A 60948-nucleotide genomic window follows, 5' to 3' on the forward strand; every position below is an offset into this window, starting at 1 on the left:
CTTCCCCACCCAGGGATTGAACCCTGCATCTCCTGCATTGGCAGGCGATTTCTTTACCACTGAACTACCTGGGAAGCCCACAAGACAGACTAGTATCCTTATTAGTGGATAAAATATCCTTACTAGTGGAAAAAATAGTGGCCCTCCATCCAAGCAATGATTTAAATGCATGCTTCCTACTTTGAATATAGACACTCAGCAGCACTGAGAAGAGGAGGCAAGGAGAAGATTAAGAAACCAAAAAGGTGCATAGCCCCAGGTTTTTGTGGAATGGCAATTGCCTCAACCCACTTCAACTCATTCTTGTGTGACAGCCTTCCTCTAACTGCTTCCAGACCTGTCATCCTAACTGCCTAGGGCTCGTAAAGCAATCCCCAGAGGATGAATCTGACATTTTGAAGAATGGTGGGAGTTGAGGGGAAAGTCTGGCCCTGATTACAATAGACTACAAAGAACCAGTTGAACTCACTCCCCGAGAAAATAGTAGAACTTTTTTTTTTTTTTTAATAGGAAGGGAGGAAGTGATGAAGGAATAGAAGAAGAGGGAAAGACATGGAAGAGAGGAGGAAGGGAAGGAGATAGAGAAGGAAGATAATTTTTTTTAATTTATGAAGCAAATAATTGAAATGGCTGTTTTGAAGGAGGAGTGAGCAGAAAGGAGGAGGAAGCAAAAGATAGTAAGAAGGTTAAGGAAAAGTTGTCCAATGGTAAGAGCCTTGGACAAGAGGTTAGGAGATTCAGATTCTAGTCACTGTTCTGCCACTGACTTACTAATTTGCAAGTGCCATCCCATCTCAAGATCTCAGTTTCTTCATCTGTGCAGTGGGGATGTGTGGGGACTTAGAGCTGCCACTGAAGATACTGCCTGCTTGGTTTTCACAGAAGAAAGGCATATCTCACAGAATTAGGCTGTCGATAGGGATTTATGTGTTGTTTAATTAAATTAATAATGGATTCAGTAAATACAGATGTCAGTTGTTTGTGAAAAGTTTCTAATACTCCCAAACATTCAACTTAATAAATCACATCACATTGCTCATAAGCTGTAACTTCCTTTTCCAAAAAAAAATCTTTATTGAGATATAATTCACATACCATGAAATTCACCCACTTAAAGTGTACAAAGTTGCAAAAACAGTACAGAAATGTTCTGTGTTGGCTTCATCCAGTTGCACCCAGGAGTTACTATAATACCATATCAACTGATGTTGATACAATGTTTTAGTATAGTTCTGTCAGTCTTTTATGAGTGTAGACAAGATATACAAATATTCCGTCATCACCTCTACAATCACCTCTACACTCACAATTCCAGCCCATGGAAACCAACTCTCTTCTCCAACAGTATAACATTGCTATTTCAAGAAAACTACATATGTGCAATCATACTGTATAATACTTTTGGATATTGGATGTTTTCACTATGAATAATGCCCTTTAAATCATACAAATTAATGCATGTATGAAGACTTTGTTCATTTTTATTGCTGAGTACTAATCCATGTAAAATGAGTGCAATTGTACAGTAGTTTGAACATTATTTGGCATTGCCTTTCTTTGGGATTGGAATGAAAACTGACCTTTTCCAGTCCTGTGGCCACTGCTGAGTTTTCCAAATTTGCTCGCATACTGAGGGCAGCACCTTCACAGCATCATCTTTTAGGATTTGAACTAGCTCAGCTGGAATTCTATCACCTCCACTAGTTTTGTTCATAGTGATGCTTCCTAAAGCCCACTTGACTTTGCACTCCAGGATGTCTGGCTCTAGGTAATTAATCACACCATCATGGTTATCTGGGCCATGAAGATCTTTTATGTATAGTTCTGTGTATTCTTGCCACCTCTTCTTAATCTCTTCTGCTTCTGTTAGGTCCATACTATTTCTGTCCTTTATTGTGCCCATCTTTACATGCAATATTCCCTTGGTGGCTCTAATTTCCTTGAAGAGAACTCTATTCTTTCCTATTCTGTTGTTTTCCATATTTTTTTGCACTGATCACTTAGGAAGGCTTTCTTATCTCTTCTTGCTATTCTTTGGTATATCTTTCCTTTTCTCCTTTGCCTTTCACTTCTCTTCTTTTCTCAACTATCTGTAAGGCCTCCTCAGGCAAACTTTTTGCATTTCTTTTTCTTGGGGATGGTTTTGATCACCACCTCCTGTACAATGTTACAAACCTCTGCCCATAGATCTTCAGGGACTCTGTCTATCAGATCTAGTCCTTTGAATCTATTTGTCACTTTCACTGTGTAATCATAAGGGATTTAATTTAGATCCTACCTGAATGGCTTCAACAGTACGTAAACCAAGAACTTCCAGATGTTCAAGTTGAATTTAGAAAAGACAGAGGAAACAGAAATCAAATTGCCAACATCCATTGGATTACCAAAAACTCAAGAGAATTCCAGAAAAACATTTACTTCTTCTTCATTGACTATGCTAACGGCTTTGACTGTGTGGATCACAGCAAACTGTGGAAAATTCTTAAGGAGATGGGAGTAAAAGACCACCTTAGTTGTCTCCTGAGAAACCTGTTTGCAGGTCAAGAAGCAACAGTTAGAACTGGACATGAAACCACAGACTGGTTCAAAATCAGGAAAGCAGTATGTCAAGACTGTATATTACCACCCTGCTTACTTAACTTCTATGCAGAGTACATCATGCAAAATGTCAGGCTGGATGATGCACAAGCTGAAATCAAGATTGCCAGGAGAAACATCAATAACCTCAGAAATGCAGATGACACCACCCTACAGAAAAAAGCAAAGAGGAGCTTAAGAGCCTAGTGATGAAATTGAAAGAGGAGAGTGAAAAAGTTGACTTAAAACTCAATATTCAAAAAACGAATATCATGGTGTATCCAGGCCCACCACTTCATGGCAGATAGATACAGAAACAGTGGACAGAGTGACAGACTTTATTTTCTTGCTCCAAAATCGCTGCAGATGGTGACTGCAGCCATGAAATTAAAAGATGCTTGCTCCTTGGAATAAAAGCAATGACAAACCTAGACATCATAATAAAAAGCAGAGACATCACTTTGCCAACAAAGGTCCATCTAGTCAAAGCTATGGTTTATCCAGTAGCCGTGTATGGATGTGAGTTGGACCTTTACATTTAACTTTTCCTCTTTTTCTGAAGAGAGAAGAGAAAGCTGAAAGTTGAAGAATTGATGCCTTTGAACTGTGGTGCTGGAGAAGACCCTTGAGAGTCCCTTGGACTGGAAGGAGATCAAACCAGTAAGTTCAGTTCAGTCACTCAGTCGTGTCCGACTCTTTGAGACCCCATGAACCACAGCACGCCAGGCCACCCTGTCCATCACCAACTCCGGGAGTCCACCCAAGCCATGTCCATTGAGTCGGTGATGCCATCCAACCATTTCATCCTCTGTCATCCCCTTCTCCTTCTGCCCTCAATTTTTCCTAGCATCAGGGTCTTTTCCAATGACTCAGCTCTTTACATCAGGTGGCCAAAGTATTGGACTTTCAGCTTCAACATCAGTCCTTCCAATGAGAACCCAGGAATGATCTCCTTTAGGATGGACTGGCTGGGTCTCTTTGCAGTCCAAGGGACTCTCAAGAGTCTTCTCCAATACCACAGTTCAAAACCATGAATTCTTCAGTGCTCGGCTTTCTTTATAGTCCAACTCTCACATCCATACATGACCTATGGAAAAACCATAGTTTTGACTAGACAGACCTTTGTTGACAAAAAATGTCTCTGCTTTTTAACATTTTGTCTAGGTTGGTCATAACGTTCCTTCCAAGGAGTAAGCGTCTTTCAATTTCATGGCTGCAGTCACCATCTGCAGTGATTGTGGAGCCCAGAAAAATAGTTTGTCACTGTTTCCATTATTTCCCCCATCTATTTGCCATGAGATGATGGGACCAGATGCCATGATCTACGTTTTTTGAATGTTGAGTTTTAAGCCAACATTTCACTCTCCTCTTTTACTTTCATCAAGAGGCTCTTTAGTTCTTCTTCACTTTCTGCCATAAGGGTGGTGTCATCTGCATATCTGAGGTTATTGATACTTCTCCCAGCAATCTTAATTCCAGTTTGTGCTTCATGCAGCCCAGCATTTCTCATGCTGTACTCTGCATAGAAGTTAAATAAGCAGGGTGACAATATACAGCCTTGACGTACTCCTTTTCCTATTTGGAACCAGTCTGTTGTTCCATGTCCAGTTCTAACTGTTGCTCCCTGACGTGCATATAGGTTTCTCAAGAGGCAGATCAGGTGGTCTGGTATTCCCATCTCTTTCAGAATTTTCCAGAGTTTCCTGTGATCCACACAGTCAAAGGCTTTGGCATAGTCAATAACGCAGAAATAGATGTTTTTCTGAACTCTCTTGCTTTTTCGATGATCCAGCAGATATTGGCACTTTGTTCGCTGGTTCCTCTGCCTTTTCTGTAATGAACTAGAACATCTGGAAGTTCATGGTTCAAGTATTGCTGAAGCCTGGCTTGGAGAATTTTAAGCATCACTTTACTAACGTGTGAAAGTGAAAGTGAAGTCACTCAGTCGTGTCCGACTCTTCACAACCCCATGGACCCTACCAGGCTCCTCTGCCCATGGAATTTTCCAGGCAAGAGTACTGGAGTGGGTTGCCATTTCGTGTGAGATGAGTGCAATTGTGTGGTAGTTTGAGCATTCTTTCGCATTGCCTTCCTTTGTGATTGGAATGAAAACTGACCTTTTCCAGTCCTGTGGCCACTGCTGAGTTTTCCAAATTTGCTGGCATATTGAGTGTCACAGCATCATCTTTCAGGATTTGAAATAGCTCAACTGGAATTCCATCACCTCCACTAGCTTTGTCCGTAGTGATGCTTTCTAAGGCCCACTTGACTTCACATTCCAGAATGTCTGGTTCTAGATGAGTGATCACACCATCATGATTATCTGGGTTGTGAAGATCTTTTTTGTACAGTTCTTCTGTGTGTTCTTGCCACCTCTTCTTAATATCTTCTGCTTCTGTTAGGTACATATCACTTCTGTCCTTTATTGAGCCCATCTTTGCGTGAAATGTTACCGTGGTATCTCTAATTTTCTTGAAGAGATCTCTAGTCTTTCCCATGCTGTTGTTTTCCTCTATTTTTTTTTGCATTGATCTCTGAGGAAGGCTTTCTTATCTGCCCTTCCTATTCTTTGGAACTCTGCATTCAAATGGGTATATCTTTCCTTTTCTCCTTTGCTTTTCACTTCACTTCTTTTCATAGCTATTTGTAAGGCCTCCTCAGACAGCCATTTTGCTTTTTTGCATTTTTTTTCCTTGGGGATGATCTTGATCTCTGTCTCCTGTACAATGTCATGAACCTCTGTCCATAGTTCATCAGGCACTCTGTCTGTCAGATCTAGTCCCTTAAATCTATTTCTCACTTCCACTGTATAATCATAAGGGATATGATTTAGGTCATAACTGAATGGTCTAGTGGTTTTCTCCACTTTCTTCAATTTCAGTCTGAATTCAGCAATAAAGAGTTCATGATCTGAGCCACAGTCAGCTGCTGGTCTTGTTTTTGCTGACTGTATAGAGCTTCTCCATCTTTGGCTGCAAAGAATATAATCAGGCTGATTTCGGTGTTGACCATCTGGTGCTGTCCATGTGTAGAGTCTTCTCTTGTGTTGCTGGAAGAGGGTGTTTGCTATGACCAGTGCATTCTCTTGGCAGAACTCTATTAGCCTTTGCCCTGCTTCATTCAGTTATTCCAAGGCCAAATTTGTCTGTTATTCCAGGTATTTCTTGACTTCCTACTTTTGCATTCCAGTCCCTATAATGAAAAGGGCATCTTTTTGGGGTGTTAGTTCTAGAAGGTCTTGTAGGTCTTCATAGAACTGTTCAGCTTCGGCTTCTTCAGCATTACTGGTCGGGGCATAGACTTGGATTACCATGATATTGAATGGTTTCCCTTGGAAACAAACAGAGATCATTCTGTCATTTTTGAGATTATATCTAAGTACCACATTTTGGACTCTTTTGTTGACTATGATGGCTACTCCATTTCTTCTAAGGGATTCCTGCCCCCACAGTAGTAGATATAATGGTCATCTGAGTTAAATTCACCCTTTCCAGTCCATCTTAGTCCGCTGATTCTTAGAATGTCGATGTTCACTCTTGTCATCTCCTGTTTGACCACTTCCAATTTGCCTTGATTCATGGACCTGACATTCCAGGTTCCTATGCAATATTGCTCTTTACAGCATCAAACCTTGCTTCCATCACCAGTCCCATCCACAACTGGGTGTTGTTTCTGCTTTGGCTCCGTCCCTTCATTCTTTCTGGAGTTATTTCTCCACTGATCTCCAATAGCATATTGGGTACCTACCAACCTGGGGAGTTCATCTTTCAGTGTCCTATGTTTTTGCCTTTCCATACTGTTCATGGGGTTCTCAAGGCAAGAACGCTGAGGTGGCTTGCCATTCCCTTCTCCAGTGGACTACATTCTGTCAGACCTCTCCACCATGACCCGTCTATCTTGGGTGGCCCCACACAGCATGGCTTAGTTTCATTGAATTAGACAAGGCTGTGGTTCATGTGATCAGATTGGCCTGTTGTCTGTGATTGTGGTTTCAGTCTGTCTGCCCTCTGATGCCCTCTCTCAGTGCCTACCATCTTAAATCCTAAAGGAAATCAGTCCTGAATATTCATTGGAAGTAATAATACTGAAGCTGAAGCTCCAATATTTTGGCCACCTTATGGGAATGATGCTGGTAAAGATTGAAAGCAGGAGGAGATGTGGATGACAGAGGACGAGATGGTTGGATGGCATCACTAAGTCAATGGACATGAGTTTGAGCAAGCTTTGGGAGTTGATGATGGACAGGGAAGCCTGGCTTGCTTCAGTCCATGGGGTCGCAAAGAGTCAGACAAGACTGAGCGACTGAGCAACAAGTAATCCATGGTATGCAAGAAGCAGTTTCTTTAATCATTCCTTTAGTAAAGGACAATTTGACTGTTCACAACTTTTTTACTATTACAAATAAAACTTCAATGATATTCCTGTTTGCTTTCAATATACTTAAATCATTATATTTGAAATGTATCTCAAGCATATGATACAATTTAGTCTTTTTTAATTCACTCTTCCACTTTCTGTCATCTATTTGATGTATTCAGACCATGTGGTTTAATGAGATTATGTAAATGTTGGGACTTGAGTCTGACAATTTTTTTAAACATAATTTGCTTTTCAGAGCAGTTTCAGATTCACAGCAAAACGTAGAGGGAGGTACATATTTTTTTATGTATGAGTAAAATCATACAGTATTTCTCTTTCTGACTTATTTCACTTAGCAGAATATCCTCAAGGTCCATCCATGTTGTCTCCACATCTTTTTTATCCAGTCATCCACTGATGAACATTTAGGTTGTTTTCATGTCTTGGCTCTTATAAATAATGCTGTGATGAACATATGAGTCCACATATATTTTCAAATTAGTGTTTTCATGTTCTTAGGATGGGCTTCCCAGGTGGCATTAGTGGTGAAGAACCCACCTACCAATGCAGGAGTCACAATAGACAAAGGTTCGATCCCTGGGTCAGGAAGATCCCTGGGAGGAGGGCATGCAACCCACTCCAGTATTCTTGCTTGGAGAATCCCATGGACAGTTCAAAGGGTTTCAAAGAGTTGGACATGACTGAAGTGACTTCCTATGAAACCCATTGTCTGGATAAGCCATAGTTTACTTATTGAAGTATACCTTGGTTGCATTCAAGTTTTGACAATTAAGAGTAAACATCTATGTGCAGATTTTTTGTGGACAGAAGTTTTTGATTACTTTGAGTAAACACCAATGAGTATGATTGCTGGATTGTGTGGAGTATAGTTTTGTAAGAAACCTCCAAAATGTCTTCCAAAGTGGTTGTACCATCTTGCATTCCCACTGGCAATGAATAAGAGTTTCTGTTGCTCCATATTCTCACCAGCAGTTGATGTTATTGGTGTTTCAGAATTTATCAATTCTAATGATATGCAGTGATATCTAATTATTTCTTTAATTTATATTTCTCTGGTGATTTATGAGGTAGAGCATCTTTTCATATGCTTATTTCCATCTGTAATTCTTTATTGCTGAGGTATCTGTTCAGATCTTTAAACCATTTCTTAATCAGGTTGTGAATTTTCTTGCTGCTGAGTTTTAAGAGTTCTTTGTATATTTTAGATAACAATTCTTCATCAGTTATGAACTATTGGAAAAACCATAGATTTGACTATCCAGCCCTTTGTCAGCAAAGTAATGTCTCTGCTTTTTAATACTCTGTCTACGTTTGTCATAGCTTTTCTTCCAAGGAACAAGCATCTTTTAATTTCATGGCTGCAGTCACTGTTCACAGTGATTTTGGAGCCCAAGAAAATAAAGTCTGTCATATTTCCATTATTTCCCCATCTATTTGCCACGAAGTGATGGGATCAGATACCATCATCATAGTTTTCTGAATGTTGAGTTTTAAGCCAACTTTTTCACTCTCCTCCTTCACCTTCATCGATAAGCTCTTTAGGTCCTCTTCACTTTCTGCCATTAGAGTGGTGTCATCCACATGTCTGACGTTGTTGATATTTCTCTTGGCAATCTTGATTCTAGCTTGTGAGTCTTCTAGCCTGTCATTTTGCATAATGTACTCTGCATATAAGGGTGACAATACATAGCTTTAACGTTCTCATTTCCCAATTTGGAACCAGTCTGTGGTTCCATGTCCAGTTCTAACTGTTGTTTCTTTACCCGCAAACAGGTTTCTCAGGAGGCAGCTAAGGTGGTCTTGTATTCCCATCTCCTTAAGAATTTTCCACAGTTTGTTGTGACCCACACAGTCAAAGGAGTACGTCAAGTCTGTATATTGTCACCCTGCTTATTTAACTTATATGCAGAGTACATCATGAGAAACGCTGGACTGGAAGAAGCGCAAGCAGGAATCAAGATTGCCAGGAGAAATATCAATAACCTCAGATATGCAGATGACACCACCCTTATGGCAGAAAGTGAAGAGGAACTAAAAAGCCTCTTGATGAAAGTGAAAGCGGAGAGTGAAAAAGTTGGCTTAAAGCTCAACATTCAGAAAACGAAGATCATGGCATCTGATCCCATCACTTCATGGGAAATAGATGGGGAAACAGTAGAAACAGTGTCAGATTTTCTTTTGGGGGGCTCCAAAATCACTGCAGATGGTGACTGCAGCCATGAAATTAAAAGATGCTTACTCCTTGGAAGAAAAGTTATGACCAACCTAGATAGCATGTTCAAAAGCAGAGACATTACTTTGCCGACTAAGGTCCGCTAGTCAAGGCTATGGTTTTTCCTGTGGTCATGTATGGATGTGAGAGTTGGACTGTGAAGAAGGCTGAGTGCTGAAGAATTGATGCTTTTGAACTGTGGTGTTAGAGAAGACTTGAGAGTCCCTTGGACCGCAAGGAGATCCAACCAGTCCATTCTGAAGGAGATCAGCCCTGGGATTTCTTTGGAAGTAATGATGCTAAAGCTGAAACTCCAGTACTTTGGCCACCTCATGTGAAGAGTTGACTTACTGGAAAAGACTCCTATGCTGGGAGGGATTGGGGGCAGGAGAAGGGGACGACAGAGGATGAGATGGCTGGATGGCATCACTGACTCGATGGACATGAGTCTGAGTGAACTCCGGGAGTTGGTGATGGACAGGGAGGCCTGGCGTGCTGCGATTCATGGGGTCGCAAAGAGTCGGACACGACTGAGCGACTGAACTGAACTGAACTGAATGACTAGTGATGTTCAATATCTTTTCATGCATTTATTTGCCCTTTGTATACCTTGTTTGGAGAAATTTCTTTTCAAGTCCTTTGCCTGTTTTCAAGTTGGGTTGTTTGTTTTGTTAATATTCAGTTGTAAAAGTTCTTTATATATTCTGGAGAGTAACCCTGTACTACATATATGATTTGCAAGTATTTTCTCCCATTCCATGGGTTGCCTTTTCACTCTGTTGGTTGCTTCCTTTGTCGCACAGAAGTTTTAATCTTTTATATACTCCAATTTATATATTTGTCCTTTTGTTGTCTGTGCTTTTAGTGTCATATCCAGAAAACCACTACCATATCTGATTTCATGAACTTTCTCCTTTATGTTTTCTAAGAGTTTTAGTTTTAGCACTTATGTTAGGGTTTTTGATCAATCTTGAGTTAATTTTTTATGTGGTTAAGATGAGGGTCCAACATTCTTTTGCATGTAGTTACCCCATTGTTTTATTCCAAGCCATTTGTTGAAATTCCTTAGCTCTTAAAGGAAGCAGGGTATCTGAAGGTAAGTGGGTCACTGTGCTACTCACTTGCTCAAGGAACCTGGAAAATTTACTCAGCTATTTTTTTATCACCTGTTCATTCATTCATTCATTCATTCATACAGCATGTAGTATCAAAAATTAAAGCCCACAGCCTAGTAAAATTTAGGAAGTTCTGTGGTATTAGATGGGGGAAAGAATATTCTGTATTTTCACTAGTGCAGGCAACCAACTACAGGAAGATTAGCAACTTTGTCACCAAGAGAAATACCTGGTATTTTCATATCATGTCTCCATGGCAGCAGCTCTCTCCAAACATTCTTTACACTTGTCACTACTTCCTAATTACAATAATTACTAGACCTATCATTCAATCATATTATTTAATGCATCAATGAAAATGCACTTATATTTTACAATGTCACAATTGTGTTTTTTAATATTTTGATAACTGTATTTCAATAAAATTGCTTTCCTTTGTAACCCTTCTTATTTTGTTTAATACATTCAGAAACATTATTCTGAGACAGGCGCTACAGGCTTCCCTAGATGAGCAAAGAGGTTAAGATGCCCTGCCCTATGTACGGCCCTGGGGACACAGTCTCAGTAAGATCAAGCCACTAGGCGTGGGAGGGCACACAGATGTGTAGATGCAACATACTATGGTGGGATCCCAGCAGACTACTTAACACCAAGTTGAGCATCATTTTTTGGAGGTCTGTGTAAAAAGAGAGATCAGCCATTTGTCAGTCTTGAGGAGTGATCCTGTCCCTGCTGATGATGTTTTTGCTCCTCTTTGTGCAGGTAATGAGATTCAGAAGAACCAGCCCAGCCCCCCTTGGCAGCAGAACATCAGCTCTCCTTTCTCCTCTTCTGCTGACACCAAATATATTCAGCTATGGAAATGGAGATGCTCACAGAGCTCTCGGTAACTATGGAAATCCCAGGGTTTCCCTAGCAACAGCTCTGGTTCAGCCTTGTTGCTAGGGAACACTGGGATTTCCCAGGCTGCCACAGGAACAAGACTGCTCTAGCCCAAGGGCAGAGGGGTGAGCACAGCTGTGAATCTGATCCCCAGGAACGGATGATATGTACCCCTTCACTCTGATCCTTTCAGATTGAAGGACCTGGCCAATAGCCAAGTGAAAGGGGGCTGCATACTGGGCAAGAGGTCTTGAGAGGATGATGAGGAAGGAGTGCAGTAGAGTACACAAACTAATGAGAAAAGTCCAAAATGAGCCCCAAAGATATCAAGAACTAGATCATGCTGGGCTTCAGGAAGCTCTTCAATCTTCAAGCCCAGAACTTGGCAGTTTGTAAAGCAGTTTCCCCAAGATGATCACATAGTACACACCTGCTTGGGTTAAGGAGCAGGCCCAAGGTTAGAACTAAGCTAGTCTCATGGGTGAGAGTGTACAATGTAGGGAGTCCCAAAGGGCCCTACGCTTAGAAGTGCTCTGCATGCTTGGTATAATGCTCTGTTCTCACCATTTTGAAATTTAATTTTTAAACAAGCAGCCCTGAATTTTTATTTTGCAATCTGTGTGTGCATGCTAAGTCACTTTAGTCATGTCCGACTCTGTGTGATCCCATGGACAGCAGCCTGCCAGGCTCCTCTGTCCATGGGATTCTCTGCACAAGAATACTCGAGTGGGTTGCCATTCCCTCCTCCAGGGAATCTTCCTGACCCAGGGATCAAACCCACATTTCTTGCATCTCCTGCATCAGCAGGCAGGTTCTTTACCACTAGCACCACCTGAGAAGCCCCTCACATACACACATATACATAAACATATTTTCAGAGTCTTTTAATCTATAGGTGTTCCCTCTCTCTTTCATTCCCTTCCATAATTTGTTTGTCAAAGGAACCAAATTCTTTGCCCTGAGGAGTTTCCCTTAGCAGCATTCCATCAATTGCATACTCATGTCATAGTTTAACAGGCCCAAGTATCCTCAACATGTGTTGCACCTTGGCAGTTGGATTTAGAGGTATAATCAGACTCAAGTTTGATATTTTGTGGGGAAGACTACATTGTAGGTGGGACAGCATTCTTCATCAAGAGGCACATTGTATCTTTTTGTCTGTTTTTGTATTGTCAGTACCCACTGATTCTTAATGCTTAGATTTTTAATTTATTAGAGGTTGCAAATGGTAATAATCCAAGGCTATCTTACTCCTTCATTTCTTTGTTGGAATACTTCTATAAAGACACTCTTTCCCTCATCTACAGTTTGTATAAGAAAGGACTGACAAATGCTTGAATCTTTCCCTTTATTTCCCAATTTCCAAAAGAAAGTATTAATCTTCTAGCATCCTCCAAAAATTGTCATTTTAAAATATCATTTTGAGCTTGTATATTTAGACAAATTTTATCTATCTTAATCAATTAAAGTTTCATTCTTACTGATCATGAAGTGGTCTCCTCTATGGCCAGTATGAGTCTCTTTCAGGTAATTGGGATCCTAAGACTTTTGAACACCACCCTACTAATCTTCATTTTGCAGTATGACAAGATGTTCCACGCTTATCTGTTATGTTCCTTGCCCCACACTTGGAACAAGCTATATTCTCAAAGACCTCCATTTTTTTTTTTGCTGTTGTTTTATTTTAAGTGGGAAATGGAATTTCAAGAAGGCTCATTGCTGCTGGGCTGATTTCTAGATCGTGTCAATGTTTGGTGCTAGGAATTATATACACACAAAGGTTAAAAATAAAATATCTCATAGTTCATAGTGATAATTTCCATTCATATTCAAGATTACAGAGTAAGTTTATTTAACACTTTTTTATGCACACACACATACACATATTGAATTAGATTATAACATACTTGCTCATTTCTTTTGTTCTACACTATACATTTGAGCCAGAGAAGGCAATGGCAACCCACTCCAGTACTCTTGCCTGGAAAATCCCATGGGCAGAGGAGCCTGGTAGGCTCCAGTCCATGGGGTTGCTAAGAGTCAGACACGACTGAAGCGACTTAGCAGCAGCAGCATACATTTGAGAAAACTCAGGGAAATAGTGAAGGACAGGGAAGCCTGGAATGCTGCAGTCCATGGGGTTGTAAAGAGTTGGACATGAGTGAGCAACTGAATAACAACAACAACGTGTTTGTGAGACCCTGGGATGATATATGCTCAAGGCTGAATTTCAGTCCCCCAAAATTCCTATGTTGAAGTCCCAACACTAGTACCTCAGGATGTGACTGGATTTTCAGATAAGATCTTTAAAGGGGTTGTTAAAGTTAAATGAGGTCATTAGGATGGGCCCTAACTCAATATGACTGGTGTCCTTATGAGAAGAAGAGATTAGGACACAGACAGGCAGAGGGAAGACCACATGAGGACACAGGGAAAAGGTTGCCATCTACGTGCCAAGGAGAGAAGCCTCAGAAGGAACAGCTGTACTCACCCTTGTCAGACTTCCAGCCTTCAGAAGTGGAAGACAATAGGTTTAAGCCCCTCAATCAGTGGTATTTCATTATGGCAGCCCCAGCAGATAATAGGAGGTTTCCCTGGTAGCTCAGATGGTAAAGAATCTGCCAGCAATGCAGGAGACCCAGATTTGATCCCTGGGTCAGGAAGATCTCCCGGAGAAGGAAATGGCAACCCACTCCAGTATTCTTGCCTGGAGAATTCCATGGACAGAGGAGCCTGGCGGGCTCCAGTCCATGGGGTCGCAATGAGTCAGACACGACTGAGTGACTAACACACACACAACAGACTAATGTGTCCTTCAGTGCTCCCACTTGTGTGAGGTACAGACCACAAGTATCTCACAGAGCAGGTACCTGCAACTCGGAGGGATTAAGTACCTTGCTTGGGGTCATGCAAGCTACCAAGCAGCCCAAGCTAGGACTCGGATTCAGCTTAGTCTGACACTCAAAGCTGTGTTGATATCTCAGGCAGCCTGAGTGGGTTGCGCTGAAGCTTATCCAATTCAGAACATCTGGATCTGTTTCTCTCTGCTGTCCCATAGGCTAAGGGACGTCTGACATGACTCTCCTGTCCCAGGGCCCATGACCAGCACATTTCTGCCCAAGATTCCAGTTTCTCAAAGCTTCCTGGTTGTTGGCACCTGTGCTCCAGGTTGAGATGATCACCCTGGATAGATCCTTTCACAGAAGGACAATGAGGCCATATTGACATTTTCTGTCCAGAATACCAAACAAAAGAGTGGACATGAAAGGCCTTTGAAAAGTGTCAGTAGCAAAGTAGCAGTCACATGGGGTCCCTAAGCCCTTCAACACTAGAAGATACTTTTCTTTAGTGTTAAAGTGACTGTACCAGGAAAATGCAAATTCTGTTGCCTTCAGGCGGGGGTGGGGGTGGAGTGAAATTCTCATCTCTGTGACTCTCCCCTTTCATCCCCAAGACAGCCAAGTATCTCCCTAAGCAAAGAACTACCTACCCAGAGAAAACTATGGCTCTCCCCTGGAAAGCAAAAACAACTGCAGTTGGTTAAAAGGATGGATTTTTTTTGTTAACAGGGCTTTGTCAAGGTACAATATACATACAAAACCACAGGAAAAAAATTTGCACAGATATGGCAGCCTGGATGGGAGGAGAGTTTGGGGGAGAACAGATACATGTATATGCATGGCTGAGTCCATACCTGTTTACCTGAAACTATCAGAACATTGTTAATCGCCTATACCCCAATATAAAATAAAAAGTTTTTGAAAATAAAGAGAACCAAAAAATTGCACAAATAAGAAATGTAACACTTGAGAAATCTGTGATCATCATGCAGGTCAAAATGATAGTTGTGGCTGTTAAGTGGAAATTCCTATCTCTACAACAAAATTTCCGTGCATAGCGTGACAACTGTGATTGTGCCAGGTATTGGGCCCTGAGGATGCAGAGTTGAAGGTCAGTGGAGTAGATGACCTTGCTAACCTAGTAGAACCAGAGTGACGACAGAGATCAGGGGCTAGGGAAACACAGAAAGGAGCATAGATCCAAGTCAAGCCATCATGAAAGATTCCCTTTGAGTATGTGACAGATAAGCTGGATCATGTAGGATGAGAATGAGTCTGCTGGGGAAGAGAAGAAATAAGTGGACATTGTAGACATAAGAGTATGTGGAGGCTTAAGGGTATCAAGCAGTTTAGGAGAAAGACTTCAGGGTAAATACAGCATAGGATGGCTCACTTGGGGTCAGAAACAAGATATAATTATAGAGAAATGAAAGCAAGGTTCTTGTGTGACTTAGAAGCTGTTTCTGAAGTCAGAACAGTTAGTGCCTGATGTTCATGTCAGATTTTATTGCTGTGGTCAAAGGCTGTTACACAATACACAGGGCAAAGAGCAGGGACTGCAGGATTCTCACAGCAACATTCAGAATAAATGTGAGTCTCTGCCTGACAAGTGATATTGCAGAGCAAGTTATATAAATGGAATTACTCATCTAATCGATCAGAGCACAAATTGATCAAGGTATCTAAAATCAGCTCAGCACTGATGTTTAAAATGGTCAAAGATGTTTAAACTCAACAAACCCAAATGCATGTTTCACCTCATTGTCCCAGCATATCATTTTCTCCTTCTTTAATCATTTGTTTTATGTTGTCACCAGAACATATCTTTTCAAGTGTCCTTAAATCCTTTCTGAAAAAAAGAAATATAAAGACCTAGATAGCTACATACATATGTACATCAAAAACGGTCCATCCTTTCCCAGCATCCCTGATATAAACCAAACTATTATATACACTCCAGTCTGTTTCAAGACCATTTCTTCTGTTCCAATAATCAATTTTTTTCCTGGTTTTATATCACACTGGTTTTATTTACTATGGTTATTTCCCTTTAAATGTTCAAACATTCTCAACTCTCTCCCATTAAAAACAAAATAATGTTTGGGAACGCATGTACACCCATGGTGGATTCATGTCAATGTATGGCAAAACCAATACAGAATTGTAAAGTAAAATAAAAAAAAAAAAGGTAAAAAAATTTTAAAAAATTAAAAAAAAAATCAATGGGGAAAAAAAAAAGTTCATTCCGTGACACTTCCACATGACCACTAGGTACTATCCTTCTCTTCTTATCCTTTTATAGTCAACTTTCTCAAAAATGTTCTACATACATTCCTCTACTTACCACATTTCATCCTAGGCCCCCACATTTTGGTTTCCACAGAAATCTTGCTAAGGTCTGTCTCCTGACACACCCTCCCCTTGCTTTTATGACATTTCATTCCCTTAAATTTTCTGCAGTCACTTTCCTTATTCTCAGTCTCTTTACTTTGCCTCTCCTCCTCTTTCCATTCCTTAAACACCGAAGCTCTCAGGACTTTGGTCCTGGGCAGCCTTCTCTTAGCATGCACACTACACAGTCACCCTAGGAGGGCTCCCTACATCTATATTATCTATTTTACTGCTGTGGTCAAAGGCTGTTACACAATACGCAGGGCAAAGAGCAGGGACTGCAGGATTCTCACAGCAACATTCAGAATAAATATGAGGCGATTCTACATGTTCATCAAAAACCATTTCTCTTTCCTACTTTACTTGTGGCTAGGATACATTTCCCAGAATCCCTTCTGATTCAGTGTAGACATGTGACTGATTTCTCACCAAATGAATGTAGCGGGAAGAGACTATGAAACTTGCAGGTCTGGCCACTCAAATCTCACATGTGGTCCTCCAAGATCTGTCTCTTTACTCATCTTCCAGCCATGTACAAAGAAGTCAATGGAGATTTTGAAGTGCCTAGGGGCCTTTGGAACTACTGGACAGAAGGAAGCTTGGTCCCTGATATCCTGTATGGAGTCAAGCCTAGGCAGCACCCAAGCCATTTCCAGTGATTTGAACTATGACATGAGTGAAAAATAATCCTTTCTTGAGTTAGCTCACTGAGACACAGATTGCTTGATACAACAGTTAACTCTCATTAACTGATATACCATCTTTATGCTGCTGCTGCTAAGTCGCTTCAGTCGTGTCTGACTCTGTGCGACCCCATAGACGGCAGCCCACCAGGCTCCCCCGTCCCTGGGATTCTCCAGGCAAGAACACGGGAGTGGGTTGCCATTTCCTTCTCCAATGCATGAAAGTGAAAAGTGAAAGTGAAGTCGCTCAGTCGTGTCCGACTCTTCGCGACCCCATGGACTGCAGCCTACCAGGCTCCTCCGCCCATGGGATTTTCCAGGCAGGAGTACTGGAGTGGGGTGCCATTAACAACAACCAAATATATGAATTTCAGGCTTGTATTGATACTTCTTATTGTGTATCAAATAATTGACAATTGACAGTGGTTGCCCAAATGAGAAGACAATTTTTTAAGTTTATTAGTCATTTATTTTTCATGCAACAAGTATCTATTGAGTACCTACTGTGCACAAGGCACTGTACTAGGCTCTACATTTGCAATGATGAACAAACACAGGTCCAGGCCTCACTCTTAAGAACTGTTCAAGTTGCTTTACTGCAGTGAAATATACATAATATTTGTCATTTAAACTGTTTATAAGTGTACAATTTCATGACATAAATAGTTACCATTGCAACTACCTATACTCAAAAACTTCATCATCACAAGTGAAAACTTTGTCCCCATTAAATAATCTCTCTCGCTCCTCTCCCCTCAGCCCCTGGTAACTTGTATTCTATTTTTTCATGCTTGTGCTCAGTCATGTCAGTCATGTCTGACTCTTTGCAACCGTATGGACTGTAGCGTGGCAGCCTCCTCTGTCCGTGAGATTCTCCAGGCAAGAATACTAGAGTGGGTTGCCACGCCCTCCTCCAGGGAATCTTTCTGACACAGGGATCAAAGCTGCATCTCCTGTATTGCAGGTGGATTTTTTACCACTGAGCCACCAAGGAAGCCCATTCTACTTTCTATATCTATGTATTTGTCTATTCTAGGTACATGATACAAGTGGGCAAACACAGTATTTGTCTTTCTGTATCTGATTTTTCTCCCTAAACAAAATGTTTTCAGAGTCCATCCATATTATAGCATATATCAAATTTTCATTCTTTTTTGCAGCTGAATAATATTCCATTGTATTATATAAACCATGTTTTGTTTATCCATTCATCTGTTGATGGACACTTGAGTTTCCACCTTTTGGTTATTGTAAATAATGTTGCTATGAACATGAATGTGCAAACTCTTTTTAGGTCTGTACTTTCAGGTTTTTTTGTGAAACATCTAAGAGTGGAATTATTGGGTCATATGGTAGTTTAATGTCTAATCTTCTGATAAATCACCAAACTATTTTCCAAAATATCTGTACCATTTTATACTCCTACCAGCAATGAACCAGGGTTCCAATGTTTTCACATCCTCCCCAACATTTATTTTCCATTTTTTCTGGCCATCCTAGTATGTGTGAAGTGTTATTTACTAATATTTTTAAATAGAAAAGTCATATAAGATTTATATAATCTTGTTTTAAGAAATTCAAGCACAAAGCACGTTAAAAGGAAGAAGTCCATTTCACTATAGCCCCCTCCTTCTTCTCCCCAGAGAAAACCACTGTTAAAAGTTTGGTGTGCAACCTTTCAAAACTGTTCTCTGTATTTATATTCTTATATAGGCATGAATATAAAATTATATATAATGTATATACACATTATGTAATTAATATCAATTTCCATCCTTCTTTCCACCCCTTCCACTGTTCTTTCTGTTAGAGAAATTCCACCTCTGAAATCTTACCCTATAGCTTACCCCACTGGTTATAATGTGGTCATTGATGTCCCAGAAGAATAAGCTGTAGTGACTAGTTTTATCACTAGCAGCAGAATTTTAGTATCTTTCTCATGGAGAAGGAAATGGCAATCCATTCCAGTATTCTTGCCTGGAAAATCCCATGGATGGAGAAGCCTGGTAGGCTACAGTCCTTGGGGTCGCAAAGAGTTGGACATGACTGAGTGACTTCATTTTCACTTTCATGCAGAACATATCACCTAGGAAGTCTTGGGTCTATTTTGGAATGACCTTTCCCTATCACATATACTAACAATTCTTTATGCTCTTTTCCCTCTTTGAAATTGCTTCCTTTGTCTGGGAAAAAAAAAAAAGAATTATAATTTCTCCCTCTTAAAGAAAACAAATGTCCAACAGTTTCAAATGGGTAACAGGTAGTGTTTGAGAAGACATTGCCCTCTGCTGGCTGTATTAGTTGAGGTTCACCAGAATAGAAGGTTTTATATATATAAATCATCTCTTATTGGTTTTGTTTTACATGAATATACATATACATGTATAAGAAAGATAAAAAGACAGACAGGGACAGATTAGCTGGCAGGATTACAGAGGCTGACTTGTCTCAAGATCTGCAGGGTGAGTTAGCAAGCTGGAGACTCAGGAGAGCTGATGGCATAAGTTTCAGTCTGAGTGTGAAGATCTAGAAATGAGGACAGCCAGTGGTGTGGTTCCAGTATGAAAGCTGGCAGACTCAAGACCCAGAAAGAGCCAGAGTTCCAGTTCAAAGAAGAGATTCTTTCTCTGTGACTCAGTGGAATTGTCAGCCTTTTTTGCTCTACTCATGCCTTCCACTGATTGAATGAGACCCAATCACATTAAGGAGAGCAATCTGCTTTTCTTAGTCCATAGATGTAAATGTTAATCTCATCCAAAAACATTATCATAGAAACACCCAAAATAACGTTTGATACCCTATGATTCAGTCAAGTTGACACAAAAAATTAATAGTTGGACTGGTCATATGAACTGCTTTGGAGACCAAACCCATAGCAGAAAGCTGTGGTGTATTTAAGCAATTTCCTTGATAGGTGTTATAAAAAATCAAAATTTTAAGTAAGAAATTAAGAATAGAATAACAGGTTAATCAACCCAGAGAGAAAAAGAATAGGCTCAACCATCTAGTTTTCACTTAAAAGTATCTAAGCTAATTGAAACAAGGGGCATGTTGTCTTAGACAGCAGAGTGATAGAGTAGAAAGATCATGAACTCTAGAGCCAGAAACTCTGAGCTTGAGTCTTGGCTGCTGTGCTTAACCTTTCTGAGCCTCAGGTATTTTATCTGTAATATGGGGTAATAATAGTTCCTGCCCAATGCTGATGATTCAAGCATCAAGATTGCCCCAATTCTTTATGGATTAGAAAGGACTAAGAGTTTGGGAAATCGTGGGTCTGGGAGTTATAGACCACTGTCTGTAGAATGATTGATTAAACCTGACTATGGATGAGGAAATGACCAGAATTTAGGAGAAAAATAATAATGACATTTTGAGGTTTATAACAATGACAGTCAAGCGTGGGTGGACATCAAACATGAACTTAGATTAGAGGAACTGAGAAAGCAGACTCCAGAAAGAAAAAGGCAGAAAGCAAAATAGCACACAACACAATTTGCAGCACTACTGCTAAAGACTCTAGAAGGGAAGATGACTCTGAAAAAGGAGGATTGTAAAAAGGGGAAATCTGCCTTCATTACTTCAAATTCCACAGCAAATACTATCCCAGAAATTTCCCAATCTCAGATAATCCAAATGAGACTTTTAAAAGTCAGCCATGTGGCTATGCAGGGAAATAAGCTCATATTACAGAAAGATATATGCTTCCACCCTTGCTCCTATACGCAATTCTCAACACAGCTACCAGTGTGAAACTTTTCAGTACAATGCAGGTTATCTTCCTGCTCAGTTCTCAGTGATGACAGCCCACCGTCTGCAAAATATAACCCTTACTTATGGGGTTTATGAGGCCTTACCTTACCCAACCCCTGCCTTCTGCAACCTGACATTTTTCACTTTGTTTATTTTGCTGCAGCTACATGGACCTCCTCACTGTTCCACGGGTCTTTGTACTTGTCATTCTCTCTGCTGCCATACTCTTTCCCCAGATCTTCTCATGGCTTCAGATTTTTGCTTGAATGTCATCCCCACAGTCAATCCTACAGGAAATCACCCTGAATATTTATTGGAGGGACTGATGCTGAAGCTGAAGATCCAATACTTTTGGCCACCTGATGCAAGGAGCTGACTCATTGGAAAAGACCCTGATGCTTGGAAAGACTGAAGGCAGGAGGAGAAGGGGAGGACAGAAGATGAGATGCTTGGATGGCATCACCCACTCGATGGACCTGAGTTTGAGCAAGCTCAGGGAGATGGTGAAGGACAGGGTAGCCTGATGTACTGCAGTCCATGGGGTTGCAAAGAGTCAGACACAATTGAGCAACTGAACAACAACATCCCCACAGAGAATCCTTCCCTCACCATCCTGTCTAAATTAGCAGCCCTCCATCCTTTTCTATCTTTTCTCGATTTATTTTATTGAGATTGTTTTTCTGTCTCCTTCACCAGAATGTAAATCCCATGCGTCTGTATTTTGTTTACTTAAGGGCCTGAGTCAAAATAGATGCTCATTATTGCTGAATAAATGGCATGCTGTGCTGTGCTGTGCTTAGTCACTCAGTTATGTCCGACTCTTTGCAACCCCCATGGACTAAAGCCCACCAGGCTCCTCTGTTCATGGGGATTCTCCAGGCAAGAATACTGGAGTGGGTTGCCATGCCCTCCTCCAGGACCTTTCCAACCCAGAGATCAAACCCAGGTCTCCCACACTGCATGCAGATTCTTTACCGACTGAGCCACCAGGAAAGCGCAAGAACACTGGAGTGGGTAGCCTATCCCTTCTCCAGCAGCTACCAGGGAAGTGAAAAATGATAAATAAATTGAAAAGATAGAATGAAAGAAAAGATATACTGCTTGATTTTTTTAAATAAAAGCAATGGTATGAATCCCAAAGAACCATTTAAGGAAGGCCAAAACCTGAAAATGGATTGAAGCTTTCAAAAATTGCTGAAGATAAATAAGTAAAAGGCCTTTTAATCAGTATGGAGAAAGAAAAACATCTTAAAGAAAATAAATCATCTTTTTTTAGTATTTTCCTTCAAGAAGATTGACTTTTAAGCTAATAAAGGCTAAAAGGGTTGGGAGAGGAGGTCTAGACAGGGACAGAGACCTCATGGCAGAGATTCCCAGACCCCAGGGTGGCAAGAAAGCATCAGTCTCAGGCTCTGCATGGAAATGATGCTGGGGCTCACCCATGTAAATACCAGGGCAGAGCCAGGAAAGAGGTAGATTTCAGGGAATACCTGTGGGGACAGAGGACCACAAACCAGGTCTCACACATTATGACTATACTACTACACAATTAAGGAGTAAATATTCCAATATATATAAAGAGCTTAGAACAGTGTATAGCACATGGTATGGATTCAAGAAACATTTGGTGAATGAAGAAATTCAACATAATGTTACAGGTTTATGTATTTCCCTCCATACACCAAATGGCAATGCCCAATTTTGAGGCAGTATGTCAGAAACTCTTTAGTTCTGATGAAAGTTGCCCATCTACCTGTACCTACAAATCATGCATGCTATTTAAGAGATTTAAGAACCTCCTTGGGGTAATTCATGGACCTCTGAAGGAAAAGTGTCCCAGGTTAGGAATTCTTGTTCTGAATTATCTCCATAAATTGTACCATAAGTGGTGTAACTACCAAACCCTATAGTTGAGGATTTTAGCCATATTCTGAATTTCCTTGTTCACCAAATGTTTTTCGAATGCCTACTATGTGCATTGTATTGTTCTAAGCTCTTTAGATATTTTGGATTATTTAATCCTTACAAGTGCCCTTGAGGTAGATTCTATTAATAAACCCTCTCTGAACCCTCCTACACTGTTTTTGGGAGTGTAAATTGGTGCAGCCACTATGGAAAATAGTATAGAGGTCCATTAAAGAATTAAAAATGGAACTACCATGTGATTCAGTAATCCCATTCCTGGGCATATATCTGGAGAAAAGTATAATTTGAAAAGATAATTGCACTCCAATGTTCATGGCAGCACTATTTACAACAGCCAGGACGTGGAAGCAACCTAAATGCCCATCAACAGAGGAATGAATAAAGAAGATATGGTATACATATATGGAATATTACTCAGCCAATAAAAAGGAACAAAATTGTGTCATTTGTAGAGACATGGATGGAGCTAGAGACTGTCATACAGACTGAAGTAAGTCAGAAAGAGAAAGATAAACATCATACAATATCACTCACACAGGGATTCAAATTTTTAAAGAATAATATAAATGAACTTATTTACAAAACAGAAACAGACTCACAGATTTTGAAAATAAACTTATGGTTACCAAAGGGGAAACATGGAGCAAAGGGTAATCAGGAATTTGAGACTGACATATACACACTACTACATATAAAACAGATCACCAACAAGGACTTGCATTATAGCACAGAGAACTCTACTTAATATTCCGGAAGAATCTATGTAGGAAAAGAATATGAAAAATAATGAATACATGTATATGTATAACTGAATCACCTTGCTCTATACCTGAAACTGAAACACCTGAAACAACATTGTAAATCAACTATACTCCAATAAAATAAAAATAAAAACCTTTGACAGATGAAACCAATGAAGTACTGATGCTCTAGATAACTTGCCAGAGGTCACATAATGGAATTTCACTTGTTCAGCTCCAGAGACATTTCCCCACTACTTCACAGTGCCCATCATGAGGTTTGTGTCTGTTCTCCAGAGAGCCAAATTCATCCTGAAAGCATTGCTCTTAAACTCTAGATACCAGGTGAGAATCAACAACCCCAACATCTGAAATTCTGTCACACTGTCTCTGGTCATTCATTTTCCCAATGCTTTTCAGGCTGTTTGTAATCATTCGACCTATTTCTATGAGGGATTACACAAATATTCACCCATGTACAACATCTCCCAAGGAGATGGACTCCCATCCATGTACAAGCTTACACTCTAAATTAAAGGAGAGGTGTATTTCTGCAGGTGGGGGGCAAAGCTGCATACCTCCATGTCCAATTTCTGTTTCCTTGACACCACCATGTGCACTTCTGGTAAAGACACTTGGAGGAATAAAGGACATTTTTCCGTGAGAGAGACACATATGAGTTTGCTGGGGCTGAAACAACAAAGTCCCACAGATTCTGGGCCTTAAACAATAAACATTTATTGTCTCCCAGTTCTGGAACCTAGAAGTGTAAAATCAAAGCTTTGGCAGAACTGCTTCTGTCTAAGGCTGTGAGGAAAGGATCTAGTCCATGCTTCTCTCATTAGCTTACAGATAATTGTCTTTGTCTCATTGGCTTCCCTCTATGCATGCCTGCATACAAATTTCCAAATTTCCCTTTTCCAGTCAGATTGGATGGGGGCCCACCTTAGAGATATCTCCAAATATAGTCACATTCTGAGGTTCTGAGGGCTAGGACTGCAACATATCTTTTAAGGAAAGACAATTCAGGCCATAAGAAGGCACAATGAATAGAAAAAAGCCACAGAATGTTGGAATCCTCAATCAGTTAATAAACCCTTGCTACAGGATCAACAACACTGGCAAATGAGGAGGACTGATTGTGAACAGAGCATCTTACTGGACACAAAGCATGGCTATGAAGAAGTCAAAAGCACATTTGTACCCTTCCCTTGAGAAACGTTCAGTGTAGCTGGGATCTCAATAAGGCCATGTAGGAGATAAAAAATTTTCCCCTGCAAACACTCAGAAATGCAAACATGTCATTTTATTCTCTTTTAATTAGATTTACTCAAGTATCCAACCAGACAAGCTATCATTCCATCAGTGTTCACACCTGGTAGCTTTTCTGAGGTGCCCACAGCCCTGCCAGGATTCTAGACACTGTGGCATCCTCTCCATCACACTTCAAGGCTGGGTGGAACCACAGCCCTCTCAAGGCACCTGAGAATATCTAGCTTAAATCACTGGGCTCCACATAACGTTCCTTGGAGCCTCTCTGCCCTGGGACTCCAGCTAGTGGCAAGGGACATATCTGCAAGGCTGTTGTCTAAGAGTTTTATCTAGGAAGCAGCCCACAAGTCCTCCTCAGTTCAGTTCAGTTCAGTCACTCAGTTGTGTCCAACTCTTTGCGACCCCATGGACTGCAGCACACCAGGCTTTCCTGTCACCCCCTTCTCCTGCCTTCAATCTTTCTCAGCATCAGGGTCTCTTCCAATGAGTCAGCTCTTCGCATTAGGTGGCCAGAGTATTGGAGCTTCAGCATCTGTCCTTCCAATGAATATTCAGGGTTGATTTCCTTTAGGATTGACTGGTTGGATCTCCTTGCAGTCCAAGGGACTCTCAAGAGTCTTCTTCGGCACCACAGTTCCAAAGCACCAATGTAGGAACCCCTGCTCCCTCCTCTTCCCTCTTTCCCCTCCCTGCAGCTCTCAAACAGCTCTCTAGTCCATCTTCCCATGAACTGGTCTCTGTCAAAATCTTGTATCATGAAAATTCCACACCCACTCTCGCACAGCTCTCTGGTCCAACATGAACTGAGCTCTGTACCCTATCTCTCCTCATCACCTCTGATCGCACTCTACTTCTCTGTTCCAGCTGAACCTGATCTCATACCTTCCCCTCAGCACCTCCAAGCTCCTACAGCCCTGATCCATGTGCACAGAAACCAACCCTTGCTCCCTCTCCCTCTCCTTTCACCTCCCATCACTTTATCCTACTCACATGGATGGACCTCAGTCCCTTACTTCCCAGTCTCCTTGGAGTCCCCAATATCTTTCTGACTCATCCCCAGTTGACTTGACCTCTGCTACCCCTCCCAGTCCACTCTGTCCTACTGCCCCTACATCTCTCTGGTCCACTCACAGGACAGACCCCTGTTCCCTCTCTTTCTCTGCCCATTCCCACCATCCCCCTCCAGCTCTGCAAACCATCCTCAGGAGCTGAGCCAGCTTGTCCCTCCTTTCCTATCCACCCCCATACTGCCCAGAATTTACCCAACCACTCCCCCTACACCTCTTGGGCCAGCCTCGTATCAACTAACCTCTACTCCCTTCTCTTTTCACTGGCCTCACCTACCATCCCCTCCAGCTAACTGACCCCAGGCTCCTCTCTGTCCAGAGCTCCCTACCCCCTTGCAGCTCTCTTCTGTCATGAACTGGCCCCAGATCCTTCTCCATCCCCATCTTTCTGACCCTCCACTGAGCAACTGCACAGATTTGGTAAGAACATTATGTGTGTCCTTATCCTTGGGCTTCTCTGGTGGCTCAGAGGTAAAGCATCTGCCTGCGATGCAGGAGACCCAGGTTTGATCCCCTGGAGAAGGAAATGGCAAGCCATTCTAGTACTCTTGCCTGGAAAATTCTGTGGGCTACAATCCATGGAGTCGCAAAGAGTCAGACATGACTGAGCAACTTCACTTTCAGTATCCTTTGGGATAACATGTTACTTGCCACTCTCCCTTCCTCCAAGAAATTCTGACTTTATTTCATTTAGGATAACATTAGGCAGAAGGAGATAAGAATGTTGCCAGGGTGACAGTTAACAGTGAAATGGCAAGTGGGGCCTACTTTTTTCACTCCTTTCCAATACTGTATGTCTTTTATCAGATGATATGCCTGTTATTAAAAAACATCAATATGCCAAAGGTCAAATCCTCACCGGAAATGTTGTCAACTGTGGAGACAGTAATTTAAAAAGCTTCACGGACCCACATTTAACAAAAAGCTTGTGACAAATACAACAAAAGAATGAGTGAGAATGAATACTTCTGAAATGCCTCCTTCCCAGACACTGTAAATCCAGGCCTTTGTTGTTAAGTTTTCATTGAACCCCCCAGTGATTCTGAGTTAAGCAGAACTCTTCTCCCTACAGACAAGAAGCCTGGAGTGCCCAGAGAAGTAGCCTGCAGCAAATTACACAGCCAGGAAGAGGTGAAGCCTACGTGAGAACCCTGCTCCAAGGCTCCCCCCAAATCTCAGCATTTCTCAAGGAGCAGTCCCTCCAGGATGCTACTGTCCAGAGACAAGGCCTGGGGTCACTCTTTAACATACAGCACACATAGGGTTGCTAGTTCAAATATAGGACACCCAGGTAAATTGATCTGAATTTCAGATCAATGATGAATAAACAAAATGGCCAAATGGGATATACTTATACTAAAAAAAAATTGATCAGAAATTCAAACTGACCTAGGTGTCCTCTTTTTATTGGCTGAATCAGGCAACCTTCTCTAGGATTAGGAATTCAAACTGACCTAGGTGTCTTTTTATTGGCTAAATCAGGCAATCCTCTCTCCAGGATTAAGGATGCCCTACCAGAAGTCCGAAACCCATGTGCGGGTGAATGTTGGTCATTTTTCATTCCTCCTCATCCCTTCTTGCTCCCCACCTTCAGTCTGGGGCAGAAACTTTAATGGCATCTGCCAGGATTTCTCTTGTAGTTCATCCCAATAGGGCCAAGAAGGAGCTGGACAAGGTCACTGGACCCAATCCACACTGAGATTCTGAGACACCACCCAGCAAATCAACTGACAAGAGGCTGGCTAAGCTCTACCTACTGTCATAATCAGCTGGCTCTCACCAATTTGCCCTAAGCACAAATTACCAGTAAGACCCTTTTCCAGCTGTACACTTTGCCAAAACTATTTTTAGGGCATCATTTAGGCTGATGCAAAATGATCAACTAATTTCACAAACTGACAGGTTCCCAAGGCAAAAACCAATTCATGTCAGTAGGAAAGGGTTATTTTGTTTTCTGTTCTCGGGCTGGCAAGGAGTTTGGGATCTACCAGGCTACCTTCAACAAAATGATTTAGAAGCTGAACTCATAATCAAGGCTAAAGAACTCATCCTTAGAGAATAAGAGCTCAAATAAGAAAGGCTTTATTTGAAGATAAAACAAATAGCCCATACATACACACACACACATCCAAATGCAAGGAAGAGTTCACTGGGTTTTATAAAAGAGAAAGCTGCACTCAGGTGTCAATTAAAATTGGAACCATTGAAGAGATGCTCTCTGCTTGTGGTGACATGGGTACAATGTGTGCTTGAGAAGAAGTTGTTTGGCGGTGGCATAAATGTGGGAATGCAGGACAAGAGTTAAGCTATACAAGGCAGAATGGCAGGTGGGTGAAAGCTCAAAGACCCTTTTCTCCATTCTAACATGCTTTTGTTCTGCCCTGGGGAATTAAAGCAGTCACCCAGTCACCTTACAAAGAACCTCAATTTCAAAGAACACTTTCAAAAGTTGAAAATAGATTTAGAGTTGTTACTAAAGTTATACGAAGACGTCAGTGGGGAAAAATAATTTACATTTTCAAAAACCAGGCTTCACACAGTGGCAGGCACTAAACCGAGTTCCCTGTGCTCATGGTGGAAAAGCTGAGACTGATCTTAATAAAGGCTCGTCTTCTTCATAATGCGCAGGAACTCCTGCTCATTGACTTCTCCGTCTCCATCTCGATCAGCTTCATCAATCATTTCCTGCAGGACAGGAAGGATTCCATTTAGAGCAATTCATAAATGTAACGAAAGTGTGACTAAGTAATTAGCTTTCATAATGATGCACGAATAGACAATGTGGTCCACCTGCTGCAAATGGGCTGACTTTTATATTAAGCTTGGTTCCTGAAAAGTCATTTGAAAACCAAGTCATACTTTGCCACATGTGCATCGCCTAGAAAGCAGCTCAAAAGCCACCCTTACTAGGGAAATTCCTAAAACCTAAAACTATCCATGGGTATATTTTTCTGGGAGCAGCATCCATAGGTTTGTCTCACTAGGAAAAGAGAAATTAAGTAGTTAGCAGAGTGACAAGAGAACACTCATTTTTCTTCAAATGTAACCAGAGAAAATGGAACTCAAAAAAGTCACATGGGGCTCCAGGCTGAGCATCACAAACCTGCAGCTCTTCGTCAGAGAGGTTCTCACCCAACTCCTTGGCCACACGTTTGAGGTTTTTGAATGATATCTTCCCAGTCTCATCATCATCAAAGAGTTTGAAGGCTTTCAAGATTTCTTCTTTGGTATCCTTCTCAGACTTAACAAGCAGAACATAAAACACATGACAACAGGGAGACACTCGTGATTCATATTGACTTGTGTCCTGCAGCCCCACCACTGCCCATCCCCTCTGCCCTGCCTGGATGTCACATGGATCTTGGTGACAGCCTCCATGACTACAGGTGCTGGGTCACAGAAGATCACACAGCAACCAGGGCAGAAAAAGAAAATAAACAATGAAATTATTATAAACCCAGAGGCTAAAAAGGAAATGTAAAGGTTTGCATTTAGAACATTTTCTGTACAAACCAAAGAGAAAGTAGATTTGTTTTTAAATTATGGGAACAGAAGGTGGAGTTAGACTTAGGGGAAATATACTGTTTAAGCTGCTAGAAGAGGGATCTTCTTGGTGGAGATGAAGGGGAAGGAAGGAAAGAAAAGGCTATTTCACTTGTTAGGAGATCACAAAGTGTTATTTGGATCCCCGGTACTCTAACAGAAGAAAAGAGTAAAATCTCTTCGAGCTCCAACTTCAAATATTCCTGAAAGGTAGCTAAAGATAGTGAGAGCTCCTAATAAGAGCAATCTGGGAACCAACTCTGAATGCAGGACAGCTTTACTAGGTTATTACAGAATGTTAAACTTCCTGAACTCTTAAATCAGTCCCTGAAGAAAAATACAGATGTGATTAGATGATTTCAAAGCAACAGGATTATTAGAGGAGGAACAGGCCTGTGCATTGGGAGGCTCACCTGACACACTGATGGAGCTACTTTTCCACAGGTCAGTAGAATGTAGATGAGCCAAACTAAGGAGGAGCCAGGAGGCCAAAGAGAAATGGACCAAAGGGAACACCTTTCTTATGTGGGACACTCAGGGGACTGAGGGTGACGGTGAGGTGACATCTTAGCATCTCTCTGGACCATTTGGAGACTAGAGAATGGGTGAATTCAACCTTGGAAGTGGTGAAAGACCAAATCCTCACTGCGGTAAAAAACACAGCCTCAGGCTGAGGCTATCCAGAATACTAACAAATGGGAGAGGAAAGAATTTCAAACTTTAAAGTTCAGGGACTTTGCCTTGTCAAAATGAGTAATATTACTGGTACTATTAAAGGTTTTACTGCTTGTGTTTATCACACTGACATACTTGTTGGAGAAAGAGTAAAAAAAGTGACAGCCCATCCCTTCTTCCCTGCCAGGATGTCACATGGTCTTGGTGACAGCCTCCATAACTACAGGTACTGGGTCACAGAAGATCACACTTTTACTTCTTTGCAGAGGGTAAAATGATTTTGACGTTGTGGCCTTTAAAAAAGCCAAGTAGACCCTAAACATCCTAGTTCTCAGTCACAGATACTCTCTTTTATCAGCTGAACTGTCCAGTCTGCATTAACTTTTTTTCAGTGAAGACATTTTCATATCTAGATTCAAATTTGTCCACCATTATTGGTGGAAAATATGCTGATCATCTTAGCTAACTTACCATTTTCTGAGTCATCACAGTCAAAAAGTCACTAAAGTTCATTTTTCCTGTCCCTTCCTTATCAATTTCACTTATCATTTTCTTGATCTCTTCTTTTTTCGGTTCAAAGCCCAGGGCCCTCATTGCCACCTACAATGAAAATAGGATCATCTTAACATGCACATCTAAACCCGGGAGCAGAACCAACGACAGTGCTGACAGCAGTAAGCCAGCCTCTGCTACAATCCTGTTAAAATGAATAGGAATCACTATAACATTAAGCAAATTGATCTGTGCACTTCATTTTATTCAATAATTCTTGAGATAAATAAAGACAGGAAAACACAGCACAGAAGACAAAGAGGCAGAGGAAATTCGAGGCAGCAGAGCAGGAATATACAGAGCTTGCCTTAAGTTCCTTAACATCAATTGTCCCAGTTCCATCAGCATCAAAGAGATCAAAGGCTTCTCGAATTTCCTGTTTCTGCTCTTCGGTAAGCTCAGGTTTAGGACTCATCCTTTTTCGCTGGGTAGTTGATGCCATGTTTGCCTTCTTAAAGTTAGAGGCCTTTATAAATTTTACAAACACAGAAGCAAAATATTAGGTAATAGAGTCCACATGTTACCAAAAAAACCAGCTACAACCACATCATTTAAAATAGTTTATACCAACAGATTTCAAAACTTAACAGGAGAGATATCAGGGTTTACTGGAAAGAGCAATGAATCTTTCTATGCACGGTCTGTCCCTCCTTCTTTACTATTGTTTGTATAAGCAAGGAGATCCCTTGTTCTTTTGGACCTCTTATTGAAAATCATCCCCAAAGAGAGCTAGCCAAGGAGCTGACTGGGGACAACCGCATACGGATAATCAGTTCTCCCAACTTGAGGATCCTTAATTTTAAAAAGGTCCTAGAACGCTGCTCTGCTTTGCTCTAATTCCTCCAATTTTCTGATTACTTCTAGATTTGGCCAAATATTACTAAGGTAAGATGTATATTCTGTCAATATAGAATAATAAAATTCAATTCTCTTAGTACACCTACTGCTGCTGCTGCTACTAAGTCGCTTCAGTCGTGTCCGACTCTGTGAGACTCCATGGACTGTAGCCTATCAGGCTCCTCCGTCCATGGGATTTTCCAGGCAAGAGTACTGGAGTGGGGTGCCATTGCCTTCTCCGTAGTACACCTGAGCCTTCTCCAAGAAGCTCAAAGTGTTTCCCTAAGTCCCTATATTTAACGTTTTAAATACACATTAACAACCAAACATTATAAACTCTCCCCCTCACCCCCCCGCCCCATCTCCGTGCGGAAACTTTTGGCAGAGGCGGCCAGGAGGCCACATTCTGAAACTGGTCGCGGCCTCGGGAGAATCCGAGTCTTTTTTGCCCAGGGACGGTCTCCGGAGGGGCTGGAAAAGGCCAGGGGAACCCGTGGGGGCGGGGGAGAGCGGCTGTGGCTGAAGGGGAGGCGGTGGCGAATCACAGGCCCAGCAGGACGGCAGGCATCCCTACCCTACCCTTCGGCAAAAGCTCTCAGAGAAGCCAAGAACCGCGCAGGAGAGGCGGCGGGGCCCTGCAAGGCCTGAGAAGGGCTCAGCCTCTGAATGCGGGGCTCGAGACCGAAGCAAGCACTCACCATCCCGGATGGATTCCACTTCCCGTTGTTACGGCAACCGACGTACACACCGACTCTGCGCAGTTCCCGCCGCCCCGCGCGCATGGCCTCGCTCCCCATTGGCGGACCGCTAGCCGCCGCTCCCCATTGGCCCAGGGGGGGGGGGGGGGGGGCTAACCCGACGAACACTCGGCGCAGGGCGGGGGGCAGTACCCTGGCGGCCCGACCTGATTGGGCAGGACTATGCCGCGAGCGCAGATTAGCGGAGCCAGCACCGAACCAAGCCAATCCGCTTGGTGGAGGAGCCTCGGCAGATCCTCGCCTCACGCGGGCGGGGAGAAAAAGGTGGCTACCGGCAGCTCGAGCTCTAAGGGTGCAGGCTGTGGACACGCTGGGACCAAGCAGCGAGGCGCCTACGGACCGGTAAGGGTTGCGACCTCACCCTTGTGTCGGCGACAGGACTTAGAAGGCAGGGGGTTGGGTGGGACGATCCGGGACGGGGACTTCCTGGTCTGACTTGAGACTTGAGTTAGGGTACGAGGGGCCAGAGAAGACCTAAGCTTTCGTGTTGGAGCAGACGCTGTACCCACGGGGCATCTGAGATCCAAAAAAGGGAAGGGACGTGCCGAGCCTTGTCGCAGAGGTTCGAACGTCCGGGATTTAGAAGCCTAATCCAGCCGAGGCTCTTTCTTTGAGCGTGTGCGTTCAAGAGCACTCCTCATCCCAAGTAGGTTCCAAGACAGGATCACTTTAGTTCTTACCTGACTAAAAGCAGCCCGGGAAGGTGACCTGGGGGCCTGAGAACGGACTTTGAAGGGAGTGAAGGAAGCATGAGTGCGCGTGAGGGGGCAGATCTCTCAGCACTTACCTGCATCCCCTCTGGGCGTTGGCACAGTATTTAGGGAGACAGCAAACCAGAGCAGACGTTTCTCAGGCTGAAAAAAAGCCTGAGGTTTATTGGCGTTTATTAAACGAAAGTGTTCTCTGACCTGCCCTTTACCCTCTTGGAGCATAAACCAGGTTCACAACCTTTAGGTCATATTTGACTCTTTTCGTGCCCCTTTCCCATTTACCAGCCTTCAAGTTCTATCCATTTTTTTCCACCTCTGCTGCTCCTCTCCCACTTAAGGCCTTCAGCAGCAACCACCCTATGAGTGCAGGGCAGAGTTCTGACCGTGATCTGCAAGGCCCTTCCTTATGGACTTCCTCTTCCCTGGCTCCCTTCAGCCCCTGAATGGATTCAGATGTGCAGACTCACTCCTGCCTTCGAACTTTTGCTCTAGCTACCCATTATGCATGCTTCCTCCACTTCTTTTCCTCCTATAGGTCTTTGCTCTACTATCACCTTTCTCAGTGAACCCCTACTGAGCACCCTCTTTAGCATTGCAGCCCCCAGGACACCCAAACTCCGCACCTTGCTCTACATTTATCCTGAAAAATGAAATATTTCCTGCCATATCAATAAACAAAGGATGTCATGGGTTGGTGAACCATGAGGGAATTTAGGAAAGAAAGAATATCTGCCATCCAGCAGCCATCAGACTGCAGCCACCCTATGGTGAGCCTTGAGGAAACAGGAAACCAGCCCCAGATATGTTGAGATGCAAATCGAAAGAATGATTTCAGTGAGCCCAGACTCTTTCATGTCTTGCATATTCCTATACACAGAAAGGCACTAAATTCCTTAACTTGAGATGTCTAATTTTCTTTAATTAACAATAATCTTTTGATATTCAGACTACCTGCCATTTGTTGCAGAACTTTTATATAACCTGGCTACCCTTCTCGCCTCCTAGGACCAGTTCTCTCAGGGTTACTTGAGGTGCTCTCCCGAGGCTTGATGTCCTAAATATTCCCACCAAATAAAACATAACTCTCAACTTTTAGATTGTGAGTATTTGTTAAGTCCACAATCCCATACTGCTTGCACTGTGTATTTTACTTGTTTATTTTGCTCTTTACTGCCTATCCACTAGAAGAGAATCTGTGAGTGCAGGCATCTCTGTTTTGTTCACTGCTGACACTCCAGGACGTGGAACAGTGAGGGGACACACATTAGGTACTCAGTAAATCTTGGTTGAGCAAGTGGTGAGTGGTCCCCCTGTTTCCTGCTTCTCACCTGTCTAGTCCACCCTGCTTCACCAGGTTAATCTGACTGAACAGTTCTGGTCAGGTCACCCCCATGCTCTTAAACCCTCAGAGGTTTCCCATGACTGCAGACTGAAGTCCAGACTCAGCCTGGCATCTGAGCCTCCTGCCCAGTTTTGCCCCTGCTGGACCTTCCAACTCTGTGTCATTCCACAGCCTGTTTCCCAGTGGGTCTGCAGGGTGACAGCCTGGCAGTGTAGGAGCAACCACAAGTTCTGCCTTGGCCTTGTACCAGCAGTGTGACTTTGGGCAAGTCGCTTGACCTCTCCAAGCCTCAGTTTCTTACCTGTTGAATGAGACCAGTACTGTGTTCCCAACTGGTTGCTTTTGGGATCTTAGTGGTATAATATACAGTTAGTCCTTCATATCTGCAGGTTCCATATCCATGGATTCAATTGTTGTAGCCATGCATTCCAAGAAACAAACTCACTCAGAAGGACAGTGTAGATAGTGGAGTGCAGTTTATTACACCAGCGGGCCCAAGACAGAGTCTTCTCTTAGCCAAGGACCCCGACCAGTTTTTGTGAAAACCTTATATACCCTAATTGTACGTGCTAAAACCCCCTCCCCAAATTCTCTGAAACTAGTCTGAACAAAGGAAAAGAAATATACAATCAAAGTTAACCCGTGATTCTATGCCTGTGCCTTAAACCCGTGATTCGTATGCCTTAAGCCTAGGTAGTTAACAGTAGACAATTATCAATAAGCCTGTGGTCATACCCCAACAACCATAATAGAATTTATGATTATATTCGGTTACACAGATAATTAGGGTATTCTTTTAGGTGATGGAGAGTCTGGGTATGAGCCCTGGGACTCTTCCATCCTTCCATAGATACTGGGCATATAGCTCAAAGTCCACAGTCCGGCCCAAGATGGAGTCCTGCTTTCAAGATGGAGCCTGTTCTGTTTCCTCCTTCACAACCATCCATGGATTGAAAATATTGGGAAAAAAAATTCCAGAAAGTTTCAAAAGCAAAAATCAAATTTGCTTCATAAGCAACAATTTATATGGCATTAACATAGTATTTACAGCTATTTACATAGCACTGACATTGTATTAGGAGTAATCTAGAGATTGTTTGAACTATATAAGAGAATATGCTTCGGTTATATGCAAATACTGTGTCATTTTATCTAAGAGACATTAAGTCTCCTTGGATTTCGGTGTCTGCGGGGGCTCCTGGAACTAATGCCCCATGGATACTGAGGAACTGCTGTAAAAGGTTCTGAAATTTAGCCAGTTTTCAGGCATTGTTAATTCTTTTATCTGATTCACTCTTGTCATTCTCCTTATATGACACATGCAGAGCCTCAGACTCTGTGTTAAGTCTTCTCCACACTGTAGCCAGAGTGATCTGACACTCACCCTTGATTTCAACTTCCAAAGCCTCCCACATCTCCCATAGGATGACTCCTTAGACACACAGCACCTGCACGTTCTGAACTTTGCTCCCAACCTGGCTTCGATCTCACTTTGTCACAATTTGTCGCAGAACAGGCTGGCCGTGCCAACGCCTCATGCTTCCCACCCCTGGCCTTGGAATATCTCTCAGGACACCCACTTCTTTGACTAACGCCTCCAAGGCTTTAGAACTTGACTCAGGGATCGCCTCCCTGCCTGGGCTTACTCTCATCAGAACTCACAGGCACTTCTGTAATGTTCTGCTAAGCCTGTGTCCCACCCCAGATGCTGGGCTCCCTGAAGGTTGGTGCTGTTCCTTCTGCAGGTTTCATTTGGCAGTGACCTTGTAAAGGTGGAGGAGTGAGCTGGCACCAGAGTGCTTTTCTACAACTTTTTTTTTTTACAAGTTGCAGCTCCCTTTTTATCCTTGGGGCGTGTACCTACAGCCACTGAGGTCAGCAGGATTCCTGCTCTATGGTTGAGGCCTCTCAGACCAGCTGCTGCAGCACAATTCCACCCATATTCCATTCTGGACTCCTTGCTGGCCCTCCAGGGGCTCACCCCCACCAAGCCAAGATGGACATGGGGCGGGGGCTGGGGGGAATGAGGAGCCTACAGCTGTGTACACTGTTAGAATGAAAACAGAAACCAATGCTGAGGTGCTGAGGAAGCTGCTAGTCTTGCCTGGAGAGGGGGAGGAAGTTTCCCAGAGGTGACAACTGAGCAAGGCCTTGAAGGCTGCAGAGCTGCTCACCATGGAGAGGACAGGGAGCAGCACCTCCAGGCAGAGGAACAGCATAAGCTGAAGCTCTCAGACAGGCTGCTGATTTTGTCAGCAGATTCAAAGCCAGGGCCTTTCTGTCCTAAAAGTCAACAGACTAGTGGAGAGATGAATGAGTGACAAAAAGCACAAGATGGAGCTGATTGAGTCCTTTGGAGAAGTAAGGGGAAGCCTTCAATCCTGTTGGCCTTTTTCTTGTGCAGACAGACGTCTTCTTGCCACAGAGGAGGGTATCGAGCTTATGGCAGCCACATTGGAGCCTCCTGCACTGAACAAGCACAGGAGCAGGCCAGGCCCTGACTACCCCAGCACTCTCCTCTGAGCTGCTCTGGGATTCCTCTTTACAAAGAGCCTGGTCTCTCATGTTTGTGAAGGAGAGAGCACTTCTCTCTCTCTCTTCCTGGTTGGAAATGGACAGACTCTCCTGTCCTTTTGTCTCCAGGACTCGGTGGCTGGGGACTGGCCCCTGCAGGAAGGCAGCCATGGGCTCACTCCCTTCTCTCTGTATTTATTCGTAGAAGTAGAGCCAGGTGCTTGGATTTCACTCTTAAAAGGTGAGTCTCTTTTCCTAGATGCCTTTTAGCCTACGACCTTGTCCCAGTGTTTCTAGAGGAATAAAGGCATACATACTGGTTTTAATTCTGAGATCTGCAATTTTAAAAGAAAAAGACTTGAGGCTTCTGTGTGATCTGTAACAATCCCAGCTCCTAGAATGTTGCTCTTTAGGTTATTTTCCCATTCACAGTATTCTTGTGAATATATTTATAATAAAGTAGACAGAACTGAAAATTTGCCATTTTAAACATTTTTGAGTGTACAGTTCAGTGGCATTAAGTAGGTTCACACTATCATGCAACCATCCCAGCCATTCTTCTCCAGACCTCTGTTCATCTTGTAGAACTGAAACTCTATACCGACTTAGCATCACTCCCCAATTCCCTGCTTCCTTCCAGGCCTTGACACCCACCACTGTACTTTCTGTGTCTAAGAATTTGACTACTCTAGAGACATCATACAAGTAGACTCCTAAATTGTTATTTTATTGTTGTAAGAACAGGGCTTCCTTGATGGTTCAGTTGGTGAAGAATCTGCCTGCAATGCAGGAGACCCTGGTTTAATTCCTGGGTCGGGAAGATCCACTGGAGAAGGGATAGGCTACCCACTCCAGTATTCTTGGGCTTCCCTTGTGGCTTAGCTGGTAAAGAATCTGCCTGCAATGCAGGAGACCTGGGTTCGATGCTTGGGTTGGGAAGACCCCCTGGAAAAGGGAAAGGCTAGCCACTCCAGTATTTTGACCTGGAGAATTCCATGGACTCAGTCCATGGGGTCGCAAAGAATCAGACACAACTGAGTAACTTTCACTTACAAGAACAGGTAAGATGAGATCTACCATATTAACAAATGTTTGAATGTACAATATATTGTTGATTGTAGGTACAATGTACAGCAGACTAGATCTTACTCATCTTGCTTAACTAAAACTTTCTATCCACTGATCAGTAGCTGCCCCTCTTCCCCTCCCCCAGCCAGCCCCTGGCAACCACCATTCTACTCTTTGATTCTGTGAATTTGACTACTTTAGATACTTCATATGAGTGGAATCACAGTATTTGTCTTTCTGTTACTGGCTTATTTCACTTGGTATAATGTTCTCAAATTTCATCTGCGTCTCATATTGTGGAATTTCCTCCTTTGTTAAGGCTTCATAGTATTCTGTTGTATTTATATACCACATTTTCTTTATCCATTCATCCATCAATGAAGACTTAGATTGTTTCCATCCTGGCTATTGTGAATAGTGCTGCAAAGAGTTTAGGAGTACTCATATCTCTTCAAGATTCTAGCTTTAGTTCTTTTGAATATATACCCAGAATTGGAGTTGCTAGGTCATATGTACTTCAGGGGTTCTGTTTTAATTTTTTAAGGAACCTCCATACTGTTTTCCACAGCAGGTGCATTGTTTTTGCATTCAGTGTACAGAAGTTCCAATTTCTTCACATCCGTGCCAACACTTATCTTTCGACTTTTTGATAATAGCCATCCTGACAGTGGTGAAGTAGTATCTCGTTGTAGTTTTGATTTACGTTTCCCTGATGATTAAGGCCATGGCGCATTTTTTTCATGTACCTGTTGGCCATCTATGTGTCTTCTTTGGAGAGGTGTCTATTCAAGTCCTTAGCTCATTTTGTAACTGGAGGATCATCACCATACTCTGACCACTTCCCAGGGGGTTTCTGATGGCCCCACTCTGAGTTCTTTCTATACATGGTCAGGATAGCTTTAATTCCACCAAGGAGGAGAGCTCTATCTCCTCTTATTCTTCTTCCTCCCAGCATCCCACGCCCTGGCATCATGGGGATGAGCAGTGAGTCTGTTTTATTGAGCTGCAGCAAAGAAAAATGGCTTGATCAGATTGATACGCTTTCTGGCAGTGCCGGGACTGAAATCCGAGCCTCCATTTTGTGCATTTCTCTACTGATCGACACTAGAGAAATAGAGAGTGAAATTGAAGCGCATGAGTGCCGTGGGAAAAGCTGTGATGCCAGAGATAGTCTTTTCATTGTAACTGATGAATGGGGTTATTTAAGTGGCTTCCCATTCTGCCTCTAGTCCAAGTATATGGTAGTGAATTATGGGCCCACCCAGGCCCATCTCAGAGGACAGTCTGAATCCCAGGAATGTTCCCTGAGTGCTTCTTTCAGCAGCTGCAGCTACAGTTGAGCACTCTGAAAACTCAGGGTTGCGGGGCGGGGGGTGTTATCCACACAACACACTAACAGCTAAAAGATGTTTCAGTTTATACAACATAAATGTCTGCCTCTAAATATGTTTTTAAGGAGATAAACGTTGATTGCAGACAGGGCCACATTTGGAGCGAAAATGGAACAAGCAGCTGGTGAGCCAACAGAAGACATTCCAAAAGTGAGTATTGACACAAAAAAAGGTTAACCAAAACCAGATAAGGGGAAAGTCTAGCACATACATAACAGCATGCCATTGAAACATAGCTCTGGGTTACCCATATTAAATTAATTAGTATCAAGTAAGTGTTTCTTTATAGAAGATATGTCCTTATTTAAGGTATCAATTCCTGCTCTGTAACAAACCCTATCAGAACTTAGCAGTTTAAAACAACACCCGTTTCTTTGTTCACAGTTCTGCAGGTTGGGCTGGGTCCAGCTTGTGGTGAGGAGTGGGGGTTCCTTCACTGGTCTGCCCTGGGCTCGCACACACAGTTGCAGTTCCAGGCAGCCTCACTCACACAAGTGGCAGTAACTACTGCCTGTCACCTAGGTGTCCTCATGTGGCCTCCAGTAGGTTAGACTGTGCTTTTAGGTATAATCGCAGAAGCCTTCCCAGGGCCAGCAAGGGCACTAGCAAGGCCTCCTAAACTCTAACCTCGCCAGTGTCAGAAGGGACTTGAGGGAATTGTCAGGCCTCCTGGAGACACTTTACAAAGATCTATGAAGGGAGGGTTCATTACACTTTCAATGAACTAACACTTCAGACATGAAATCACACTGAGGTAAAATGTGTTCATATCAGATGTTACTTAATCAAAGCTTCCCAAGAGGTTGCCACAGGTCACCAGATCACATTGGTTTTAGTTCAGCTCAGAGTAAGGCCTTCTCTGTGCCTCTGTAATTGAGGATTAATCTGAGATTCTACTGCTCAGACAAACCACCAGAGGTCCTTGTCATCTGTAGTTCATTTGTGTGCATCAGGGTTTTACTGATACTCAGCAACTAAAAACAGTCTGGATTAGGATGATGGTTTTTTTCTCATCAATTGACTTTATAGAATAAAGTAAAAGTTACACATTTAAACTACTATAATAAAAAGAACAGTTTCATCCTAACTTACACATACATTCTGTGTAAGACTTCTCTGAAAAAAGGGCCCACTGCTAATGAAAAGGGAAAACAGGAAAGATTGGAAGAAACCCAGGGACCTACAATATTCTGTTATCTCCAGATCATTTTGCAATGAAATAGTTTTTCTAGATGGCTTTCTTCCCTATTCTTAAAACTGTCTCCAAGGTGTTGATTGTTTAACTCCCCGCAATAACCCATTCTTGAGTCTCACTACCTGTTTCCAATCTGGAATTTCATTTTTATTTATTAGTACATATTCCTTCTTGTCTGTTGGACCCACTTGAACTGCATCATCTTTCATGGCCGTGAAAAGTAAGTGATGATTTCACATAATCTCCTGTAACCGAGGACCATGGCCCCATCACAATCTGACTTCTCTGGGGTAAATGCCAGCTCTGTTCTCATCATTATAAAACTCTCTCTGGCATAGCCACTGACCCATGCTTTCCAGGCAGTATGGGTGCAACATTTCAATATAAGAATCCACATCACTCTGTCAAAGAGAGAATTACTTTAAAATCATGAAATGAAATTGTACTGGACAAACACAGCATTGTAAAGCAACTGTACTCCAATAAATGTTTTTAAAAAAGAAATTACACTAGATATGATAGCAAGGTTATTTGATTTTTCTTAAATTAGACTGTCAACCTTTTGAAGCAATTTGTAACTTTTGACTCCAAATACTATAAACAAGAGACTCTGAACTCCTTTGGAGTTATTCTAAAAAGCTGCCTTTCCCTATGCAGCTGACTTGGGGAGAGCAGGAAGGAAAGGAATTGCCAAAAGGGAGATTGAGTGGAATTTGTGGATTTCATTTGCTTATGCACTGGGCATGTGTTAGAAATTTTAGTAAAGGTGTAAATAATGTAGCATGCTATGATATATGGCAGTCATCTAAGCATAGACAACAGTGGGCTTAAAAGATACTTTGGTGGGGAAGGTAGCATAGTGAGGCTGACTGTCAGGAGATTATGAATGCCTGAACAAATGATGCTGAAGTTTCAGAGCCATCTCCATTGCAGGTGGGATGCCAGGTTGAGAGGGGCAGATTTATAGAAGAGGCTCTGGCTCCCCTACAGTCTCCTGCATGTCTCAATTATATAGGTATTTAAGGAATACATAGCAGGTTGGTTGGTTGGTTTTTTAATCAGCAGAATTTCTTTAAAATCTCTACTTTCTATCCCCAACTTTGATTTACTATACATAAGTTCAGAGAAAATGGGGGTTTGTCATCTTAAGGAAGCCCAGATATGGTTTTAGAAAGACCCCAAGGAGGAGAGGTATAACAAGTCCTCCTCCAGGGCCCCTTGTACCCAGCTTCATCAGCGTGCACCAGCTACAGTTTTGCATCAGTTCCCTGGAGTCAAAATATTTAAGTCCTGCATGTGGTGCTCTGTCCTTCCATTATCACCAGTTAACAGAGTTGGAATTTAGCCAAAAGAGTACATGGGTTGTTGTTGTTCAATCTCAGTCATGCCCGACTCTTTGTGACCCCACGGACTGCAGCACGCTAGGCTTCCCTGTCCTTCACTATCACCCGGAGTTTGCTCAAACTCATGTGTACTGAGTCACTGATGCCATCCAGCCATCTCATCCTCTGTCGTCTCCTTCTCCTCCCACCTTCAATTTTTCCCAGCATCGGGGTCTTTTCAAATGAGTCAGTTCGTCACATCAGGTGGCCAAAGTATTGGAGTTTCAGCTTCAACATCAGTCCTTCCAATGAAAATTCAGGATGGATTTCCTTTAGGATTGACTGGTTGGATCTCCTTGCAGTCCAAGGGACTCTTAAGAGTCTTCTCCAGCACCACAGTCTGAAGACATTTTGCATGATGTACTTGTGTTGCAGAGCTGAAATGCAAGCATCATAGCTTTCACCTGATATGTCAACTTCCTCAGAGCTCAGAGAAGGGAAAGCAAAGCCCTGGGCCTGGCTGATGAACAGCTCACTGATCCTCCCTGCATCCCCACCAGGAGATCCCATCAGGCAACAGCATAGTCTTGGATGGATGTGCTAAGGGGAGAAGGGTTTAGATGATGAACACAAAGCCACAGAGCCCAGCCCTGTAGTGGTTGGAGAGCAAAGGGGCCTTACTTTCCCCTGCAAGTATGGAAACTGTACTTTCTTTTTTCTGATGTTCTAAGTGCACACTGTCAATTGAGCGGATGGCATATTTGGATTGTGTGTGTGTGTGTGGTTTGTTTTTTTCCTTTAAAAGTGCCCAATGATCAGCTATCAGGAGCAAGAAGGTATCACTTTGGTGGGGGTGGGGGGCTGGGCACACCATGCAGCTTGTAAAATCCTAGTTCCCTGATCAGGGATTGAACTCAGGCCACCACAGTGAAAGTATCAAGTCCTAACCACTGGACAGCCAGAGAACTTGCCTCAGGTCATCCAGTGTGGCCAAAGTCTGCCTCAGTATAATTTGCTATCTCTTCCCTCCTTACTAATCCCAGGAGAGAAGGTTGCCATGGGTGATAAAACACCAGAATTATTTGAAACTTCCAACTTGATTCAATAAAAGTTTCAAACTAAGAGATGGACCTGCTATTTCAGTGGCTCATGGTATGTGGATCCAGGCTCTTAGAGCTTCCAATTCTCAGCACACCCTTACCCCTTGCCATCCCTCTCTTTCTGCAGGCCAAGAAGTGCACGGTGATTGGAGGCTGTGGGTTCCTGGGTCAGCACATGGTGGAGCAGTTGCTAGCAAGAGGCTATGCTGTCAATGTATTTGATATTCGGCAAGGGTTTGACAATCCTCACGTGCAGTTTTTCCTGGGTGACCTTTGCAGCCAACAGGTAACAGACCATTTAGCCTTGCTGATTATGCCAGGCCCCTTTAAGGGAGACTACCAGACTTCCCCTGCTCAGAGGCCAGCCAAGTTGTTTACAAAAGATAAATTTTTTTTGAAAAATTGTGAAGTTATATGGAAGAATTTAACACACACACCTATTGTTACTAGTGAGAATCAGTAACTGTTACTTCTGTCACTACTACTGCACTCTACACAGATAGTTCAAAAGCAACTGTGGCCAATACATAAGTGAGTGGTGGCAGCTGCGTACCAATAAAACTGTATTGACAAAAGGTCCACAGGCTGTAGTGTGCCAACTGCTACTCCAGAGTATATATCCAAAAGTGAAATTGCTGGGCTTTGTGTTTCTTTTTATTTTAAATAATTTTTATTTGTTTGTGTGGTTAGTTATTTATGACTGTACTGAGTCTTCACTGCTGCTTGGGCTTTTCTCTAGTTTTGGTGAGTGGGAATTACTCCTCATTGTGGTGCACATGCTTCTCGTTGCACTGGCTTGTGGAACAGGGGCCCTAGGGTGCAGGCTTCAGTAGTTGCAGTTTCAGGGCTCTAGAGTGCAGGCTCAGTAGTTGAGGCCCATGGGCTTAGTTGCTCCACAGGCATGTGGAATATTCCCCCAACCAGGGACTGAACCTGTATCTCCTACATAGGCAGGTGGATTCTTTGCCATTGAGCCACCAGGTACTCCCTGGACTTTATCTTTCTGCATAATACTTGGCACAGCTGATATATTCTGTGTCAACTTAGGTATCTGTGCCCCCACCCAGAGAACATGCGCTCCATGAAGGCAGCTCCCCTTCAAACCACTCCCCCCAACTCCCATGCCATTGTTGCTATTTTCCCCTCACTCACAAATGTTAGTTTTGCTGTGGGTGGCATTCTAGGGTTACAGTCCTCCTCCCCTACCTCCTCCCCCATTGCTCAATCTGAGCATTTTATTTTTTTCTGTTGCTCTGCAAGGGTCACAGAATACACGTTCTTAGGCCAGGAATTGAACCCAGGCTCCCTGCCCTGGAAGCACACAGTCTCAACCACTAGACCAGCAGGGAATTGCCTCTTTTTACTTTTTTAATGTGAGTACTACAAACTTAAAATTCATGTCTATGCTTTGTATCATATTTCTAGTGAAATAAAGGGGTAAAGGCTACATCTAATTCTGGTTTGGTTTTTTTCCTTTGGAGCATCATGGATTAATACCCCAATAGCAATAAGCACTTGTAGTACTCAGATTTTACTTTCTATACACCATTGCCCATAAAACGAACCAGGGGTCCTTGGGAAAATATCCTATTCAGGAATCTGGGGCAGAGGTAGGTAGTACAAGGTGAGCCTGGGACATTTTTTTTAGGATGAAACTAACAAAGTACTCAAAAACTAATTTCAGTTCAGTTCAGTTTAGTCACTCAGTCGTGTCCCACTCTTTGTGACCCCATCAATCACAGCATGCCAAGCCTCCCTGTCCATCACCATCTCCCAGAGTTCACTCAAACTCATGTCCATCGAGTTGGTGATGCCATCTAGCCATCTCATACTCTGTCGTCCCCTTCTCCTCCTGCCCCCAATCGCTCCCAGCATCAGAGTCTTTTCCAATGATCCACTCTTTGCATGAGGTGGCCAAAGTAGTGGAGTTTCAGCTTTAGCATCATTTCTTCCAAAGAACACCCAGGGCTGATCTCCTTCAGAATGGACTGGTTGGATCTCCTTGCAGTCCAAGGGACTCTCAAGAGTCTTTTCCAACGCCACACTTCAAAAGCATCAATTCTTTGGTGCTCAGCTTTCTTCACAGTCCAACTCAAATCCATACATGACAACTAGATAAACCCTATAGCCTTAACTAGACGGACCTCTGATGGCAAAGTAATGTCTCTGCTTTTGAATATGCTATCTAGGTTGGTCATAACTTTTCTTCCAAGGAGTAAGTGTCTTTTAATTTCATGACTGCAGTCACCATCTGCAGTGATTTTGGAGCCCCAAAAAATAAAGTCTGACACTGTTTCCACTGTTTCCCCATCTATTTCCCATGAAGTGATGAAACCAGATGCTATGATCTTTGTTTTCTGAATGTTGAGCTTTAAGCCAACTTTTTCACTCTCCTCTTTCACTTTCATCAAGAGGCTTTTTAGCTCCTCTTCACTTTCTGCCATAAGGGTGGTGTCATCTGCATATCTGAGGTTATCGATATTTCTCCTGGCAATCTTGATTCCTGCTTGTGCTTCTTCCAGCCCAGTGTTTCTCATGATGTACTCTGCATATAAGTTAAATAAGCAGGGTGACAATATATAGCCTTGACGTACTCCTTTTCCTATTTGGAACCAGTCTGTTGTTCCATGTCCAGTTCTAACTGTTGCTTCCTGACCTGCAGATAGGTTTCTCAAGAGGCAGGTCAGGTGGTCTGGTATTCCCATCTCTTTCAGAATTTTCCACAGTTTATTGTGATCCACACAGTCAAAGGCTTTGGCATAGTCAATAAAGCAGAAATAGATGTTTTTTTGGAACTCTCTTGCTTTTTCCATGATCCAGCAGATGTTGGCAATTTGATCTCTGGTTCCTCTGCCTTTTCTAAAACCAGCTTGTATATCTGGAAGTTCACGGTTCATGTATTGCTGAAGCCTGGCTTGGGGAATTTTGAACATTACTTTACTAGTGTGTGAGATGAGTGCAATTGTGCAGTAGTTTGAGCATTCTTTGGCATTGCCTTTTTTGAGATTGGAATGAAAACTGACCTTTTCCAGTCCTGTGGCCACTGCTGAGTTTTCCAAATGTGCTGGCATATTGAACATCATCTTTCAGGATTTGAAATAGCTCAACTGGAATTCCATTATCTCCACTAGCTTTGTTCATAGTGATGCTTTCTAAGGCCCACTTGACTTCACATTCCAGGATGTCTGGCTCTAGGTGAGTGATCACACCATCATGATTATCTTGGTCATGAAGATCTTTTTTGTACAGTTCTCCTGTGTATTCTTGCCACCTCTTCTTAATATCTTCTGCTTCTGTTAGATCCATAGCATTTCTGTCCTTTATCGAGCCCATCTTTGCATGAAATGTTCCCTTGGTATCTCTAATTTTCTTGAAGAGATCTCTAGTCTTTCCCAATCTGTTGTTTTCCTCTATTTCTTTGCATTGATCGCTGAAAAAGGCTTTCTTATCTCTTCTTGCTATTCTTTGGAACTCTGCATTCAGATGCTTATATCTTTCCTTTTCTCCTTTGCTTTTCACTTCTCTTCTTTTCACAGCTATTTGTAAGGCCTCTCCAGACAGCTATTTTGCTTTCTTGCATTTATATTCCATGAGGATGGTCTTGATCTCTGTCTCCTGTACAATGTCACGAACCTCAAGAGGTCCATAGTTCATCAGGCACTCTATCTATCAGATCTAGTCCCTTAAATCTATTTCTCACTTCCACTGTATAATCATAAGGGAGTTGATTTAGGTCATACCTGAATGGTCTATTGGTTTTCCCTACTTTCTTCAATTTAAGTCTGAATTTGGCAATAAGGAGCTCATAATCTGAGCCAGTCAGCTCCCTGTCTTGTTTTTGCTGACTGTATAGAGCTTCTCCATCTTGGGCTGCAAAGAATATAATCAATCTGATTTTGGTGTTGACCATCTGTTGATGTCCATGTATAGAGTCTTCTCTTGTGTTGTTGGAAGAGGGTGTTTGCTATGACCAGTGCATTCTCTTGGCAAAATTCTATTAGCGTTTGCCCTGCTTCATTCTGTATTCCAAGGCCAAATTTGCCTGTTACTTCAGGTGTTTCTTGACTTCCTACTTTTGCATTCCAGTCCCCTATAATGAAAGGGACATCTTTTTTTGGGTGTTAGTTCTAAAAGGTCTTATAGATCTTCATAGAACTGGTCAACTTCAGCTTCTTCAGCATTACTGGTTGGGGCATAGACTTGGATTACTGTGATATTGATTCTTTGCCTTGGAAATGAACAGAGATCATTTTGTCATTTTTTTAGATTGCATCCAAGTACTGCATTTCGGACTCTTTTGCTGACTATGATGGCTATTCCATTTCTTCCGAGGGATTCCTGCCTGCAGTAATAGATATAATGGTCATCTGAGTTAAATTCACCCATTCCAGTCCATTTTAGTTCGCTGATTCCTAGAAGGTCTACGTTCACTCTTGCCATCTCCTCTTTGACCACTTCCAATTTGCCTTGATTCATGGACCTAACATTCCAGGTTCCTATGCAATATTGCTATTTACAGCATCGGACCTTGCTTCTATCACCAGTTACATCCACAGCTGGGTATTGTTTTTGCTTTGGCTCCATCCCTTCATTCTTTCTGGAGTTATTTCTCCACTGATCTCCAGTAGCATATTGGGCACCTACTGACCTGGGGAGTTCCTCTTTCAGTATCCTGTCATTTTGCCTTTTCATACTGTTCATGGGGTTCTCCAGGCAAGAACACTGAAATGGTTTGCCATTCCCTTCTCCAGTGGCCCACATTCTGTCAGACCTCTCCACCATGACCCACCCGTCTTGGGTGGCCCCACAAGGCATGGCTTAGTTTCATTGAGTTAGACAAGGCTATGGTCCTAGTGTGATTAGATTGACTAGTTTTCTGTGATGATGTTTTCAGTGTGTCTGCCCTCTGAAGCCCTCTCACAACACCTACCATCTTACTTGGGTTTCTCTTACCTTAGACATGGGGTATCTCTTCATGGCTGCTCCAGCAAAGCACAGCCACTGTTCCTTACCTTGGACGAGGGGTATCTCCTCACCACCGCCCCTCCTGACCTTGAATGTGGAGTAGCTCCTCTAGGCCCACCTGCGCCCGCGTAGCCACTGCTCCTTGGCTGTGGCATTGCTCCTCTCGGCTGCCACCCCTGACCTTGGGCGTGGGGTAGCTCCTTCTGGCCAATGGAGGTGGTGAGAGCCCTTCAAAGAGGGGTTTTCACTAAGTGCTGGGCAAAGTCCTGAGATTCCACTCCACAGGAGAGATGTTGGGTTACTTCTGACAGAGTTGATAAGGACTTCTGCTCACCACACGAAAGACCAGTACATTGGGAGGCAAGTTCCTGGGGCAGGAATAATGGCTTTAATCCGAAAGCCATCAGCCTGAGAGGTCAGAGGACTAATGCCTCATAAAACCAGCTTTCCTCAGTCCTTTTATACAGAGGATGAGGAAGGGGCAGGCAACCACTGTGATGCTGACCAACCATTGACCGAGCCAATGAACATGTTAAAAGGTCACAGGAACCAATTTGAAGAGCCTCTGCTGGCCAAATTTAGGACATTTTGAGCCTCACAAAAGATAACAGTAGTGGATTGTAATGAATTGAACAAGAATCTCTGCATTCATAGAATTACTGAAAAAAGATACAGAGGAATGCCAACTAAAGAAGAAGTAAAAATGAAAGCTAAAATTAAAAGTTCACCATTTTTGTTTAGTCACTAAGCTATGTCCAACTCTTCTGCAACCCCAAGAACTGTAGCCTGCTGTAGAGGTCTTCATAGAACAGTTCAAATTCAGCATTACTAGTCGGGGCATAGACTTGGATTACTGTGATATTGAATGGTTTGCCTTGGAAACGAACAGTAGTCATGGACACATGAGAGAGTTGGACTATAAAGAAAACTGAGCACCGAAGAATTGATGCTTTTGAACTGTGGTGTTGGAGAAGACTCTTGAGAGTCCCTAGGACTGCAAGGAGATCCAACCAGTCCATCCTAAAGGAGATCAGTCCTGGGTGTTCATTGGAAGGACTGATGTTGAAGCTGAACGTCCAGTACTTTGGCCACCTGATGCAAAGAGCTGACTCCTTTGAAAAGACCCTGATGCTGGGCAAGATTGAGGCCAGGAGGAGAAGGGGACGACAGAGGATGAGATGGTTGGATGGCATCACCGACTCAATGGACATGAGTTTGAGTAAAATCCTGGAGTTGGTGATGGACAGGGAGGCCTGGTGTGCTGCGGTTCATGGGGTCGCAAGGTGTCGGACACAACTGAGCGACTGAACTGAACTGAACTAAAACTATGGTGGAGGTAATGAAGATAATGGCGACCTCCTTCAAAAGGTCCCATGCAAGCACTGCTACACTCAGTGCCCCCAAACCTGCAGCAGGCCACTGCTGATCCTCGCTTCCACCAGAGACTCCTGGACACTCACAGGAACGTCTGGGCCAGTCTCTTGTGGGGTCACTGCTCCTTTCTCCTGGGTCCTGGTGCACAAGGTTCTGTTTGTGCCCTCCCAGAGTCAGTTTCCCCAGTCCTGTGTAAGTTCTGGCAGCTCTGTGATGGGTTAATGGCGACCTCCTCCAAGAGGGCTTCTGCCATACCCAGGTCTGCTGCACCCAGAGACACCTGTTCTGTGGCAGCCCACTGCTGACCCGTACCTCCACAGGAGACGTTCAAACCAGTTCTGTCTCAGTCTCTGCGGGGTCTCTGGGTCCTGGTCTGCACAAGGTTTGTTTGAGCCCTCTGAGTATCTCTGGCAGGTATGGTGTTTGATTCTAAATGCAGTTTTTCCCCTCCTACCGTTTTGCTAGGGCTTCTCCTTTGCCCTTGGACGTGGGGTATCTCCTCACAGCTGCTCCACCACCATGCAGCTGCCACTCCAGCACCTTTTTGCAATGCTTGACTCTATTTGCCACTTTGCAAAAGAAATTCTTATTCTTCAGTACAGTTCAGTTCAGTCGCTCAGTCATGTCTGACTCTTTGCGACCCCATGGACTGCAGCATGCCAGGCCTCCTTGTCCATCACCAACTCCTGGAGTTTACTCAAACTCATGCCCATTGTTGCCTGAAAAATCCCATGGACGGAGGAGCCTGGTAGGCTGCAGTCCATGGGGTTGCAAAGAGTCGGACACGACTGAGTGACTTCACTTTCACTTTTCACTTTCATGCATTGGAGAAGGAAATGGCAACCCACTCCAGTGTTCTTGCCTGGAGAATCCCAGGGATGGTGGAGCCTGGTGGGCTGCCGTCTATGGGGTCGCACAGAGTCAGACACGACTGAAGCGACTTAGCAGCAGCAGCAGCATGTCCACTGATGGGTGATGCCATCCAACCATCTCATCCTCTGTCATCCCCTTTTCCTCCTGCCTTCAGTCTTACCCAGCATCAAGGTCTTTTCAAATGAGTCAGGTCTTTGCATCAGGTGGCCAAAGTATTGGAGTTTCAGCTTCAGCATCAGTCCTTCCAATGAATGTTCAGGACTGATTTCCTTTAGGATGGACTGGTTGGATCTCCTTGCTATCCAAGTGACTCTCAAGAGTCTTCTCCAACACCACAGTTCAAAAGCATCAATTCTTTGGTGCTCAGCTTACTTTGTACTCCACCTCTCACATCCGTCCATGACTACTGCTGATCAGATTGTCCCATCTTTCTTTTGTCAGTGGGCATGTCTTCAAGTTGGCTCTGGAGTCCTTTTCATTCTTGTCTGTTTCCAGCCCCAGATCTGCAATCAACCATTTCTCTCAGGAGCTCTGCTTCCCTGTAGCAGTCCATCTCCAGTTATTCTTTGTTGTATGTCTTGTTTCACAGAAAGGATTACTCCTGTGTATAGGATATTTACACTGTCTGTTGAAGTATGGGACCTTCATAAGATGCATAATCTGTATCTATGGGCTCATCTTCCCCAAGAGTTTTAACTCCAGGTGCCCTGGATTTTCCCACCCACCTGGCACCCACCATCCACCACCCATGAGGCACAAAGGCACAGATGTTGACTTTTTCTGGATCCCACAGGCTTCTCATGCCCCAAGCCAATTTTTATTGGGGCAATCGTAGTGGGGAGGGAGGTGGTTAAAGGGACAGTATGGTTTCTACATCATATACTTCTGTGTCTTTGAATCTTTTACAGTGAGAATGTATTTCTGTGTTGATTGGAGATTTATAAAAGGGCAAGACACCTTCATGCCCCAGATTGGACACTGGGAATGTAAGGAGGCTGTTTACTTGTATAAAGCAGGAGTGATTTTTTTTTTGTCTTTATTTGCTTTCCAGGACCTGTACCCAGCTCTGAAAGGTGTAAGCATAGTTTTCCACTGCGCATCGCCCCCACCATCCAGTAACAACAGGGAACTCTTTTATAGAGTGAATTACATTGGCACCAAGAATGTCATTGAAACTTGCAAAGAGGCTGGGGTTCAGGTAAGGGGAAAGCTGGAATGAGTGCTGTCAAGAACGTGTGATGGCTCTTCCCAAGTGCATGGGGGCCAGGGCTTTTGTTCACTTCCTGGGCTAACCAAGCCTGCTTCATAAAGTGTTGCAAAGAGCTTAAAATTTCGACCTGGGAACTGCTGAGCAAACCATATGAAGACCCTAAGCCTTATTAGTCTTTGGTTAAAGGGTGACAAAATTTAGAAATTGCTGTGTTTTTTGTTATGCTTTAAAAAACATGTTTTTAATATAAATAATATATATAAAACAAAATTTACCATTTTAACCATTTTTAAGTGTACAGTTCAGTGGCATTAAGCACATTCACACTGCTGTCAACCACCACCATCATCCATTTCCAGAACCTTTTCGTCTTCCTAAGGAGGCTGAAACCTGTACCAATTAAGTACTAACTCCCCCTCTCCCTGCTCCTGGCACCCATCATCCTGCTGTCTGTCTCTATGAATTTGACTCCTCTAAGGACCCCACACAAGTGCAATCATACAACACGTGCCCTTTTGTGTCTGACTTACTTTACTTGGCGTAACACCTTCCAGGTTCATCCCTGCTGTAATGGGATCAAAATTTCGTTCTTTTTTAAGCCTGAATAACAGCCTATTGGAGGGCAATGCTGCATCTTGTTTCTTCATTCATCCCTTGGTAGATTCCTGGGCTGTTTTGACTATTGTGAATCATGCTGCTGTGAACATGGGTATGCAAGTAATCTGCCCCACTTTCTGCTTTCACTTCTTTGGGGTAAATATCCAGGAGTGAAATTCCTGGATCATATAGTAATTCTGTGTTTAAGCTTTTTTTTAAAATTAGTTTTTATTTTAATTGGAGGATAGTTATTTTACAATAGTGTGATGGTTTTTGCCATACATCGACATGAATCAGCCACTGGTGCACATGTGTCTCCCATCCTGAACCCCCCTCCCACCTCCGTCCCCACTTCATCCCTCTGAGTTGTCCCAGAGCAGCAGCTTTGAGTGCCCTGCTTCATGCATCGAACTTTATTGGTCATATGTTACTTATGGTAATATACATGTTTCAATGCTATTCTCTCAAATCATCCCCCTCGCCTTTTCCCACAGAGTCCAAAAGTCTGTTCTTTACATCTGTGTCTCTTTTGCTGCCTTGCATACAGGATCATCGTTACTGTCTTAAGGAACTGTCATATATTTTTCCAGACGTTGCCTGTTCTTATTGTGCCAACTAATGACACCAGAAGCTGGTCAACAGCTTTCTTCTCTTGTTCGCAAGGCATCTGTGGCATATGTCACTGTCACTGCCCCAAGCATCAGGGGCTTGGCTGATAGGGGCGCTGTTTTGCTAGTGGTTGGTACCCCATTGTGATGATCCAGAGAACCAGGGTTTATAACAATGCAGCAAGCTACATTATGGTGGAAATTGTACCTTCTCTGGTCTGAGTTACTAGCAGAGAGGCATCACTTAGTTCTCCAAATCTGGTTCCTCACCTATTAAGCAACATTAGTAGCCCCTGGTTACTTGTAGAGGAGCAAATCAAATGATAGTTGTGAATCTCACTCCTTACTACTTTCTGCTGTGCCTGTATTAACTGGAGCTCTGTGAATTACACTCTGCTGTTTTTCATTCGACCATCCTGGGCATGCAGAAAAGATCTGAGAATAACATAGCGCCCATACACTCATCACAACATTGAGGCGACAGTATTACTAGTGATGCTGCAGTCCCGCCCTTACCCATCCTCAGTGTCACTGCTGTCCTTCTGCATGCTATGTGGCACAGCCAAAACAGAAATTCTAAAACTCGGTAAAAATAATATACTGAATATATCTTCCTGCAACTTGCTTTTTTTCCCCCTCAACATTATGTTGTTGTTGTTGTTTTTACCACAAATTAGATCTTTTATATGTCACCATTAAAAATCTGCATTTTAAACAGATTCTTGAACTGGTGGCTCATATCCATCAGTTTATTCAACTTTAGCACCTGTCTTGTCCCCAGTAGCTTTTCCAGAACTACTACCTTTACCATGTATCTCCATGAATTTTCCCAATTCAAATTTGGGCTTCTTCAGCATTTTTACTTTTCTAACAAAGACATCATGGAGCGGAAAAATAGATTGACAAGCCTTTTCTATGTCTTTTCCAGTGCTATCTGGAATCAACTTATTGACCACCTCTTTCAGGTCATTTGTTTGCACCTCTCAGGTCATGATTGCTATCATCTTCTTGCAGATGGAGTAATAGAAAACAGATGGGGGGCAGCTAGTGCTCAGGCCATGCAGGGAAACTCAGGCCAATTCAGTGTTAAGCTTTGCTTCCATATGTACTGTCCATGAAAGGAAACCTCAGTGGGTGCAGTCCACTACCAACACCTGGGAGAGTCACTCACAGCTGCCCAGCTAAGGTAAGCACCCTGCTGGTGCTGGGCTTAAGAGGTCTTCTGAATCTGATTGTTGCGTTTTTTAGTAGAACCCACACAGAACAGACGAAGCAAGTAACCATCAGTAGTCTTGACATCAACGTGAGCTTCAGTCATGGTCTGCCATTTTTTGACCATGGAGCACGTTTTGTCACAGGTAAGATCCATAGCATGGAAATTAGGCAGTTTTTGCCCTTAACATCCTCAGTAATTAGCTTGAATTTTTTAAATGCTACTTTGTCATTCTGCAGATCAGCAAGACTCACTTCAAAAACATGACCTTTGAGGCCATCAGATGCTATTTGGTTCCTTGAGTCCTCGTGACCAGTGTTTTCACAATATTCCTTATATTGAACATAGCTGGTGTTTTCACATCACACCAGTCTTTTTTAGAAAATGGGTCAACCACTTTCTTCTTGATTCCTTTTTTGCTTTCTTTCATAAAGCACTTGTTCTTGCCACAGCATTATATTTTTGAGATTTCTTTGTCTTGAAATACAGTACAGTCTGGTATAGTCACTGAAGTGGCAGGACAGCTCAGTGGGTAGCAGTGTAGGAAGTTGGGATTTTATGTGGTGTTTAGGGAATCTCTCTCAACAGAGATGAAACGATCATTGACTGCTTTTCTTCTCAAAGGCTTAAAGTGTTACTTCCCACTAGGAATTTCTGTCTGTATATGTTCTGAGGTAAGCAGAGGATGTTTGGGTGCTCAGCAGCATGTACTGTACCATTGTCCCTTCCCTGATGGTTAGAGCCCTATGCAGCTTGTCTCTGCGGGCCTGTTCCCGGCTCTCGTGCTTCGTGGCCCTGTCTGTGCCCAGGCCCCTGTGCCCTGCCCTAGGATGAACCTCAGTATCTAGTGTAGGACAAGTCACTCCCCAACTCTGTTCTGCTTGACTGTTCCTAGCCCTTTGCTCATTCATAGACATTTTAGAACCAGCTTGTCAAGCTCTTGATAAAGCCTATTGGAAATATTAGTGTAATTGCATCAAACCTAAAACTAATTTGGGAGAGAATGGACATCTTTTCCAATATGGAGTCTTGCTATGTATTTCTCTCTCTATTTAATGCCTTTTAGTAGACCTTTTACTTTACTTCATAAAGGTTCTGTACATCTTTTGTTAAATTTATTCCATATACCTCACTCCTGGTGATTGAAATATCTTTCATTTTCCACTGCTACTGCATAAAAACAGTTAATTTTTATGTATCAATTTTGTACTCTGCAATTTGCTGAAGTCTAACATTTTCTGTATGTTTGTAGTGTTTTGTATATAGACATTTCCAACACTTGCAAATAGTGATAGTTTTGTTTCTTCTTTTCAAATCATTATATTTAATAGTTTGTTGTTTGCCTTATCCTACCATACTGGCTAGGACTTGCAGGACCATGTTGAAGAGAAGTGATAGAGATGTGATTTGCGCTAATGTTGTTCAATTTAGGATGGCCTGCTCTTAACCAGATAGCTGAAAGCTGGGGACCCTCATAAGTAAAGCACCTTCCTGTCAAACAGCATTTCACCATGCCTGTGCATGTATACTGATGTGCCAAAGTTGGGAGCAGAAGTGTCTTCTGTCCCTCAGTTGTGATAAGATGAGGGAAAATGTAAAATCTACTGTTTTAGAATGTCATACCATAATGTGTCTCAAATCCTCATACCTGCAAAAGATAGTGATCTTTGCATTGTTTTAAGGCCTGAAAAGGGAAGGCATCATAGTAAAGAAAGTGAATATGTGCCGTTTGATTTCCTTTCCTACATGACCTTCATGGTGTTTATATAGTGATCATTCCTGACTCATTTTTTTACATCTAATTTTCTCCTCTGCTAGAAACTCATTTTAACCAGCAGTGCCAGTGTCACCTTTGAGGGTGTTGACATCAAGAATGGAACTGAAGACCTCCCTTATGCCATGAAACCCATTGACTACTACACGGAGACAAAGATCTTACAAGAGAGAGTACGTACCTGACAATTGGTTGAGTCAGTGACAAAAGAGTTCCATGAACATCTGCAGGATTTAGATTCTTAAGAAGAATGTTTATGAACATAGAATGTTAGTATTCTGAAGCCTAACTACATAACTTGTGAAATAAAATTTGTGGATGAAATTCAGTTCTAAAGATGATAACAGAAAAAACAGTAACAGAATATGCTAATGTGGCCAGACGCTACTCTGTGTGTTTTACGGGGAATTGCTTCATTTAAGCTTCATGATGACCTCTTAAGGCAGGTACTGTGATCTTCACCAGGTTACAGAGGACAGTTGAGGACAGCTGATACACAGAGATTCAGAAGCTTCCTGAGGCCATGCAGCTCTAGAGCCTGCACTCAACCTCTTCTCCAGAAATCAGACTTTACGATAATCCAAAGTGGCAGGCAAAATTCAGCCAAACACTCAAGTGTGTTTTCATTTGAATACACCTTCCTAGTACTCTTGCACCCCCTCCTCTTTAAAAAAAAGCAAACAATGGAAGGATCTTGCTTTATTTTAAGAGAAAGTGGTTTTCCACTTGGCAAGTCAGCTTCACTAAGGAGCTCCTGATTTTAGCAGTGGTCTGGGCCACATAACGGGGACTCTTGACATTCACCAGCTCCAGGACTAATGTCCAGGAGAATTTTACCGGGTAGACACCCTACACTGCGGACCATGGGTGTCATCAGCCATGGGCAGCTTACCTTAGCTGGGCAGCTGTGAGTGACTCTCCCAGGTGTTGGAAGTGGACCGCACCCACTGAGGTTTCCTTTCATAGCCAGTACATATGGAAGCAAAGCTTAACACTGAATTGGCCTGAGTTTCCCTGCATGGTCTGAGCACCAGCTGCCCCCACCCCCCACCCCCCCGCCCCGTCTATTTACTATTACTCCAGTTTGGAACATCCCAGAAGAGCTCATCTGCTGGGAAACCCAAGGGCCTTTCAGTGCAGAGGTGGAGGCCTTGCCATTTGCAAGCTCCAGTCCTTGGTCTGTCCCCTTGCTCCTTGGAGCACAGAGAGCCTCCCAGAGGCATTTAGAGGTTTACCTTATTTCCAGCAGAGTACCCAACGAGTCAACACAAGTGAGACCCCTTTGGGTAACTCCGATCATTGTGAACAGTCGGCAAGTAATTTGAACTTGCTCGGACTGAAACATGAGCAAGGATTTTGCCACCATAGAGTAGAAACCCTCAGTGAGGCGGTAGAATGAGTTGACATGGGCCATCTCATTTCATCACGATCTCCATTTTTAGCAACAACCTAACAGATCTTTGGGAACTTTTGTTCCTTTTGAGACAAACCCTGTTTCTCTGTACTTTAAGGCCAATCCTTTCTATTGGATCTTACTGGCTTTGACACAGCTCTCTGTCCTGTGTCTTCAGATGTGGGTGTTGGGGTAGAGAAAGGGACAGAGAAATAGTCTAGAATTCTTCAGTGTCTGCAACCCACAGACTCCCTTTGCTTGCTTTCAGGCAGTCCTGGGTGCCCATGATCCTGAGAAGAATTTCCTGACCACAGCCATCCGCCCTCATGGCATTTTTGGCCCAAGGGACCCCCAGTTGGTCCCCATTCTCATCGAGGCAGCCAAGAAAGGCAAGATGAAGTTCATGATTGGGTAAGTTGGCCCCATGCCACTCTCCATGGCCCCAGCCCCTGAAACAAGGGTCAGTCACCATCGGCCCTTTTCTCCTGTGGCCTTGTCTTCTGCCTGTTGTCCGTTTCCTGTGGCTGCCACAAGAAATGAGGTGGAGGATAACAAAAATGGATTCACTCTCTGTGCTGGAGGCCAGGACTCCAAAATCCAGGTGTTGGTGGGGTTGGCTCCCTGTGGAGGCTCTGAGGGGGTCTGTTCCAGGCCTTGCTTCCAGCCTCACATGGCTGCCAGCAACCCTTGGCTCATAGACATGTCACTTCAATCTCAACCTCCATCTTCACATGGCATGGTTTTCTCTGCATGTCTTTTCCAAAAGATCCCTCCTCTTATAAGGACACCAGTCATTAGGTTTAAGGCCCACCCTACTCTAGCACAACCTCGTCTTAACTAATTATATATTCAAAGACCTCATCTCCAGATAAGGTCATAGTCACAGGTTCCAGGGAGACATGGATTTCTGCCCCGAGAACCCTCTCAGGCAGGCTGGAAAAATACTTGTGTCTGTGTTGGGAAATTCAGGAAACTGGCTCAGAGGGGAAACAATTGTCCCAGGGTCAAGGGCTAGGCCCTCCACTTTCCTTGCATCTAGGAAGGCAAGGGGAGGTGTTAACATTCCTCCTCTGGGCCTCTGCAGGTGATGAGAGTGGTCTGTGTCCCAAGTACATCTTTCCTTCCCTCCTTCCTTCTATTCATCCATCCATCCATCCATCCATCCATCCATCCTTCCTTCCTTCCTTCATTCTCTTTTCTTCCTTTCTTTCCCCCCTTATTCCTGTGTTTTGCCACCTTGCCTCCCTGCCTCTTGCTCAGCCACCCTGCCACAGGACTAGAAAGAGATAGTAGAGAACTCTTGAGGCCAGAGCAATGCATTAGCCCACAGTGCCCTGGAGGGAGTTGAGAGCTGCTGTCCAAACTGGAGCCCAGAGAAGACACCACTAGCATAGGCCATGCCAGGATGGGGCAGGCAGGGCTAGGGGCTTTCAGATTCGTGGGTTGGCCCCTAAATATCCCTCTGGCCCTGAAGGCCCAGGAGCCCTGGCCTCCAGCACATCTTCATGGATGCCCAGGTGTACCTGGGCTGGCATTGCTAAGGTGGGTCGCAGCCCTGGGTCCACACCTAGGGGCTCTGCCAGGTGTGCAGCTGAGTGCTCCAGGCACAGGGGACTCCTTCCTTGTGCACCTGCAGGAACGGGAAGAACTTGGTAGACTTTACCTTTGTGGAGAACGTGGTCCACGGACACATCCTGGCTGCAGAGCACCTCTCCCGGGACACCGCCTTGGGTGGGAAGGTAATTCACCTGCTTCCACCTGCTCAACAGTGGTTGGCCCTCCTGCTCCTGTGTGTCCCTGTGATGCCATCTGCTGGCACACTGCTTCTCTGACCCTGCTTTCTGGCAGACCTACCTTAGGATCCCACTGGGCCATGGTCAAGCCCTCTGACAAGGGACGGTCAGCTCTTACACAGAGATGGAAGAGCACACTCCTTGGTCCCCTTTCCTTGTTTCTCACTCCCACTTTTGGAATCCTCTCCCCATTGGGGTCTCATTTTTCTCTCCTGGATTTCGGCCCTTTTCTGACTCAGAACTATCAACATGGCGGGGGGAGAGAGCACATTTGAGATAGGTCATACGACCCATTCATAGCATCTGAAGATAAGATCCTTTACCATGATTAACACAATTATTAAAACAACCAGCATACCTTCCCAAGTACAGTCTAAGCTTCACTTGAAATCCTAGCCCACAGCTAAACTTTCATTACCTTCCCCACTACGCTGGAAAGTTGCCTGTAGCTGCAAACCCAAAAGGCCTGTCACTCACTGGCTGACATTTGCAGACTTGAGGACCATGAGAAATGCTGCACTCTGTGTGGGCTTAATCTCCACCTTACTTTTAAGCTTCCCTGCGAAGGAACTGGGGTGGGCAGGCAGGGAGCGGCCTCTGGCTTCTCAAAATATTGGTCTTGGCTGAGCCAGCAGGCTGCGGCTGAGCTCCAAGCATGGCCCGCTACCCACACTGCTGGGAAGCAGTTCCTAATTTCTGGTTCTCTCTGCAGGCTTTTCACATCACCAACGACGAACCCATCCCCTTCTGGACTTTCCTGTCCCGAATCCTGACAGGCCTCAATTATGAGGCCCCCACATACCACATCCCCTACTGGCTGGCCTACTATCTAGCCCTCCTTGTGTCCCTCCTGGCGATGGTGATCAGTCCTGTCATCCAGCTTCAGCCCACTTTCACACCCATGCGGGTCGCACTGGCTGGCACGTTCCACTACTACAGCTGCGAGAAAGCCAAAAAACTCATGGGCTACCGGCCGCTGGTCTCCATGGATGATGCTGTGGACAAGACCGTGCAGAGCTTTCATCACCTGCGCAAGGTCATGTGAGGTGCCCCCAGTCCTGGCCCTTCGATGCATTCCCTAGCTGATAACTCTCTCCCCTGGAGACCAATAAACTAACCTCCTTCCAGTGATTGTCTTCTTAGCTTAGGTCTCCCCCAGCCAGTATGATGACAGCACATCCACCCTTCCATGACCAAGAGGACAGTTAAATTAGCAGACACATCTTCTTCGTGGGACCGGATATCGATTTCTTAAAACAGGGTAGCAGCTTCCTATTCGAAGTGTTTTGTGTTCTCTCTGCCCCTGGGTTCCTTAATCATTCCAGTGTCCCCTGCGCACAACCAAAGAAGCTGTAGGGAAGAAACGGCCATTTGCTGATTGAGGAGGGTGTCCTAGATTTATTTCCATGCGGACTGTTCAAGGAGCCACAGATGACAAATACCCTAGAGAAAAGCAGAAGTTATGTGAGGCATCAAATGTACATTTCAAATAGACACAGAGTTGAGAGAAAAAGCTTAGAAAGCTTGAACAATTATAAACCCCCAATCCCCATGGGGGAAAGACTGCTGGTTGTTCACCTCCTTGCATGCTCCCGAGTTCTCTCTCAGGTACAGCTGCTGTGCCTGCTTGCGTTATTTTTCATAAAGCATTCTTTCGTGTACGCCTTTCTTATCATCCACAGAGCCCTCTTGTCCTTTTAATGGCAGGGTGGAACACAGGGCAGGTGGACAGGAAGCCATGGGAAAGGTCAGAGAGAAGAGCCTCTCCTTTATCTGCTTGGAGATGATACAGAAAGGGCTATTTCCTCACAGCTCATGCTCACAGAACCCTTTAGGACAGTTCCCAAAAATCAGCACGTATAGTGAATCAGCGTTCTTTATTTTCTGTTGTTCTTACAGAACCCGGTTTCTTCTTAGACTCATTGAAATGTAATCTTAAAGATGTCTGTTTTGTTTTGTTTTGTTTTTTTCCTCTACCTCTGTCCAAGGGTGGGGAGGCACTTGGGGAGATAGGAATAAACTGAAGGTATTGTACATGCCGTGCAGTGTGTGATACAAACTTCATCCAAACCTAGGGGGAAACTGAACTGCTAGGGTGAGGGAACACAGACAGAAATAAGACAGATCTTTGGCCTAAGGCACTTAGAATAGAGGAGTTAAGATACATTCAGAAGGTCCTGTAATACAAGGCAGGAAATAAGACCAGGTGGTGTAAGTTCCGAGGAGGGATACATGGCTTCCAGCCAAGACCGTGTAGGTTAAAGAGTCACTGGGTACAGGCCCCTAGATGGTGTTTCAAGGTAAAA

General features: G+C 43.4%; 2 protein-coding genes across 4 annotated transcripts; one reads left to right on the top strand and one right to left on the bottom strand.

The window, feature by feature from the left end:
• Positions 1 to 27901: 27901 nt before the first annotated feature.
• On the bottom strand, positions 27902 to 32240 carry CETN2 (centrin 2). Of its 2 annotated transcripts, none has more exons than XM_040265586.1 (5): positions 32141 to 32240; positions 30913 to 31071; positions 30525 to 30653; positions 28939 to 29076; positions 27902 to 28520 (listed from the first exon to the last, which is right to left on the bottom strand). In XM_040265586.1, the coding sequence occupies exons 1-5, from the start codon at positions 32237 to 32239 to the stop codon at positions 28431 to 28433; spliced, it is 615 nt and encodes a 204-aa protein (XP_040121520.1). In that variant the 5' UTR covers position 32240; the 3' UTR covers positions 27902 to 28430. The 2 variants fall into 2 exon arrangements, with proteins under 2 accessions (XP_040121520.1, XP_040121521.1); XM_040265587.1 differs by having other exon boundaries at positions 32017 to 32155.
• Positions 32241 to 32405: 165 nt separating this feature from the next.
• NSDHL (NAD(P) dependent steroid dehydrogenase-like) lies at positions 32406 to 60681 on the top strand. Of its 2 annotated transcripts, none has more exons than XM_040265539.1 (8): positions 32406 to 32542; positions 39291 to 39375; positions 42970 to 43128; positions 51106 to 51252; positions 55501 to 55629; positions 57118 to 57260; positions 58486 to 58588; positions 59355 to 60681. In XM_040265539.1, exons 2-8 carry the CDS (start codon positions 39334 to 39336, stop codon positions 59685 to 59687), a joined length of 1056 nt encoding a protein of 351 aa, XP_040121473.1. In that variant the 5' UTR covers positions 32406 to 32542; positions 39291 to 39333; the 3' UTR covers positions 59688 to 60681. The 2 variants fall into 2 exon arrangements, with proteins under 2 accessions (XP_040121473.1, XP_040121474.1); XM_040265540.1 differs by having other exon boundaries at positions 32424 to 32542; positions 39311 to 39375.
• Positions 60682 to 60948: the final 267 nt, after the last annotated feature.

This window comes from Oryx dammah, unplaced genomic scaffold (assembly GCF_014754425.2).
Source record: "Oryx dammah isolate SB20612 unplaced genomic scaffold, SCBI_Odam_1.1 HiC_scaffold_23, whole genome shotgun sequence".
Taxonomy (NCBI): domain Eukaryota; kingdom Metazoa; phylum Chordata; class Mammalia; order Artiodactyla; family Bovidae; genus Oryx; species Oryx dammah.

Excerpts from the sequence above, each read along its gene's own strand:
- CETN2 (XM_040265586.1), bottom strand. The coding sequence starts at position 32,239 with ATGGGGAGCGAGGCCATGCGCGCGGGGCGGCGGGAACTGCGCAGAGTC. Across the intron at positions 31,072-32,140 it reads AGTGGAATCCATCCGGGATG|GCCTCTAACTTTAAGAAGGC; the intron begins GTGAGTGCTTGC and ends AAATTTATAAAG. Across the intron at positions 28,521-28,938 it reads TCTCTGACGAAGAGCTGCAG|GAAATGATTGATGAAGCTGA; the intron begins GTTTGTGATGCT and ends CCTGTCCTGCAG.
- NSDHL (XM_040265539.1), top strand. The coding sequence starts at position 39,334 with ATGGAACAAGCAGCTGGTGAGCCAACAGAAGACATTCCAAAA. Across the intron at positions 51,253-55,500 it reads GCAAAGAGGCTGGGGTTCAG|AAACTCATTTTAACCAGCAG; the intron begins GTAAGGGGAAAG and ends CTCCTCTGCTAG. Across the intron at positions 57,261-58,485 it reads AAGATGAAGTTCATGATTGG|GAACGGGAAGAACTTGGTAG; the intron begins GTAAGTTGGCCC and ends GTGCACCTGCAG.